The following is a 61,099-nucleotide window of genomic DNA, read 5'->3' on the forward strand; positions in this document are numbered from 1 at the left end:
TTTTTTCTGCAAAGCTCTAAGAAATTAACACTAAGCATTTAGAATTTCTTTGAAAACAGATTTGGCATCTTGGAGCAATTACTGAAAGGCTGTCAAATGACTTAACTCTTGACAGGCCAACATAAAGTTGTCATGACTAAAAACTTGTTTAGTCAATACTAAACTGATTTTCTCAAAGCCTAATTAATTCCTAATTGAGTTTAAATTAAATATTATCATGTTTTTAGGGTATGAATCTGAATTGAACAACCTGATAATGCTCACTCTTGTTATTGTTTCCGTTTTAAAAAGCATTATATGTTGAGCCAGTTTAAATTAAATATTATCATGTTTTTAGGGCATGAATCTGAATTGAACAACCTGATAATGCTCACTCTGGTTATTGTTTCCGTTTTTAAAAGCGCTATATGTTGAGCCACCTCAAGTGACATTGGTAGCAGCAATCATTGGTCGATTTTCTAACGTTGCCATTCGGCGAGTTGTAATGAGGCTTTTTTTTGGTGCCATGTAAGAGAAATATATATATAGATATTTACTTTCTCGGCAGATGCGATAAAATCGAAAATTTGGTGAAGGATTTTTTACACTGGAAAGAAAGATATTTAACTCTATTCTCAAAATTACATAAAATTGAATTTTTCTAATCAAATCAGTATTGTTTATTCGATTACAGTAGATACAGTTTTCGGACGATGCGTCACATAACCAATTAGTATTGTGTCTAAATAATATAAGCCTGAAACAAACAATCGTTAATAAGTTTTATATGGGAAAAAAATAATCATAAAAAATTGTTAACATTTGCATTTGGCGAAAAATTTCGGAACATTTTTGATATTTGGCTAATAACTTGTAATCCTTAGCACGGGTCTTGTATGTATAATAATAATTTCTATGTCAATGTGTTCTCTGCCACAAAAATTTGGGAAACATTGGGATTGCAGAATAAAGAGTAAATTTAAATGGGATAGATAATTAAATAGAAATTTAAGCAGAACAGAGAAATTTAAATAGGATGGATAGTAAATTTTAATTGGAAACAGAGTGAATTGATAACATTTTATTCTTTAATTAATTTGTAATTATGTAATATGAATTTGGCAATCCTTTGAGGCTATTCTTGTGGGCAGTTGTCTCATCTCGCCATCCACTAAATATGGGAGGCGAGATATTGCATAGGATTCCAACTAATCTATACATAGGTCATGAAAATGGATAAAATATTTCTTTCAAAAAGTAAATTGTGAAAATATTTAATAATACGCCATTTATATATTATGCTTAACTTTTTCACTTTCATACATTTAATAAAACACTCAATGTAATTATATTTTTCGATTAAAAAAAAATTGTTTAACGTTAAGCTATTTTATTTATTTTTCTTACAACATATAACTAGAAAAATATTTTGCACTTATAAACATTACATCCCCCTTTTTTTAAATTACTATTTATAAATACACATATATGACAAGGGCTAAAAAATTTTGAGCTCTTTACAAGAAAGTGTCAGATTGTTGAAAAAGTTTTGGTTAGGAAATCAAGAGTACAAAAGTCTGCAGTTATATCCACTTAAAATACTGTAGAGCTAAAATAACAATTTAAATATTCAGTTATTGGTTAAAAAACTCTAATGTAACCTGTCTCTAGTTCTATGAAATTTTGTCCTTATCTTCCTGGTTTAAGAGTATTCTTAGATTGCCATTTTGTTTCTTTCAAAACATAAAAAATCATCAGAAAAAAGTATATAGAATAGTTCAATGTGCAAAAAAATTAGTCAATTTCAAAATCAATAAGTGTATGATTTTATAACTTTTTTTTTCTTATGTGGGAAATTTAATAAATATATTTTACTGTATTTCTAGAATTTTTCATAAATTTTAATAAAAGTGAAATTTGCTTTAAGGTTTTTCAACTTGTACCTATGATATGTATAAGTTACTTAGACCTCTTCAAACTATTAGCAAGATAGTAGAAACATTCATTTAAGATGCTTAGGATAATTTTAAAAAAAAAAAAAAAAAAAAAAAAAAAAAAAAAAAAAAAAAAAAAAAAAACATTTTTTAGCTATCTAATGGCATTAAAATAGCAGACTTAACTGAAGATATTTTAATTGTTAAAATATTTGTATGAAATGTAGCAAGACAAGACAGAAAAGAAAATATTTTGAATCAAATATTTATTACAACTATTATATTGCAGTGCACTGAAAAAACATGGACGAGAACAAATTTAGAGACAGCCTTAGCTGAAATTGTAAAAATAATCATTAATTTAAGTATGTGCAATACAATTATAATCAGATCTTATAAGGTAGTTAAATAACACATAGACACATGATTTTAACCATACATTTTGTAACGTATATGAAAAGAATTTTGATACTAAATATGAAATTAGGATTAAATAATCAAAGGTTGTTTATGAAGAACATTTAATTACAGATATTTATTGTACAGCTTTATATGAGGCATATAAGTGGATATTTTACAGCAGCACATTGAAAAATATAAAGAAATGATAAAAGACTAGTTTTAAAGTAAATACTCTTTCTTAATAAATATTTTTTTGCTACCAGTAAAATTTTAAAATAGAAACTAATCACATTGTTAAATAACAATTTTCAGAAAGTTTAGATAATACTCTAGCATTAAAAAAAAATATCTAAAAACATAGATATAATAAAAGATAAATCTAATACTTCACTATTCCACAATAAATGCCAAACACTGACAGTGTCTCAAATGCAATGATAATTATATTTTTTTTTACGTATTCTAACCCGAACAGAAAATAAATAGCAATGACTGAAATATTTGGCTGAAAATACTGAGTTTTAAGCTTCAAAATCTAAACCAAGACCAAGTTTATGTCCTCCTTGATTAAAGCTTCTGCCATCTACCATTGCTGATAATGTTAGCTGAATACCTAAAATTTAAAAAGAAAAAAAAAATCTATATTTTAAAAAATAATAGATTAGTTTTAACATCTCTTTAGAGAACATTATGGTATATTATAACTGAGTTGCAATGCTACATTTAAAATTAAAAATATAAAATTCTTTCTTCTAAAAGAGAGCTTTTCATCGTAAAATCAAATTTTTTTAAGAACAATATGAAAATTATTTGATACAGTAGAATCTCCTGTTTTTTAAAGGACAATTCATTACAAACGACAGATATGGGAAAACGACGAATGCGGGTCAACATAAAACATCGACCAATGACATAAAGCAAAAATTCTGACCATTCAAAAGGATGAATAAAATATATTTACTTATTTAATATCTTTGCAAATTTTAATTTGAACACAATCTTTTCTTCTTAGCGGAAGTAAGTTTTCAACATTTGTAACAGATTGCAGTTCATTTCTTGTAAGTTCATATGAATTCTGAAAGCCTTTTTTCCTTAAGAAATTCTCATTTTCTTCTTCATTATTAGCATCAAGAGCTATAGGACAATACACATGAGAAGTAGGCCAGGATAGCCAGGTAGGTAGGGCACTGGCCCATGTCAGAGAGTTCGATACCAGGCCAGCCGAAGTAGTAAATGGTGACTGATGTATGTTGAATCTGACAAGTCGCAAAGTCCTCCAGGTTCACATAACAAATCAATACCTCTGGGTACTGATCCAGGAGTTCCCTTGTGTTCTGGATTGGTTCAAAATTAAAAGGCTACGAAGTTGAACATTACTAGTTGTAAACCCAAAATTGGGTCGGCTGTTCAGTGACAGATATAAAATACGCATGGGAAAACGAAAAATGCAGCAAGTATGAATTGAGTTCAACTGTATGTAAATTTTCTTTTTCAAAATTAAAACAAAAATCTACATATTTTTTTTTAAAACTCAAAATCAGCCCAATTCCATTCTATTTTTGAAATGTCAAGAGTTGAAATATGGACACGCGCATATGCAAACATCACAGTAATATTACAAATTCATGTATTAAAAAATGAGCACAGCAGGGAAAAAATTAACCCTTAAACCGTTTAGCTTCTGAGCAAAGTTGCACCGAATTTCCTATGTCAAATAACATGGGAAAATTAGATTTTTGAAGCTAAATAAACAGCAGATTAAAGTCTTCAAATTTAAAACAGTTGCTACACCATATATTAAAAAATATTGACTTATTGAAGTACTACAACTTTTCACACTAATGATTTCTTTTTCAAAAACTTTATATTTTAATTTAACCGATAAAATATTAAAGAACTATACTTCTAATTCAAATGAAAATATGTTGCAAGGTTTTCTGCTCTGTTTTTAAAATGTAAAGCTTAGGAAAGCTTAACAAAACATACAGAAAGGCAGAATTAATATTTACATAAAATGAAACTTTCTGTTGTGGGTTTTATTGATTTCCATTAAAGAAAAAAAAAAGGGGGAGATTTACTAATTTTAATATTTAATTAAAACGAAAGTAACTAACAAATTAAGATGTCTTTACAAATAGAATTATAAAAATCAATATAAATCATTAAAAGATTGAAATTTTCAGAAACTAAGTAAATGAGGAATATTTTTAATATTTCAATATAATCATTCCTGTTTTAAAGTTATTCATGTTTCAAAAATTTGATTGTCTAATCCATATATTCGAGATGTCTTTTTCTTTTCTTAGAATCTAATTGCAATGCATTTGGTTTTTATAAAGATTTTATTTTATTTAGACAAAAAGAAAAATATTTTTAGGAATTCGCCTCATTGAACAACAGTTTTTCAGTTAGATTTTCACAAGCTAAGATATCACTATAATGAAAAGCTTTTTTTAAGGTGTATAGCCCGACTTTTCAACAAAAAATAGGCTTCTTTTAAGCACTATTTTAGTACTCAAAAAATATTTTTACTCACTTTTAACAACAAAACAAGGGAAAAAAAATCATTATCAGAAAATGTGCAGTAAAAGAAATTATCTTTTCCTATTGCTTTAAGTTCATTATTTATTTACATAAAATTAACAAAATGCAAAAACATTTTCAAAAACTTAATCTTATAATGCTTTATTTGAAATTTATGACAACAATCAACAGAGCAAAGAAAAAATGTCATTTTGAAAGATAGAAAATTAAACACTTTTTACTAACTCCAAATGAAAAAAGCACCGTCAAGGGCTTTTAAAAAACGTAAATAAAAAATAAGCACATTGAAATACTTTTTTAAAAATGCTACATACCCTGTTATTGGATTCTAAAATAGTTATGCTTGCATTTTCTACCCCCCCATACCATATTCGTAATTTTTTTAGTTCTTTTGCTTTAATGAAGAAACATACCTTCTCATTATCTTTTATTTGTACCAGTTCTACAAACTATATACCTGAAGTCGGATTTGATTTTAGAAGCTAATTTGTACATTCCTTACTAATCTATAAACCAATAAAAATGCCCTATTTTCAAACACAGTTTAATTGCTGATATGGAATTAAAAATATCAGATCATTGGTAAATAATGTTTTTCAATTTTATTGCATATGTATTACCATGCTTATTTTGACTTACCATTTCATAAAACCTTAAGAAGTATTTTTAAAATGTTTTGTTTATAAAGTTTTAAAAGTACTTTCTAAGGTTTGTAGGGAATTTCGTATTGTACAGCAGTGTTCCCCAACCCCCGGTCCGTGACCGGTCCGTGGATCAAATTGTACTGGGCCGCCCATTTCATTGAAACTGAATTTAAATTCCTAGGTTTATACCCCCAAATTAAAAATATCTGTGTTCCATTTAAAATTTTATTTATTTAAAGAAAGGGGCCCCCGAAGGTAGTGACATAAATTTTTTAATGTTTGTAATGTATCATTGTCTCCGATTACCCGCAGAATGGAAACGTCTCATTGCAACGAAACAAGCTTAGGGTTCTCATTGATTTTACGTTCTAGTAAGTTAAAATGTTAAATCACTTTATATTTATTTTTTCTGTAATTATTTTATTTTGAAGCCATGTTTAAATACAATTAAATAAAATTTAATAAATCAAAATAATCTAAAATAAAAGCAATCAACGCCCCCCCCCCCCCCCCAGTGGGTCGCGGTAAAATTATCAAACTTTGACAGGTCCGCGGTGATAAAAAGGTTGGGGAACACTGGATAAATCAAGGAATAGGATTAAATCAAGATAGAAAAAAAAGATGATTTTTTTTTAAAAATCAGGGTTGGCACGATTTAAATTATGATTAAAATAAACTGTGACTTTTTTTTTTTTAAAGAAAACCATATTAACTCAAAACAGAGTTTTTTTCAATAATTTAAATCTAAAATATTTTTTATACAATGCAATACATTCTTTAGGGTGCAATTTTTTTAAAGGTCTGTTTTCATTGATAATGTAGGCTTAATAAAAAAAAAGTAGTTAAAAATGTTACTAAATAAGTTAAGATTGGCATGAAATTTTTAAATTATAATTTTTCATCAGCTTTCAAGTAAAATAATGTGTTAGCAATTAATATCTTTCAACTATACCTATTACGTTTTATGTTTATTTAAAGTTAGTGTATATCAATAATGAAGAGATACATTCGATTCGGTGTGACTTAAAATAATTTTATATTTTAGTTAAGTTTTCCGAATCAAAGTAAATCACTCTTCATATGATATAGAATTAATAAATTGTTTATCTGTTTTTAAAATTCGTTAGAACATTGAAAAAACAACAATGATTTTTAGTAATCTGTGTTATAATTAAAATAACAATTTCAACCATTTTTGTTAGAAATAATTGTTTTAGCTATTATATTGTTTTTGAATAATAAGTATTGATTAATACATTTTGTTAGATGCTTTGGTTGATAAATGTTTAAAAAAAAAAAAAAAATTCTGATTTAATCAATCTGATTTGATCTGATTAAAAATCTGATTTGATTTGATAAATATCTTATTTAAAATCATGGTTTATATCAATGAAGTTGGAAATAAAATATGTAAAAAAATAGTCAATACCTTGTCTTAATCGATGAGATAGGCCTAATCCAATCTGGCTGGAGTTATTCACCTTTGCCTAGGGGAAAAAAATGATGTTAGCTTACACAAACTTTAATCATACTATATGGTCAAGTTTGTACAAATACATCCCTGATGAGAAAAGTTAGGTTGAAAACCATATGAAAAACATTTTTATATTCCAACATCATTTCAGCTTGTATTCAACAATTTGAAAATTAATAAATAAAACTGTGCTTTATTACCAGCTAAATACTTTGTGAATCAAAATTTTAAAACTTTAAAATTAAGAATAATATTATAGTAAATAAAATATATTATATAATGAATCAAAACCATAAATATAATGGATTGAAATTTTGATAATAATTTTTCCCATATTACAAGAATTTAGTCAACAAATAAAAATGTAACATAATACTGTAATACTTTATGAATAATCACAAATAATAAAAAATATTTACTATACAAAATTAGAGAAAAGAAATGGATGCAAGATCGATAGTGAAACAGAAAATTTTACGAAAGAGTTAAGCATGAAAAATGATGCCAAGCTGTAAAATAGAACTAATGATTGTTAATTTCGAACTATAGTCAAAGCACACCTAACCTGAATCATGAATAAAAATAGATAATCAAAAGTTAATTATGGAATAATATACCAGTAAAGCTTATTTATAACTTAAGTAAAGAACTACAAAACTAAATGTTGAAAAGTTAAGTAATTAGCTAAATAGATCTTAATTTACATTAGAGAAAGAAAAAAAATCAAAGATTAAATTTAAAAGGAATAAATATTTTTGTTTAAAAACAATAATAGTCATTAACATGTATATATTTATTGAACTATAAATTTAAAAACTAAGTAGCAAAAGACATGGGATATACAATCGTAGTTTTCTCTATAAGGATGAAATGAAACCTAAAAAATTGTATTAAGTACTTAGAGAATTTTTAAATTCTTCTTTTCTCTCTTTAAAAAACCCTTTTCTGTAGCACTAACTCTTGTTTATAAGAAAATTTGAATTCAAGAAAACTAATCTCTTATAAATGTAAAAACAATAAAGCACAGAAAAAGTATCTAAATTAATAAGCATACCCTTAAAGAAGTGTCTTTATCAATGCTGTAAACACATCCTAGGCCAAAGGAAGTGGCATTATTGCCAGATGACCAAGCTAGCTGAACTCCAGTTTCTAGATTTTCATTTACTTTTTGGTAAACTGATCCACCAAACTCTTGCCCATCATTTCTATGAGTTATTAAAAAAAAATTTTTTTTAATAAATATAGTATATGACACTGCATTTCAATATAAAAAAATTAGAAAGTTTTACATTAGTAAATTATAAAAAAAAGAAACAATATCCCCCATCCCAAAAAAAATTCAAATGAAATAAATAATTTTCCAGAGCATATTTTAATAATAAGCATTCATAATACCTGTAAAGTTCTGTTAAAATATTGCGTATCAATACATATGAAAGATCTTCTCTAAATGTAATTTCTTAACACTCTTTACAGGGTTCCCACTCAACTTCAGAAAAAAGAAAGAAAGAAAAAAAAATCCCTGATTTTTTTAGGTATATTAAGCAAATTTCAATGGAAATCCAGACCATATTTATTCGGTACTCAGCAATTTTTCATCAAAAATTTTTATTCTTAATACTTAAATGCCAAATACTATATTACGTTAGCGAAATAAATATATATAATTAAATGAGCATGGCAGTTTCACTAAAAAGGGACAAATAATTGTAACAGATGTTAGAATTATTCAATTCAAATCTCATTAACTGATTACGGCTGCTGACAACTCTTAGATTGGTTATTTTTCCAGGTATCATATAGGAATTTTTTAAGTTTTCGTTAAAAAAAAATTCAATATTCCCTGGATTTTATTAAATAAAATTTAATAGAATCCTAAAATATCCTCCCATTCTCCCTGACCTGTGGGTTTTTACTGAGAATTTGAATGTTTAATGAAAGCTTGTAAGTAAAATAATTGTAAATAACAGATGATTAAAATATGCTTAGTAAATTTATCTTTATACAAAATGTCTATCATTGAAAATTTTTTTTAAAATCTAGAAGCTATAAAAAATATTAACCTTTTGGGAGTGAAAGGGAGTTTAAAAAAAAGAGAGAGAAAATCTTTTTAAAATGTAGAAGGGACAGTATCTACTTTTGAGAGTTTTAAAAACTACAAGGATAATTTAATATATTTCAAATGTCTAAAATAAAGACAAAAAAATGATATGAACAGTCAAATTATCTTTGGCAACAAAAGAACATTAGATTATTAAATTTCATCCTGCCAAATTTAATTTATTTAAATGGTCAACACATAGACAGGTGGTTAGATTTCTTTTGCATTAGCAAATATAAAAATATTTTTGGTATTTGAGATTAAGTGTTCAACTTAACGAGTTAAATGGGTTTCAGAGTTGGGTTAAAAATAAATCTTTTTGATGTTTTTAGATTTAATAAACCTGTAAATTCTGATTTAGACTAAACTACATTGGTTATACCTTTAAGATATATATATATATAAAATATTTTCTGAATAAACATATCGTGAAATTTTGCATATGTAATGAGAAAGATTTTAAAAGTGAAGATTCAAATCAAATCAATTATACTACTAAGACTGATGTGAAAACAAAAACCTTCTTTGCACAAGATGAAAATGGAAGATGGCAAACTTTCCAAGCATTATTTAAAAATTATCTACTATCTATTAACTACTAAGACTGATGTGAAAACAAAAACCTTCTTTGCACAAGATGAAAATGGAAGATGGCAAACTTTCCAAGCATTATTTAAAAATTAATCTAGCATGTTTTGTAGGTTATAAGAAGATCTGTCATCTATCAAAACGTTAGATCAGGGGGGAGACTATTATTTTTTACTAGTTATATACACTATTTATTATAACTACAGTTGGCACACGAAAAAGAGGCAGGCCAAATTTGAGATGGATTGATGGCCTAGAGAAAGACCTTTTAATCTTAAAAACTAAAAATTGGAAAACACTAGCAAAAAAAAAGTTGGTCTGTAAAAAACTTCTTGAGAAGGCCCACCCTGGGCTGTCGAGCTATTGATGATGATTTATTATAACTCATTCAAATGACAGGGTTGCCTCTCAAATCTGGAAAAAAAGTTCCCTGTATATATTATATAAAATTTATTAAGAGGAAACAAAATCACTGCACAAATGTGTGAGCTATATTAGGATAATTAATGCTAGTTTTAATAACTGAAAAAATTTAAAGAAATAAAAAACAGTTCAACATACATAAAATAAATAGCATAGTTGAACTATCTTTAAATAATCCATAATTTGCACTTTGAGAGGTCAATATTTTGTAAAAGAAGAAAATAAAAATTCCCTGTATTTTCCCAGTTTATAAGGAAAATTCAAAACTCCCTATTATTTTAGATGATTTGTTAATTCCCTGTATTTTCTAGGTTTTCCCTATTCCTCCTGTGGAATGGCAACCTTGAATGAATTAAATTCTGCATACATTAAATTAATTTCCGCATACTTTTAAATATTCAAATAAAACAAATTGTAGGGACCAATAAAAGTTATATAACTAGTCAACTGTAACACAAAACAATTTATGTGAAACAAATCAGAATGTTTTTCCACCATTAGGGGTGCTATTTAAATAAATAAGAAAAGAAAAAAAAAAGATATTATAGCTTCAATGTTCAACTCACACGTTAGTATGTAGAACAAAGTCATCTGTGGCATATCCAACAGCAAAGGTATTTCTCAATATATTTCCTTTGCAGGCATTAACTGAAGCTTGACCTCCAACAAGCCAACCACGAAGGCTAAAATATAAAAAGTAATACAACATTAACATTATATTAATAAAAAACATCAAACTGTATAGATTAATATTTAAAACATTCATATTAAATGGATACAATTTAACTCTGTACCAGAAACCCTCCAGCACAGCAGATTATCAGAATCTGCAGATTTTTCTTCATTTCCCATCATTTTTTAAAAAAAGAGAAAACTTATAGACTCCTTTTTAAAACATTTCTAAATTTGTTTCAAATCAAAATTATAAAGCTGGGTTAAGAGAATACAACAAAGAACAAAAAGTAAAGAAAACTTTTTTTAGTATCTTCCTTGTTTAATCAAATTAAGCTTAAGTGTCAAAGTTTTAATGCATGTTTAAAAATCCTTGTAAATTTTACTATTTGTCTGTTAGACTGAGCTGAATTCTTATAATAATACTATCTGACTAATTTGAATTCAACAATACAGCTATGCAAATTAACTACAAATTTTGCTACTGGGGATGCCAAATTAGCAAATCATGTCAAAATCTAAGATAGTGACTATGCCTTTTGTAACAGCTATATTTTAAGAGATAGACCCCTTTAAGGAGTCAGCAAAGTGTGAATTAAAATATTGAACTATTACCTATTCAATGAATATTGGCAATTAAAATAGATAATGGCTGATCCTTTTTTGAGAAAATAGATGTTCTAAAAAGATGTTTGGGAGATTTTCTTTTATTATTTTTCTTTTCATTAGCAGTATAATCTAATGCAATAAACCTACCACCACTTATAAAAAATAGACACGCCTTTAATTCCCAATTTTTTTTTTGCTTTGCTTAGAATTTGTTGCATGACACATACAAGTTTAAATGAGGAGTAAGAGGACAAACAAGTAACAAGACAAACAAAATTACAAACTTAGATTCAATTTAGCAAAAGAAATAAAAATTACAGCATTTCAGTCATAGAAATGACTTAAATGATGATAGTTTATGTTTAAACAACAAAACCTTTGGCAAATTATTATTTATCCAAAAATTCCTCACAAAGAATTCTGATATTATAATGAAATAAAATGCATGCAATATTGAATGTATTAAGAAAGTTTATTGATTTTGTGCATCTAACTTCTTCATATTGTTACACTTAATGATTGATAAAATAATATGGCTTGGATGTGTCATTAAGATAATTAATTGCATATTCTTACAGTAATACATGCTTGCCAATTTTTATGAATTTTATGAGCAATATTTTCAAGTGGTAGCCGAAATTTATGCTCTAATATATTACTCTGAGTTTGAAAAACTTAATTTATAATTATATTATATTAATCCACCACAACATAAATAATTTAAAAAGCATGCATAAAAACTCTGAAATTTATGCCTTATTTATGAAAAAGTCTTGACAAAATTTAAAAACAAATTGCTAACATGCTTTCCAACAGCGACGCTGACTATTCTTTAGCAAATATCACAAAAGTTGGCAGCCATGGTAATAGAAGTTTAAATAAATATAAATAACTATTAAAAAAGAACAATAAATTACATAAAAAGACAGGAAGAGATTATTTTCTAATAGAAACAAAGGTTTTTTGTTTACATATTTGAGACTTAAATAAATGCCAAGGTATAAATTGTTAATACAGTTAAAAATTCATTCACTCAAATGTAAAAGTTCATCACTAACGAATTAAAATTAATGGAATATTAATTATTCATATTATCTCTTATGGTAACAATTTTAATATAGATAGAGAAAAAAAAAAGGAACATAAAAAGATCTTGAAAATATGACTGAAAACTAGTGATAAGTCAATATTTAAAAAAAGTGGGAAAACAATTGCTTACTTACGATTTTTTTCCTCTAAATTCTGGTTCAATTTCATCAGTTTCAGGCAACAGATTTATCAGCAAATGGTTATTTGATTTAATATTGCATTACTGATCGATTTAACATTGTAATAACTCATATGTTATTCTTGTTACAGTAATTTTCTTTTATGCAAATTAATAGAGTATTGCAAATATCAAAAGGAAAATTAATTTCAATTAAGAAATTAATTTCAAGTTCCCTTAATATTAATTTCAAGTTAACATTTTACAATATGCTTAGGTGTCACAGGTAAGCAATAATATAAAGTAAACTTAGTTATACCATAATCACCGATTACGAAAAGTCAAAATAATTAATATTAGGGTGTCCAGTGAGAAGGCATTTTCAAATTCCCTGACTTTTACCTATAAATCCAAGATTTTCCATCTATTTCGTAGATATTTAATATCGAATTTTATTAAAAAATAAAAAAATACTTTATCATTTAAAATATGTAATTCAATCAGATTAAAATAAAATATTAATGGGCAGATTAATATTATAAAATAAACACTATATATTTGAAAATAAGGCAGGTTCCATTCTAGACCTTAAAAAGGGCAAGGTACTAGAAATACAAAAGAGCATTATATCTCCCTTAAAATGAGCATCAATCACAAAAATCTGCATCGCTTTAAAAAAAATAAATAAATAATATTTTAAGTTTTCATTTTTATCATTAAAAAAAATCTTACTTTTGAAGAGATAGTTTAACTTAATAATTCTGTGGTTAAATTAGCATATTCCATAAAATGGTATTCAAATTATTATTTTGAAAACTAACGTCCTAATTACGTAAAAAAAATATTGAGATTTTAAATACGATGTTAAAATGGTTGAAAAATTATAATTTAACACGGATTTGAGATAGAATTGTCACAAATTGAGTGTGGAAGAAATAGATAACTAAGTTTGCTAACTTTGTATTAAAAATATCGGAATTGAAATGCGTTAAAAAGTGATAATTTGAGTTGAATCGTAAGTTGGAGAGAGCTAAAAAAATTATAAATAACAACTGAAAAATGATGTGAAGTTCGCCAGGGGAAAAAAGTAGCATGTGTTAAAAAAGTGATAACTCAATGTCCGATAATTCCCGCTTTTCCCTATCGCTGGACACACAGAGAAAATATAGATTAATTATAAGTTTTTAGGTGTCACAATACATGAAATAGTTTCTTCTTCACCTAGGGCACTATTCAATTTTTTAATATCTCTTGATATAAACAAATCTATGCTAACATTAAGTAAATCAAAAATAAATACAGAAAAATAATAAAAATAGTAAAGAAAAGATCAAATTAAAACAAACCCCATCACAGCTGCAACATGCCACACAGGAGTTTTCATATCAACATCCAAATCTACATTAAGGTTAAGGTTTTCAAGTTTTGCAGCACTTTTAACAGTTGCAGACTTCTTCCTGAAAAAATAAAACATTCATTTAGAGGATATACTTTTTTCAAGGTCTACAAATCAGAATATTTTCAAACTAATGTAAAATAAATAAATAAAAAACACAAATACTTGAAAGCTCTCTTGCATTTTAAGCAAAATTTTAATTAAAACTGTTAAGGTTAGTTCAAACTACAACTTTTTATGTTTTGTTATCTTTATTTTTTTGTACTAAAAAATGGCTGAAGGTGGACTACTTTTGAATATAATAATGCTTCCCATGATAATTTAAAATGAATAGATTATATTCCTATACTATAGGGTTGCTTAGAAATTAATTTAGTTTTTTTCCAACACAGAACTTTCCCAGCTAAGTTTAAGCTGCAAGATCATAATATATTTTTAAAGCAGATATCATGGCTTGTTCATGAAAGAACTTGAACAAATCTACACATTAGTTTATGGTTGGTGCTTTTTTAAATATGGAGAGTTAAATGCTGAATTTTCAACATATTTTACTGTTCCTTATTGAAAAGGTAAAAATGCTGTTCAGAAAAAATGTATCCCATGTGTCTGGAAAATATGTATTGACAGAACATCAGAGCCAAAACTGTTTTCCAAAATCTCTATCCGGTCATGAAGATGCACCTAAGGCCAGTTAAAGCTGATAAAGAAACAATAAAGAGATATAGAGATTGCTTAGGTTCTTAGTAAAAGAAAGTTAGGCCGTCACATTGACACATGTAACTCGCTTTTCAAACATCCAGAAAATTATCCTTTTTTGAGGTGCATTAAACACTGGAAGCAAGAAATGGTTTGTCCAGAATATTTGTTTTGGTCTCTACATAATTTTTAGACTAGAGGTGCACAACCTTTTTGAATAAAAGGCCACTTGCAGACATTCTTGCTGGAAGATGAAATTATGAATGCTGTAAAAAAAAAATTTCTGATATTTTTTTTTTCCTTGTATAATTTTTTAAAAAATTTTTTGTACATAGAAGATCATCATTTTTGTGCACAAAAGAAGCACTTGCAAAATTTAAAAAGATAAATTTTTTATCTAATAAATAAAATTTTTACTCATCAACACATAAAAAAAATATATTTATGAATGTTAATAGTAAATATTTTTTTCCCTAAAATAATCCCTTCAATAAAATATTTTAAACTAAATCACAAACTGTGAGCAGTTTAAAAATTTGCATTTTCGTTTATTTTTCGAATTTTTTATGTTGCAAAATCAGGATTGTAAAAATCTCATGCATATGCATGGTGCTGACAGTCGAAAAAACGATGGAAAAATAATTTAGAATTACAATGAAATGTGTGTGAATAAATTGTATCAGAAATTGATTATTTAAATGCCCAATAACATAAAAGGAAATAGATCTGGGTAAACTTGGCATTGTAATACATTTTTTGAAAAGGAAACAACCCTTTTAAAAGAAAATTAGAGCTCAATTTTGTACAGGAATTTCACTTTTGTGTCAGCTCTTAATACATCCATATCAAACAAACAAAAAAAAAATTGTTTTATCTGAGCAATGCTTTGCACACTTTAATTAGTCAGATTAAACCAAAGCAATAAAAAAAAAAGGACTAAACTATTATACACGATAAAAAAAAAATGTGGTAACAAACATACAAATTAGAAAATGGATGTAAAAATATTTAATAATGCCTTTTAAAGTCAATTCTGTAGATTATGTTAATTTATAGAATTGATCTTAAAAGGCATTATTAAATATTTTTAAATGCATTTTCTAATTTTAAATATACAAAAATATCAACATCATTCCATGCACTATCAAATTACTATATATACATATATATTTATCAAAATAAAAAAAATATTTTGAAGATTAAACAAAAAACTTCAAAATAAAATTATTTTTAAAATTAGGTTTTACTAAAATTTTTAATATTTATCAGGCCTAATACATTTGACGTGAGTTAATTTATCACTTCAATATCACAAATATAATTTTAATGTAATTACATATAAAACTGCGGGGCCCCCAAATGTTCTTCATGCGATACAAATTGTGATGTGGGATTTTCAAATTCCACCTCATTATAAAGGGCTCCAATAGCCAAAAATCCATGATGAACTGCGAGTTTCCAGGAATTTTTAGTATTTATCACAAAAAATCACAACTTTCCATGATTAATTTTTGTTTATGGTCAAAATCCATGACTTTTCCCAATTTTCAATGGCTTTCCAGATGCACAGATACCCTGGATTTAGCACAAGTGTGGAACCCAACGAGTTTAACTTACCCAGTAAGAGGAACTAAACTACCATCAACTGAGAGCTTGCATCCCTTAATTGGTTTGTCTTCAACAGAAATTTCAGTTAAAAGCACATTGTCAGTACTCCATTTCTCCCTCATTGTTAAGCCTGTAAGTTATAAGAATGTTAATCAAAATTATTGTTGTAATAAAACATAAATTTAATTAAATTATATGCAGTGTAATTTAAAGGTATTACTGTAAAACACAAAATGTAGTTTCATTATTGAGGCACATAATATTGTCTTATTGCACTAAAATAAACTACTAAGAACAAATACTAAGTACAAATAAATGTATTTAATTGATTTAAGTTTTTTCCCCATTTTTCATGAATTTATATTATTTTTTAAATTGAAATAAAAAAAGTGAATATAACAGGATAAACACATGCTCAGAGTGAAAGAGAAATTTTGTTAAAATTTTATCCTTTAACATCACATCTTTTGTCACCCAAGAGTTAACAAAATTCATTTTTTTTTTTAATTTTTAAAAAAAGGACTATATTTTTAAATATTTTTACATTTACCACTCTTATAAAAGTCTACTAGTAACAAACCAATTATTGTAAAATATACTTGGCAGAACAAGTCTATATTCATTATTAATATACACAAATCATATATTTTATCAATTTTAAAGGTACTTGTGTTTAATTTAAATAAACATAAAAAAGAAAGAGATATAATTGAAATATATACGAATTTTAAACAGTACATTCTTTTGAATACAATTAATAGTAAATTATATAATTTTCAATGTTTACCAAACTTTTATCTTCCCTTGTCAAATTTTTTTTTTAAAATTTATTTTAAACATAAAAGATAATTTAGGTATTATTTCTCTGTATAAAACTCGTCAATAATGAAATCAGACTTAAAAAATATATTCTCTACTTAAATCTATGATTTTTTTAAAATCAGTATATACAAATTCAATTCAACAAATATTTTTAGTTTTAAAAAGAAAAAATCAATTGATTTATATCAACTATTTTATGTCACTCTTGCAAGGATCCAAAAAAAAGAAAGAAAAAAAAGTTCATTTTAGCAAAAGCAACTTCAATCTTTTCAATTATGCCTTTTTATAAAATAATAATATTACCATATTCTGGCACTTTGTATTTAGATTCAAGTGATGAAACCACTTTTCCAGTTTCAATATTTGAAGAACCACTCACACTAAAATCCATCCCTCCACTGGTTTTGGTTTTACAATCAAGTTTAACAAAACTATAATCTAAAAAAGAAATCATTGCATTAAAAATGCTGAGTAAATAATAGAGAGAGAAAAAACAGTTTTTAATATTATATTTTTAAAGCTTAGTACTTACTATAATTTTTATTAAATACATCTCTAGCCTGCTTTCCCAGATCAGAAAAACTTGGAGGGGCCATTATTTTCTTTTTGTGGAGTATAATCTAAATTTATAAAAATGGAATAGATAAAAGATTCAAATTAAAATGAAATATATGTCAATTAGAAAATATAGTGTCAGTTGCAAAAAGCTTGACAACTGTAACATAACAAGACATGAAATACTTCAACTTTTATAAAAAATAACTCCCAGATGAATACCATTTTGATATTAAGTTGTTTAATTATTTTTACAAATATGCAAAATTTCATGTTTCATTTAGGTTTGGCAAGTTCTTGACAGTTTAGATCAAGGGTGTATATACCATAAAATACTTAGAAATGTTAAAGCAAATTTTTACAGCTATTTATAAACAACAGTGTTTTAAACACTAAATTCTTTGTATCAGTCAATTGAATAGTACATTTACATGAAATTAAATATTAGAATTCATTTAAAGTTAAAAATGGCAAAACTGATACTTTTATAAAAAATATTCCTATAAAATAAACACATTAATTGAAAATATAAAGAATGTTAAAAATTAATATTTTTTTATTACATGACATAATACGAAAGTTAATTTTATGATATGTTTAAACAATAAAAAAAACTAGCATGTATCAAAATGAGATTCAACATTTTGTTGTGAATGTAGTTCAAGGGCATTTATATTTAGTGAATAATAAGAGTTTTTATATATGATTTTTTTTATAAAAAAAACATTTACGAAACAAAAAATTAAAAACAGAATTGCACACAAATTAAAAATGCACATTCTTCCAATTTTCAAATTTTGCTTGTTCCAATAATTTTGCTATGACATGAAGCTTTTGAATATATATGGAAATTTATGGCAATAACCAGTGAAAAATAGCTTAGATGAAAACTGCTAAAAAAAAAAAAGTCAAAAATGGTTTATTTAAATGCATGATCATGATTGTAACTAATATCTCATAATATGGTATGAAAAAAATGGAGGATTTACAAAATTGGTAGAAAGCATAATAATTATTGAAAAATATGATAAAAAAACCACTAGTTTTTCGAAGAAATCAGTACAGACAAAGCATGTCAAAAAACGATATCTTAAATGTACAATTTAAAATTTTAGTATTGTAAAAATATTGAGTGTCGAATTCCTGTGGAAACACATACTACTCAACACAATAACTAAACCACAACAAGCATAAATTAGGTTTCATATGCTGCAATTTAGTTGAAAATGATGATAAAAATTTCTAAAATTTGGAATTCCATTTCTAACACGATTTTTGAACTGAAAAATTAACATTAATTAAACTGGAACTACTAGTTTAATGTTAATTATACTAGTACTACTAGTTAATTTTATATTGATTAATTTTGCAATACTTATATTTTAGCTTAAATCAAAAATGAAATACGTAAATATGACACAAGCAGGTTACACCCTATTTTGAATATTTTATTTTTAAATAAAGTATAATAAAGGAAGAATTTACATTTTCCAGTATAATAGTGAAAATGAGCACAATGCAGAATTTCAAAGGATCATTTTAAGAATCTTCATATTAAAGAGGATTCTTTCAAAAGATGAATAGCAATATTTATATATAAAACAATTATAGAGTTCCCAGCATGCACTTCTGGTATATTCACTTAATATTCTGAAATTAAATCTAATAAATACTTCAGCAACACTTTAAAGTGTAAAAGTATGTTTTGTTGAAAAGGGCAACGTAATATTAATGTGAAATATTTCTTTATAGATAGTATCAACCTCCAATGCTTATAATAAAACTAGCATTAATGGCAATATTCTTATATATTTGAAGATGAATATCAAAGCTTTTTGATGCTACTATTATGATACTCGATTGATAATCAAAAATAGAGGTCGTATATTTTATTTTAAAAAGGTTTAATCAAAATTGCGGATGAGAATCATAACCATTGAACACAAATATGTAATTAAAATAAACATTAATTGAAACAGCGAGAGTGATAAAAGTTTCAATAGAAATAAGTAGAAAAGTTTACTATTTATCAGTAATAAATAATAGCACACAATACTAAGAAAAATATCTTTAAATTAAATAAAAACTGACTTGTCTTTCCAATTTAAAAAGTCCTTTCTTCTCCTTAGTTCTCGACTAAGTTACGGTTAAAAAAATGGGAAGATCTAAAAAATTAATTATTGTAATTTGATAAAGAGTGCTAAAGAATGGATACTGTTGAATTTTCAAGAAACAAAAAATAAAAAAATACATAAAAGAACTAAATCCAAAACCAAGAAATAAATAATAAGAATTATTTAGGAAAACATCGATTAAAAATAATCAATTAATATTTAATATCGATTTGACATTGGTTGCTCGAAAAGGAATAATGCCGATTGTGTTCGCTAGAAGGTTTTACCCGTTGTAGTTTGTAAAAGTTTGAAGAAGTGAAAGGGTTTGTAGCAGGACGTATTAAACTCAAAAGTTGAAAAAATTGTATATGAAATTTCGTCTGCACTTTTTTTTAAAACATCTGTTATCAAGGCAAGAAATTTTCAAAATAAATGGAACAAGAACGTGTGTTTACATCAAGTAAAGTAATCTGAATATTTGTATAATTAGTCATTCTCTACTTTGGTATTAGTATTCGTGGAAAAATTGCGTAGAAAATAAAAGAAATTTTCTGACAATACCGTGACTTTCATTTAAAATTTGTTTTAACTTTGCATAATGAATTATTATATATCCTGTTGATGAGGAATTATTTTATCAATTTTAAATAAAAGGAAGAAAATTTTGAATTCTTTTAGAATACTTCTATTAAAAATCGGGATTTTAAATTTCTTCTTATATTAATTCAAAGTTTGATTTATTCTCTTTCTAGTTTAAATTTCAAAATGAGTTTATTTTGAGATATCTCCCAAAAATTATCTTAATTGGTTGAATGATCACATATGATGGGGTTCTTCCCAAAGAAAACTTTTCTTCAAATAAATCATGACTATTATATGACTCATTACTGATACCAACAGGAGATTCCAACACAGTTATAAAGATATTTTCTCGAAATATTAAAATATGTTAATGCTTGAGTTGAGGAACTAATGATAATATTTACTACATATATAAATTTTTTTGAAATTCGTTGATCAAATTGAAATTTATGACCTTGTTAGTATTTTTGTCTTCCTTGCTTTTAACTAGAATATATGTTTTGTTCCTCACATACTTAAATATTCCTTTATTCAATAAATTGTGTCTTTTCTGAGGACAGTCAAAACTCTTCTTCACAATAAAAAATCAAAACAAATAGTACTAAGGTTTCCTCTCTGTTTTATTTTGGTACGGACTTATTAATCCGTTGACCATTATTGCCAAAACCATGCTAAATTCATTTTATTGGCTTTCAAATTTATATTCACTTGGTAATGGATTATAAAGAAGAGGTTAAAATTTAGAATAGGGGGGTTTCTGTGATTAAAGCACTGCACTTGGAACTTTTATTATACATTAATTCTGCCATTTTCCTATTATTTTTATTGCTTTTTCTTATTAATAAAATATCTCACTCTGAAGTCATTTTCCCTGTTTCCTGTAAGAACGTAAAAACTTGCTTAAATAAGAAAGACATCCTATTATAACCTTTTACCAAAGAAAATTTAAATTTTCATCTGTTTTTAAGCAATTGTAAATTTTTATAAGAAAAATAAATACACCTCAATTTGTCTTTACCAATGAAAATAAAATGTACGGCAGAGTACTGCTGTTGTAATTAATGGTATTTCAATATTGGTGCTAAAAGAATGTTTAGTGGCCGCTTCCAATTTTGGCAAAAGTGATCGATGGGATAATAAGTAAGCGCTTACCTTTATTTGAAACTGATAACTAAAGTTTTCATAATTGCATATCTTATTTAGTGTGGTATGGGGATTGATAACCTGGATCAAGTGCATTTATGGACAGTCAGTGATGTCAGTCAGTGGCTGGAAGAAAATGGATTTTCTGAATATATCACTTTGTTTTCAGCCACTCATCGCATTGATGGTAAAGCTCTACTTACTTTGTCAGAAAATGATTTGAAGTCTCCTCCTTTATCCATGAGGGTAAGAAATTTTTATCAACTGGCAGATAATTTTGTATCAGTACCTATTTGCATCTACTATAGTTTGTCTAAAATAAGAACTCCCCTAATCATTTGTCAGTGACTACGGTAATGAGGTATAACTATTTCAAGTAGGGGTGTGAGGTCGGCAAAAAAAGTAAATATTTTTTTCCCCAGTCTATTGCGTTAGCACAAATGGGAAGAGAAGCTATCCACCCTGAAATGCGCTATTCTTGTTTCTATTGCAGCAGACTGTTCCAGACTTTGTGGTGGGGGGAGTTCTTACCATAGACAAACTATACCCTTATACGTAGGTGCCAAATGTCTTTTATATATATAGTGGTTTGTCTGGGAATGGCTTCAAGTTTATCCCTTTATATGATGATTTTTTCAGTTTCTCACATTGCCTCTGCCAAGTTGGGGCAAAAATGTGATAATTTTTATTTTTGGTATAGTTAATAGATTACGATAATTATCTTAATTATGCTAATAATCCCATCCGATTAATTGCATTTGACTTCTTTTAGATGTATTTGTAATTTATATTATAGTGGAAAATTCTTGAAATAAATGCAATGTTTTTTTATGTTCGTAGCCACCTCTTAACGAGCAAAATATTTGTGTCTTGTTTTAGTAGAATATTGAGAGTAACTATAGGTCAAAGGTTGTTTTCTATGGGGTTGCTTTTTATGGGATATATAAGATCAATCACTGTTTCACCTATTGCTAATGTACAAGTGCCCGAATTTTGTGCTTTCAATTTTAGAAAATATATAGGGGTGACTGTATAATTAATTATTCAAGCCTGACTTATGTATGATTTTTACTTTTGGTTTTTCATGGGCTATTGCTCAGTTGCTCAAGTACTAATACGAAAATTTCCCCCGTTATATATATTAGAGGTAGTCATTCTTGGGGTTTCATTATATGTTTCTTTTCGACGTGATATTTTTATGATTAAACTTTTAATAAAGAATCTATATTTAACAATAAAAATTATGTAAAATAATTTATATGATAATATAAAATTATATAAGATAATATATGATAATTTTATTATAGTAGATTCAAAGGGTTTACTTAGTAATCATTTCAATTTTATTTCTTGGTATTGTTTTCATATGTAAATAAAATGTGTTCAAAATTTATTTGGCACTCTAGGTTTTAGGTGATATCAAGCGTTTAGCAATTTGCTTGCATGAATTGCAGATGCTAAATCCTGTAGTTCTTCCTCATTGGAGACCGTCGGGTGATGATATTAGCTCCCATCGCAACTGTCACAATGGTACAAAACTACGCAGGCGAAGACATAGACGAGAAGCTAGTGACTCATCCGATTTAAATACGATTGCCAGTGAGTTTAGTGAGGATGAAGGAGAATATTCTGGTTCGCATAGACAGGTATTCTGATTTATTATATTCTGTTAATATCAGTTTTACATATAATTAAATTTAAAAGTTTTTTGTAAATTTTTTGAACTTCATATTACACCTCATAAACATGTTTTCATTATGTTTATGAAGTGTAAAAGCTTTTCATCCAAAACTATGTTTGCTAATTTTAAAACTACTTCCTTCCTTAGTCCATAATAGCCGAAGGCTTTGCCATTGTGCTGTATGCTGAGTTACTTGGTCTTTTTGTAAAGTTTTCTATGTTTTGGATGTATATTTTACATATGACGACAAAGACAAATGGAAAATTATGAGAGCTATGTGATAAAAATTCACTTTACTGATAGCATTTTTTTTGCTAAGGCTGTTTTTTATTGAATGACACAGTATATTCTTTATTAAGCAAGGGTGATTGCAGTCCGGGAGTATCCCAGAATTCCGGGTTTTTATCATTATCCTTCTGAGTTTAAAAATTAAAAGCAGGGCATTTGATTTTTCTGGTAATATTGTGGAATTCACATTTTTGTAAAGACCATTGGTTCTCGGACTTTCACTAATTAAAAACTTCGCTAATCCGCTAATGAGAGGCCTACATGCACATGATTCTTCTGCTAATGGGCAGAAATCAGCCAATTGATTCGTTTGGTTTCGACGATTTCCGTCATTTTGAATGATTTGAAACTGTTGGAATCCGCTAATATCGCTATTTCTTCCTCCACGCAGTTTGAATATAAAACATAGATTCTCGTATTTTAAATTTAAAAATTACACCCTGCAATTTGTATTCATGTAGTTTAAAATTCGTACATCGTGATTCGTATGCATGTGATTTTAAAATCCGATGTTGCAATTCATACTCACACGATTTTAAAATCCAATATCACGGTTCATATTCACACAATCCTAAAAATCCAACATCGCACTATCAGCATCCAACATTTCTTAAATTAGTTACTATAAAGGTGTGATGTTTATCATTAGTAGGTAATTTAATTATAAAACTTGTTTGAAAAACTGTTGAATACGAAACATGTATGGTATACAAATTGATATCGTGCTATAAATTTTTTGCACACATAATTTTCAGAGTTTTTCACTTTATGTCACGATCACCCCTGATTAGGTTATAAAATAATAATTTATTATTATTGTTAGGTTGTGCAGAATATGTTTTTTTCACTTTGCTGACATTGTTAGATCTGGTCAGCAAAAATGAAATGGCTCACAACTAAAATAGGATTTGAATTTTTGATGTAAATTTAATTTTTTATTCTTCACTCAACAGTTAAGATAGATAATGTTCTTGGATTATTTCATGTTAGTTTATGATACAAACAAAGGTATATATTATTTAGCTGTTATAAATTTTAGATGCTATATCGAAAAAATAAAAGAACTATATTGAAATGGTTAAGATACTATACTTTAAAGATAAAAGGGTGAGGATTGCAAAAAGGAGAATGTGATTGCAGAATCACAATAGTCAGAAGTAGTGTACTGCAAGTTGTAGTGCAATGCTTTATTCAGGAAAATAAATAGCGTAGTGAGTAATATGATACAAACTACTTCATGCAATTTCTGACTACTACTTTTATAGCTTAGTAAGGAAACTAAGTTCAAACGTTGCTAGTTTTTCAATTGCTGGTCTGTCAATAGATGCGATAGGAATGTGAGCGTGTTCCTAAACAGCAATTTTTTCCCATTATTTTTAATACCTAATATGTAAACTATCCATCATGAATAATTCCTAATATATCACTTTGGCACTACATTCAAATGCATATATTCACTCATGAAGAACACATGTTTGTTATAAAAATAGAAATGAACTTATTATGCACTGTAATTTCCGATGTATTTTATTTCGTATAGCAAATAAAGGAGCATTACCTGCTTAACAAAATCACAAATTACAAAAATTTTCTAGTTTTATTTGGATTAAATAGTCTCTGTTGGAAAATATATAAAAAATTGAAGGTTAAGAGAACAAATCTGTGAAAAATGGTTTAGAACAAACTGGCTATTGTAAATAGGAATAAATGTTTCTTAATGATTTCTAATTTTTAAATCAACTATTTTTTTATTAATTCAAAACCGCTGTTAACCTGTCTGTAATTTAAGTTCTCTAGAAAAGTTTGTCTCCTTCGAGTTGTAAAGTATTGATTTATATTTTGAAAGTAGTTTATAATCATTACATTTTATAAAAAGTTTTTTTTAACTACGTTTATAATAACGTGGTTGTAGTTTTTTTCAATCATTGTTGAAACAACAATTATGTAATTGCAGGATATCCCAGAATTACTTAAAAACATTTTATTTAAATATTTTGGGGAATTGGTTCTGTAATAAACCTGTGTTTTAATTTTGTAGTGAAAACTTTTTGTGTAAGCAAATCAGAAAAAGCATTTTATAATTTCTTATAAAAATGTTTTTATTCGATTTGTAAAGGTCTTAAGTAAAAAATAATCTATACTAATATATTAAACATATATACTTTTTCAATTTTAGTTTTTTTTAAATGTAATGCATTCTATTTAAATTCATTAATTATCTATTTTGTATTAATTACAAAATTCTCTTCTGTAGCCTTCATTGATGATAACTGTCAAGGTATATTTATTACAATAATATTTTGTTTAAAAATATGTTAAATATAAATTGTTTCTTTATAAATACTAAATATTATGTTAGTGCATCATAATTTTTGTACATAACTTAAAAAGTTATTTTTATTTTTATTTTTTTTAAATTCATCATTAAATGATAAACGGATCCATTTAAGAAATATCATTATTATACTATGTTAAATGAAATACTATATTACCCATCTATTACTTTAAATGTCTTATGTTGTAGTTTCCAGTTTTTTTTTAGAGCAGTTATTTTATCTACTTTAATCCTTCTTTTTAGCTAAAGAAATTTTTCTTAATTTATTTAATTTCTTATGCACATTTGTTTGTTAATTTGAACATGTTTAATAGAGTATTTTTGTATTATACATTAGCAAATGCACATAATGAAAAATAACTTATAAAAAATAATATTTAATTACAAGTAAAGATATAATGGTCTACAACTTTACTTTAATATTCATTGGTAGTTTACTCAATTTATTTTATTACAGATTCCATTTTGTAAACAAAATTTTTCTTATTTTCAAATTTCAAAACAAGAATTTAAACAAAAATTATTTTCTTTTTAAAATGTCCTATGAGGAATTAAATTATTTTATAAAATTTCTTAATTTTAAATCATAAATTTTATCAATCAAAAATGCTTGTGAATGAGTATATTTTTTTTATAATGAATTTCTGTATTTTGATCCTATTTTTAAAATTCAGTTTTAAAAATTCTGATTATCTCAATCTAAATATATTCAGTCAGTAAAAGAGATTTAATAATATGCTTGTATAGAGCGCATTGATTTTTTATTATTTGTTTTCCTTATCAATTTCATTTCATTAAATAAACTGTAAAATTTCATACTATTAACTTCTTTTTTTTAAAAAAATTTCGAAGTCGGACTTGTGTAATGAGGTAATAGATATTGATTTAAATAATTTAATTTAATTCAATAAATTAAGTAATTATTTTTGTATTCTATATCAAATAGAGTATCACTTTAAACAACAGCACAAATTCCAAATTCCATGGGCATGAATTATTAACAGCTTTAACGATCACTGCTTAAACAATAGTCAACAATAGATGTTTATTGAAAGAAAAAGTTTGGCTGTTTTGTTTTGGAAAATATAATTTAATTACTACGTTTATATTATAAATATATATGTAGTAGGTAAGTAAATTTCAGTGTTGTTTATGTATGCAATAAAATTAAGTAGTTCTATGCTGCTACTTTTATTGCATATATTTAGATTTTTATATATTTGGCATTTTTGTATGATAAGCTACTTATTGCAAAGAGTAATTTTTCATAAATAAATTTTGTTTCATTAGATTTTTGAAATTTTATTTTAATGTTCATAGCATTAAAAATAGAAAGAAAATGGTTCTCAAGCTACCTCTTTGAAATCTATCGTAAAGCATTTATATTGTTTTTTCAACGACTTGGCAGTATGCTGATTAATCAAATTCAATATGGGAGTTTTCTTGCACTATTGTAGAGGATTTTTTTTATAAATATTTGTTCATTTCGATGTTCACTTTGAAATTAATAAAATATGCTAATTTCTATTGCTTGTATATGTTTCAATAAGTAATTTTTTTATTTTAAGATAAAATGTTCAAGCTGATTTTTTTTAAAGATTATATGTCAACTGTTATTTTTATCATAACAAATTGCTTGCATCAGTGAAAGACATGGATTTGTGCCTAAAAATCACTGACAAACCACAATGTTTTCATTAGCATGGAAAAAAAATTGTTTCCTCTAAGAGAATTGCAAGTAACAGAATCTATCATATATTTTTAATCAGTTAGAATGTAATTTTGTAATACCCTCTGATCCCCTACTGTTTTAATGCTCAGAGGGTTAAAAAAAAACCCCAGTTTATTTCAATTTGTGACAAGTGATGGAAAGCAGTTTTTTATTTTATCGCAAATAGATGAATGTAATGAAATAAAGCCATGGAAGGTAAATTTGTAAGAATATTATTAAGTAAAAATACTGCAGTAAAAATTCTTTAACAATTTTGTTTACATCAAAGGGAAAAAAAATTTTCTTGTCATATTTGTCATAAAATGGATGGATTTGTTTCTATAATAACGTACAATATGTCTTGTGATAGTGAAGTTGGTAAAGTTCATTTTTAAAATAAAAAAAAGATTTATTTGATTTTATCGTATTTTTTTAATTTTATTTGAATTCAAGTTTTTTTATTTTTGTTTATTTACCAGCTAAAGCATCTGATAAAATATATTAATTATATTTAATATTATTTAAAAACAATAATATAGCTAAAATAGTAGATATTTCTAACGAAAATGTTTAAAAAATTAATATTAGCTAATCATTAAATAAATAAATCGGGGTTATTTTTGTTCAAGCTAAACATTCTAAAATTTTAAATAGAAAAGGATAATTAATCCTTTAGATTTCCAATGAAGAGACAATTAGTTTAGATCAGAATATATTAAAGAAAAAAAAAATATTGTAAGTTCTTTTGGGGCAAATATGCCTGTCTTCAATATTGGTAAACACTAACTACGTATTTAATATGCTTTAAAATCACTTCAAGTCTACAAATACACCTAAAACTAAATGGATAAAACTGAAATATGTTTATTATCAGAAAATTCTTTCTCTTACAATTATAATAGAGCAAATTATAATTAAACAGTTAAAAATAATGCTATCCACTTCTAGTCTCTTTATTTTATTTTATTTATTACTCTATTTTTGGATATAATAATATTCCCTTTCATTATTTTTTTAGATAAAATCTTCATTACCAATGAATTCATACTTAAAAAGTTACAGAATATATTTATGAAAATATATTCAACTTCTTCATTTATTTAAAAAAAATCATGGTTTAAACCATTGATTTTCTTGAAAACATCACAATTGATTTCTATCAAAGATTTTAAAAATTGTTTTAAATTGTGATTTTAATCATGATTTAAATCATGCTAACCCTGCATGATGGTGGCATTTTTTTTCCGAGGTGCTAAGTTAGTACTGATGTCTGTTTTTCAGTATCTTGCATTGTTAGTTTAGTTATGGTTATTGCAATTTTATGTAGCAATCATATTTTTTAAGCTGTTTTAAATTGACTAAATGTAATTTTTATTTAGTTGAAACCTGAAGTGTGGAAAACAGCTGTTGGACTAGTGTATTTTTTCTCTGTCACATGGCTAACGGCCATTGTAATGGTGATAGTTCATGATAGAGTTCCTGATATGCAAACTTACCCTCCACTTCCTGATATATTCCTAGACAACATTCCATATATGCCTTGGGCGTTTAGTATGTGTGAATTAACAGGAATCATACTCTTCCTCATTTGGATGGCAATCCTTTTCTTCCACAAACACAGGTATACTTTTATGAACATTTTGTTTCTTTTTTTTTTAAAATACTTTAGTGTACTTCATGCATACTTTTATTGATCAGCAAAATTTTATTCATTATTATTACCCCTATCTTATTTGGAAATCTGAATATCAAATTGAATTAAAATTAATAAAATCAAAATTAATATTGGGACATTCAAAAGTGACATGTAAGAATAGCTCTCTAACACGTTAATTTTTGATGGTGTCTGTGCTTTATATATAATTCATAGTTAATTATAATTCATTTTAATTTCCCAACTCTGGGAAATTTTTTGATTTTTACTGTTATTTATTTGTTAATCATATTTTAAATCAATTATGGAAGAGGGTAAAAGTTAATAAATAAATTGTAATAATGCTTTTCAAAAAAGAAAAAAAAAATCAAATTTATTTATATAGTGTAATTTGTGTAATTCTGTTATGTTGAACCTTATCAGTTTTAGGAATGAATAAAAATATGTATTACTTAAGCATTCGAGTAATGTCAAAATGTATTTATCGTAAAATTTGTTTATCGTGAACTTTAATAGACTTCTTTTTATATTTTAGGTTCATTCTTTTAAGAAGAATGTTTTCACTTTTTGGCTCAGTATTTTTATTACGTTGTATTACAATGATTATAACATCCCTCTCTGTGCCTGGAAAGCACTTAGAATGCAAAGCAAGGGTAATTTTTTTTTTTTGTAGAATCAATTTATTTTGCTTAAAGTATACACTTTTTAATTGTAAATATTTTATTATGTTTTTTAAAAAGGTACTAGGTTTCAGCTATTCATTCAAAACTCAGTTAGAAGCGATAAATAGTGTTTAATTTTATTGAAGAAATTTTTATTTTGGATGTTTGTACCTCACATTTGTTTATAAACTTATGTTTTATTTATATAAGTTTTTTAAAACTAATTGTTCACAATACTAATCAAGAACAGTCTATAAGAATATGATTTCAAAAAAGCATTTTAAAGACTTCAGAAAATAAATTTATTTTTGGTTAGAAATTTTTTTCTGAATAATGAAAAGGAGTCAATGTGAAATGTATTTGTCTGGAAAAAAAATTCTATTACCAAAATAGTAATTTTGATTAATTAGGTATTCAGATTTTTATTTATTTTTCTTCTTCCTGAAATTGAAATTTAACATTGATTTCCCCTTTTAAATGGCTCTCTTACTATTTCTAACTATTTCTGATTTTAATAAAAATCCAAAATTGATTATTTTTTCTAATCATATAAAGTTTTTGTCTACCTAATATTAAGACATTTTTAAGAAATTAAATTTTCAATTATGATTATTTTCAAACGTATGTCTCATGAACAGGTTTTATTATTAAAATTTGTAATTAAATGTGCATTTAATTTTATCATTCGTTAGATTTTTCTATAAAGTCTTAAAAGTTCTTGCCACAAATAGATTTAATTAATATCACAAATAGATTTAATTAATATCAGATTAATTAATATCAGGACATAAATAATGTGCAAGGGTTGCCAAGTTTTGAGTGTTATCTTCAGTTTATGTCTTTAGTTAAAGTTAAATGGATTTATGAATTGAGTGGTAAATAGCATAAGTCATATTCAGTACGAATACAATGACAATGTAGGCTTGTGTGTTTATCAAGCTTAGTGTAATCGGAAGTGTAATTTCAACAGCAGGCCAAAAGTAGATAAGAAGAAAAGTTGAACCTAGGCTTGGCCCTGCTTGAGTCGTTGATTCTGTTGCACTCATTTTCATAGCTTGCGTAGGCTGCAGATAGCATGGTCTTTATTACCTTTCGAATGCAGTTGAACCTGTTAATCTTGAACCTCTATTTCTCAAAATTTCTAAAATTCTGTCTACAAAATTTCTAAAATTTGCTGTCTAAAATCAATTATTTTCCAAGTTCATGTCGAAATTTTTTCTTCAAAACCTCAGTTTCTCGAATTTCTAACAATAGAGCACAAATGCCCAAGCTTTCTTTATCAGTAGAACTTGCACACAGAGAGGAATTTCGTGAACAAACAGGAAGTAAGGATGAACAGGTTGGGGAGTTTCTTGGAATTTCGATTACTATCCCTGCACTTACGTAACTAGAAAGGTATATTTTGTTGTCATTTAAAGAATTTTGGTATCTAGTTTCTGTTATTACTAGTTTATAACTTTTATAAGTTAGAAAGGTTAAACATGTGAAATAGTGTTATTTATATTTGCTGAATGATTATAAAAAGCCTAAAGATATATTTCGATCAGGATAAGTGTAATTATGGTATAATTGCTCATGAAATTTGTCTTTAGTAGGTAAGAGCTGTAAATGCATGTCTAAAACATATGAACAATGTTGTTTTAATGCATTTTTTTAAAAAATATTTTTAATCAGTTTTAATATCAATTAAATCTATCCACCTATATATTTAATCAGCTGTATTTGCTATTTAATTTTGTTTACCATATTTGCTAACAATTTTAAAAAAATTACATTTCAGCATTTTGGTGAATGGAGTGAAAAAATTCGCACAGCTTTCCTCATTTGGCTTGGTGGAGGAATGTCAATCCAAGGAGTTAGAACTTGTGGTGATTATATGTTTAGCGGTCATACTGTTGCGTTGACTCTACTTAATTTTTTTATCACTGAATGTAAGTTTTTATAATTCTTTTTCATCACATATTAATCAGTTACATAGATTTTGTATGCAGTTTTTGTTATGTTGCCTTGGTTTGCCTTTAAATTCATAGAGCTCCAAGCATCTCAAAATTTAAAGAAACATCAGTTCTGTTGATCGTCCAACTCAAAAGCATCGAACAACTGCATTTGTCATTAAACTTCAGGGTTTTATTTACATCTCTTTTGCTAATTGTAGAGACAGAGATTCATTAGAGAACAGAGGAGTCACTTATGCATGTGATAAGTTAGTAGTTAGATTATAGTTTCATTTTCAAGTTTCTAATCATTAATATTAAACATAAAGTGGTTGGCATCAATGTTATGTAAATTGGATTGTTGGATAAATATGACTGAGTGTCCGTTTCATACTCTGTTCCCTCTTAACCATGTAATAAACGAAAGTGTTATGCTCAGCAGATGAACTACTATGATGGTGGAAACCTGAATTCTTCAGCCTTTCTGCCTTGAAAACTTGTAGTTGGTTAATGGGTATTCTGGAGCTGTTAAATGCTGAACGTCAGCTTCAATTCCTTCTGCTGGGTATTATGCCAAACATATCACAAACTATATGCTGAATTGTGTCTGCTAAAGGAGCTCTGGGGAGAATTTTGTAGTTTGAGCAAACTGTACTCAATGAATGTATTTTCTCTGCAGCATGCAGTCTCAGGACTATTGATTTGCACACTTCTGCTTATCAGTAATTTATATTTTGACAACATTTTCTCAGAATTCTGCAAACTTAAAATTTAAATTTAGTTAACAAAATGTTTATTCCGCCCAATTTTTATTCTTCTTAGGTTCTTCTTACGAGCCATAACTTTTTGTAAGAGAAAAACACTATTCCTGAGCGAGCTACTGAGGCAAACACATAAGTAAAATATTAATAATCTAAAAACTAATACCAAAAAGGCAAATATTTAAAAGATCCCTCGACAGAAAAAAAAAATTTCCCTCCTTTTTTTAAACTTATATTTTAATGAGTAAAAATTTTTATGCAAATTCCCATTTTTAATAGCTGAATTTAATCAATGTGATATATTTGCCCCCTTTTTTTTTGGCTACATTTAGATTAAAATAATATTTATAATTTTATGTCACAGAGATTTCGAATAGTATTTTCAGCACTCTCGATACCATCGTAAATTGATTATTATAATTTATTTTTTTTGCAGTCGGTTACTGCAATTGATTTTCTCATAGTTTTTTAAAATTCTATTATTAAGACATACGAAATTTGGATTGCGCAATTCAATGACTTTTTGATGCGTTAAATATGCATTGATACCATCATAAATCTGTGCTGAATCTATATCTAATAAATCTAATCATAAATCTTTTTATTTGCTACTATTGCTCTAAATTTTCTCCATATTTTTTTAAATTCCTTTATTTTTATACATAATTATAACTACATGCAAAATTTAATTTATGCATTTATTACTCACTTTTTCCTTGACTATTTTTTATCAGTTATTGCTGATATCCTCTTGGTTATTCTGATATTTCTGTACAAAAATATAAGGAAACGAGAAATTCTAATTGCACATTTGAGTAAATATTTTTCACATGCTCACTGTGCTAAATCCATCCAATTTTTCAGTCCTTTTTTTTTGTTGCAGTTATTATTAAAATCCTGATATCATGATACGAGAAATTCAAACTGTGTACCTGAATATTCACAATTTGACCCGATAATTCTATCGTTTGTTCAAAAAAAATTTTGGCAGTTATCAATACTCATATTTTTAAAATCTCTGTATTTTTAATACAGTATTATTTATTACAACACTTGAATCTCAAAACATATATTTGATTAACTTCTTTTTTTCCAGTTATTGCTGTAAATTACAATCATGGTTTTTAGTTATGTATTAATTTTAAAAGTGATGACTGCCTGCAAAGTGCAAAAGAGGAGGAATAATAAGCTGTAATTTTTTCAATATACTTTTTTAATATTTTACTGTGTTAACAAGAAAGAAAAATGTATTAGATTAAAAATTTTTTTCCCTTGTTATTATATTTTATAAAAGTTATTTTTGTGCATAAAAATGAGTTTTTTTNGAGGCGGAATAATAAGCTGCAATTTTTTCAATATACTTTTTTAATATTTTACTGTGTTAACAAGAAAGAAAAATGTATTAGATTAAACATTTTTTTCCCTCGTTATTATATTTTATAAAAGTTATTTTTGTGCATAAAAATGAGTTTTATTTGTCTCCTTTGTACCAAAAAAAAAATCAAGTATTAAAAAAAGGTACCGATCAGGAATTTTTTTTCCAGGTGTCTGAGCAAACTTTACTTAGTGGTTGTGCTTCCTCTTCTATGATCTATATTTTCTGCATGTGTCTATAGTAGTGGTAGTTGTACTTCTTTAACAATAAGGTGTGCTTTTTGTATGTGTTTATTGTAGCTTTAGTACAGCTGCAATTTGTATGCAATGAACTATTCTTTTTACCCGTACATGCAGTAGATGATGAATAGTAGAGCTTCTATGTCAAGTTCTGTTTTTTTTCCCTACTCATATATTTTTGATTGAACCTTCTGTAAATCTTGTTTTTACAAGCTCCTGTTTTCTCACTTATGTGTAGTAAGTCACAACTACAAACCAGTTTTTCACCATATTATTCTTTAAAAAGACAATACTTGGCTCAAATTTTGTTCACAATTTTACCCAAGTAATTTGTGTATACCAACTTTAAAGGTCATTTAAATTGCAAAAATAATCATAATTATAAAATTTATTACATGATTTTCCAAGCTATTTTTTACGCATTTAACATTAACTATTTTTTATTTATATTTCAGATACTCCTAGAAGCATGTATTATCTTCATACATTTACTTGGGTTTTAAACATATTTGGTGTGTTTTTTATATTGGCGGGCCATGAACATTACTCAATTGATATTTTCATTGCCTTTTACATCTCAACACGACTTTTCCTATACTATCATGCACTTGCAAACAACAGGGCTTTCGTTCGAGATGATCGTAGACGAACAAGAATTTGGTTCCCACTCTTCTACTTTTTTGAATCTGGTGTTGAAGGACCAGTGCCAAATGAATATGAATGGCCTTTAAGCATTCCTGAAAAATTTCAAAGAGTGATTTCACAATTATTTGTTTGACACATGTGGGATTTTTTTGTTATTATTACTATTGTTGTTGTGATTATTTATTATTCTTTTTTTAAACAATAATTATTTCTTTTACCCAAACAAAAGTGAACATTAAAAGTTTTGAGGTATTTTTTTTATTACCTGATTGAAATAATTATTTGAACAAATGTTAATTAAAATAATTGTTAGTTTTACAATTCATTCAAGCATTATAGTTCATGATAATTTAACATTTAGATTTTTATCTGTGCAATAGATATTATCCATTTAGCTAGAATTAGATCCAGTTTATAAAAAATATGTGTGTTTTTAAAATTCTAAAAATCTACTGCACTCTGCCTTTTAAACTTACTGTAAACAGATATATATTTGCCTAATAATATTCTGCCAAATTTTATTGACATTTCTATTTTTAAATAAAATCTTGATATTACATGCTCATGAAAGGGATTAGCCTTCATTAACTTAACAATACTCGTCACAAATGTACTATTTAAATGTGATAAGAATAGTATATTGTACATAGATTTAGATGTATTGTATGAAATTATTTATTCTTGGTAAGTTGTATAATTTTTAAAATTAAAGCTTCACTAACTTTTGCACAAATCGTTGCTCATTTATTTTAAAATATGTATAAAGAGTCTATTCTTATTTTCTGGTTGCAATTTAATGTTTCTATTTGTAGAGGATATTTGACTATTTTTTACTAGTTTATAATCTGTTGATGTTTAAATTATACCTACTTTTAAATTCTTTGAAGAATAATGGCAATAAAAACTACTGCTATTTATCTTTTAACATGTTCCTGGACTCTTAGATTTGTCCCAGCAGTTAGAGGCATATGCCTTTTTGTCCATGTACATGTTAAATATTTTTTTTAATTTAGTACATTTCCATGTTGCATATATATGAAATAAATTGTATATTTGAATTATGTATATTTGAGAAAATAAGACTTTTGAGTTAAATATTAAAAAATGTTTTATCCTACCATTGTTTTAAGCACTATTATATTTATAAGCTTGTATTATGTCTCCAGTTGTCTTGCATTGATAAAAATTTAAATAATGTAAAAATAAAGTATTAAAACTAATTTAAAAATGATTAAATTAAAACTAATTTGTAAATGAATTAATAATTTGTAAATGAAATTAAAACTAATTTGTAAATGAAATTAGAAAATATAACTTGAACAACGTTCAGATTTTATGGAAATGAAAAGAACAATTGTTTAATTACTTATTCTTTAAATGTACAAGTCGTTTTAGATGGTGCAATTAAAGCTACTTATATTTATCAATATTAGATGATCTTCTTGTAATATCTTGTTGCATGTTTGCTATTTTTTATTTTATTTTTACAAATTTTTTTTTTCATTTGTTTATTAGATTAATAAAAATGGAAACAGATATATAGTTTCTAATTCAAATTTTATTTCAAATTTAATATCTAAATTTCTGATTACGACCTCTCTTTAACATTTCTGCTTTTTTAATTATTAGAAAAGTTTTTATCATTTTATGATTGATTAAAAATGAGATAATTTTATAATAAAATTTTGAACTAAGAATGAAAATTTCTTAAAGTAACCAAAGTTGTTACACAATAATATAATGTAATATAAGATTTACTTTAATTGTGGCCATGTAATATAATTATGTGACTTCTAAACATTCTTTTTAAATTTATGAATAATTATTCGGGACTGCTAAGCAAAAGTGAAAATATTTGTTAAAACCTGCATTTTACTTGATAGGTTACCACCTATTTTTATACAGAGAATTCCAATTTGTTTATGATGTACGTGCTGAAGTATTAATTGTAATATGAATTTATTATGAATTAATTGTAATATGAATTAGTGAGCTTATTTTATTTTTTTTATAAATATAATATACATTTTTAATTATTATTAAGAAACATTTTCCCTCCCAATTTTTAAAAAATATTTTTTTTTCAAATAGTTTTTTTTTCATTTTTTTTCTCCTTAAATTTATTCTCTAATGCTATTCTGTACTACAAATGTGCCGGCAAACAACATTTATAAGTATTATGTTATGTCATATCACTTTTAAAATGTCTCAGAGCCCAAGTGTTGCATTTTTAGATACAATTCTTAAATTCCTGATGACCCTCTCCAAATGTCTGTCATTTGTTGATAATGTTTGTTCATGAGTTTTCAAAATACTCATGATTTATTTTTTAAAAAAATATACTCATATTTATGTTTTAATCTAAAGTGAAAATACTATGTTGGTAAATTTTTTTTTCTGATATACCTGTTTCTCCATTTTAAAACTCTGGTACTTGTTTAACTGTTCTGTACGTATGTTTAACTGTTCAGTTAATACATTAGGGTTGTAAATTAAGTTTAGATATCTAAAGTGATAAAATATTTAACATTTATGAAATTTTCTTTTTAACTTTCAGTTTTTTGTCCAATTTGAATTAAACTTTTTGTGCTAATGCATATATATATCTATTCAAGTTTTCATATTCTTCTTGTAACCCTTAAACAGTTTTTTTTTCTCCCTTCAAAAATAGAGCAATTAATCCTGATTATAGAATTTACTTTTGTTATGACCAATTTTATTTTTAGATTTGTCTGCCATTTTGAAAAATTCTGGTCAGTACCAAAGATGGTTGACAAATAACAAATTTATTCCAGTGAATCAATTTATTTTTAATAAACATTATATATTACAGCAAAAACATATAATGAAAAAAAAAACAATAAAATGGTGTATTTTCTAATTGCAATAGCTATAATGACTATCTGTTGTTTTCCTCATTTGAAGTAGGAATGAAACTTTAGCAAATAATTTTCCTTTCCTTTCATCATGGCATCATAAGAAAAATATTTCAAATATCTTATTAGATATACACAATGTATGAAAATAAACATATTTATTAAAAGTTAAAGGCACAATAAACTCCCAAAAATCCACGCTTCACTTTTGTGTTGTTGCAAGAATAAACAATATAGCATTTAGAATTGAAAATAAATTCATAGAAATGGAATTATTTTTAAGAGTTTTGAGAGTAAAATACAGTAGGGAACCGATTATCCGGGACCATCGCTATTCCGGATAACTGATTTTTCCGGTTCTCTGAATCGCTACAAAAAGCTGTTTTTTTATTGTTAAACTCAACTAAAAAAAATAATAATATTTGGAAATAATCTTAAAAAGAAGAAAAAACTATGAAGTAATACAGTAATGATTATTTCTAAAATGATGGTATGGTAAACATCTTTCAAAAAAGAAAGAAAAATCCTAAAATCTTATGAGGAAAAAAATTAATTTTTTTAAAAATGGCGGAAAATTTATCGAATTTCGTTCCGGTTTTCTGATTTCCGGATAACTGGTTCTGCACTGTACTAGCAAACATTCATGTTTGTAACACAGGTGTTCACAATTAATCAAATAATGGGTCTGCATATAAATATTTCAGTTTCAAGTGTAATACCTAAGTAAAACGGAGCATTGAAAGGGTAAAAACAGCCAGGCATTTATAAAGAGCAAGACAACATGCTTTATAATTTACATCTGTGGAACAAATGCAGAATGAAGTTTAAATTTCAACGAATAGATGCAACACCCAGCCAAGTAGTTTTTTCTCCTGAATCTTATGTTATTCTTCAAAGCAATGATGTTGATAGCAAGTAAAGAAATTTAGTTTTTTCCATCTTGCCTTCATATAATGAATTATCTTCCCTTATTTATTTAGTCAACATGTAACACATTCTTGGAACTCTTATCAGTTATAAAATTGATAACTAACAAATGAGAGTGGTCCCCACACAACACTTATACCCCTAAAAGAAAAAGAATGGAGCAAGGCCTTGAATAATTTATGGACCATATGCATGATTTCAGAATTGTAGTATATTTTTAGCTTTGTTACTGATAAGAGTTTCTAAAAATCATGTGTGTGTATTAACTCTATATAAGAACTTATTTATGTGTTTCCAACATTGTTTTGTGCCTTCTTTTTTTCAATAGCATATGAACTGTTTTATTTTAGCCTCCTGCTCTCCAGCACTGAGAAACAAAAAAAGATGGAAGGCTTTTTCATACAGAAATTTAAAAAAAAATGTGAAGAAAACTGCTAATAATAGATATTGAAATTTATCATTTATATTTTTAAAAAATGTAAGATGACTGACTCTTTTAAGCTTTTTGCAGATTTTCCGCGGATAATCGGGAGTTTACTGTATTTTAACTTTACAGGGAAGGTTTTGACCCATGTATACTTTCTTTGACTCTGTCTCTGCTTACAATGTATTATTTACTCCATGTAACTTATTTTTAAGTTACACATATATGAAAGGTAAATAATTAAACATTTTGGGCTGACATTTTTATTCATTATAGCAGTATAAAGAATTTTTTCACATATGTTTCGAAAAATGCTTCTAATTTTTGGTCAATGTTATGGATGTAATTCATCTTTACAGCCAAAATATTTTATTCTTAATCCTTCTACGGCATTGTTAATAATCATCTTCATGGAATATTACTGTTTTTAAAATCTTGGCTATTGCAGTTCAGCTTATATTGCAGCATTTGTATGTATGTCTTCCTGAAATTGTATAAAATTGCAGATTTCAATTTTTAAGGTTATTAGAAATGTCTTACTCTATAATAAAGAACTTTTTTTATAAACTTTTAAAATAATTAGAATTTCAAAGTATCAATTCCAGAAGTATTCTATTGATGTTTTTAAAAGTTTTATTGTCTCAATAAAAGTAAGATGTGGTTTTAGATGCTTCATGAAAAAGTTTTCTCAAGTAAATTTTTCAAAAGCACCAATTCATATTTTTCATAAAGCTCTAAATGAAATTAGGTAAACATGTTCTGCTAAAATAACGGACTTGCTATTTTTTTGTTGGTTAATAGTAGACCTGGACAATTTACTTATTGCAAAATCAGACATGCACTTCTAATTAAATCATACATTTAACTTAAAAACAGCTTTTTGTTTTGGAGAAAAATTTCTGCGAAAGCAGATAATGCAATGTAAATGGGGTGGACCTTCTTAACTGTTTCGATCTGAATGTTTATGATTGCCTCATAAAGTGATCTCTGAGGTGAAGAAAGAGGTTCAACTGGTTCTATTATAGCTCTGCTTTGTGTATGTCAGAGACAGGAAGAATGTTGCATGATTCAGAGCCGTTTTTGTTTCTATTCAGAGCAAAGACGAGGCCTTTATAAAGAAAATATTTTGTTTTGACTTTAAGCTTTGTTAAGTTAACTACGTAACAAAACGATTCATTATTCTTAAAAATTAATATTCTCAGAATATATATATTTCTTAATGTGATAGTCTTTTTTTTTCAAATTCATTCCTCATTAACACTAGGAAAACTAACTTTTAAAACAAAGCTTTTCAGACTTCCTTCTGTTAAATTTTCAATTTTGACAGATTCTCATTACTATGTACCATATTTGTAAGTCTATTCTTCTCATAAATAATAATGAAAAACTATAGGATTTATCTAGGTTTATCACTGCATAGCATTTGAGCATTTTTTTAAATTTAAAAGGGTTCAATTTTGTACTTTTTTAATTTCAATGTTAATGTTTCTAGAACCATTACCAAAATAAGAATGATTATTTATGTTGACTAAGCGATTAAAATAAAAACTATTATATAGTGATAATTTTAAATTATGCATCAAATCTTAACGGGGAAGAAATATATTTCCTAATATGATTAAACTCTAAGCTTTATAGCAGTGACTGCACAGAAATAGATACATGTAAAATATTGAATATAATTCTTGCAAAAATTTAACCCGTTATTTCCCCACATCGAAAGGTATTAATCACTTCCTCTGGTAATACATTAAGCAAAATATTATAGCCTTTAAAAAAAATTAAGTTTAAAACACTCCTCTTTAGGTAATGAGTACCTCAATTAATGTGCACTGTACACTAAATTTTTCTAGAGATTCAGCGTGCATTCACAATGAAAGTAATAAAATTGATTATGGTGTATTAATTTTGAATAAGTGTCAATGAGTTGGAAAATGACTTATTTGTTGATAATTTAATCTGTTTTATGTCAGTCAATCTCTAGATATTTTAATTAAAGCATAACTATACAAGTTGCGAAGAAAATGTATTTAATTCCTCCAAATTGTTATGTTGGGAAGGTATTAACCTTCCCAACACGTTAACTGATTAAATTCATGAACAGATTAATGAATTTATTTATTTATAGAGATTACCTAGTTAACAGAGTAAAATTTCTCTTACATTATGAATGCAAATGCTATTATCAGAAGTTGATGTTTAAATATTTTTAATATAGTGTTTGAGTCTGCATCTTGAAATACATGTCACTTCTTCAAGTCAATGTATTGATGAGAAAGAGAAAAACAACTATAACAGAAGAATAGTTATTTTGCAACATGAAGCTAGAAATTCATGTGAATTATTAACAAGAACATAAAAATAATTTTGTGATTGACTACCATTCATTAGCTAATGAGAAGATGAAACTAATTAGCTTTTAAACTGTCAGATTGTTCATCAAAGAGATATTACTAATAGCATATCTTTCATAAACTCTAAATCAGCCAAAGTCATTTATTAGATTAAATTTTAATGGATACTTTTCAATAAATTTTTTAATCAATTCAGTGTCTTGCATGGATATAAACAAAATCAATTTTTCTTTTCCTCTCTTGCATAACACCAATCGGTTATAAGCCAATAAAAAATTTCCATTGAAAATTATTCGTCCAGCTCGTTAATAACGATTTCGTAATACAGCAAAGAAGAAAAGTTGATCTATTGCTTTTATTAGCAAATGCAATCCTGAATTGTTTGAAAAATACCAATTATCATTATGTGAAAATATTCTAGATTTTCATATATTTATAATTTCAAAAAAACTAGCTATGTATTTTTGTTATAACTTGTGCTGTTCACTATATTACAGTATCAATTTTTTAATTTAATAATTTTCATTTTGTGTGAAAATATTAAATTTTTTCATTATAACTTTATTTATATGCTGTGCAATAATACTTTAAAAATAATTTATTTAAATTCTTATTTATAATATAATTATGTAAATAGTGGTGAAATTGTTAGAAACTATATATTTTCATAATGAATTTAATAAATTTTTTATAAATAGATTAGCCTTGTTGTTACTGTCTATGATTTTTTTTTCTTCCAATTAACTATACTTCTATGAAAGAGTAAAATTCTCATAGTCTTTTGAGCAGTGTGGTTTTGCAATGCCACCCAATATGACAAATCATCTGTAGACCAATTTTTTTTTTGCGTCTAGTTGGTTGTAATCTATTATATATAATTCTCTTACGTGGCTCCCAAATGTTGGCTGTATTTCTTTTCCGCCGGTGGTTTGTTTTGTTTACGTTTTGAAAACATCAAAGCATTCTGCCTTTTAATGATGTGTTTCTGATCTAATATATATAATTCTCTTATGTGGCTCCCAAATTTTGGCTGAAGTACTTTGTACAACTAAAGATTCTTTTCACAACACTTAAATATTTGCTTTATTTTCTTCATATATCAGTCGGCAAAGAATTCTGTTAGGTTAAAAAACATTTCACTAAAAAATAACGAATTCTAAAGAAATAAAAATAAACAACTTAAAAAATAAAAATGCTGTTGCCAGCCATAGAATTTTTTGAAAGTTAACTTAATAAATCAAAATGACATAGGCAACTAGATCAAAATTATGATACCTGAGAGCTTGACGTAACAAATCCTTCAATTCTATAAGTGTTGTATCGCCAAATGCCCAAATTAACAATTGTGTTTTTAAAGAAATTCTATAAAAAGTTTTAAATAAACAACCTACTCCTACAACTGCTTCTTGAAGAACTTGGCTCATTGATTAAAAATATTGTTTTAATTTTACAATGCTAACTTTACTTCTACTTTCATTATTGCTATGACCCTCTTTCATTACATTTTACAACTTCATGCTAAATTTGAGGACTTTAAGTTGTTTTGTGATTAAATACTGACATTTAGAAATGTGTACATAAAAAAGTAACATTTAGAGGTTAAGAGTTTGCCTCAGAAAAATTTGAATTGTTGACATTGAATTTAACAATGGAAACAATTGTTTTTGTGAAAAATTGAATTGCATTGTTGACTTCAAAACTAAAAATATTGTGTTTCAACTTAACAATACTACCTTAATTTATACTTTAGAATTGCCTCGGAGAAATTTGAATTGTTAGAAATGACTTAAACAAAAAGTTTTATTTTAACTGACAAATACTATATTATAATTTTAACTTTTTCTATGACTATACTCATTTTCTTACTCTTTTGTTTTTTATAATTTTGTGATAAAATAAAAAACTTATAGTTGTTCTGCTTCTGAACACTGATGAAAACACAAAATGATGGGCTTCATCAACAAATATAAATTTATTTTTCAAATTCTATATTATTAGGGTGGCGCACTTCAGAGAATTAAAAATGCAAAATTATCTTCATCGAAGCCGATGCTTTACATCGGGCGTTCAGTAGCAGACTACTATTGCATATTGTTTTACAATACATGGCTTTAGCCCTCTGGTGGGAAAGACTTTGAAACAAAACTTACAACAGTTACTTTTCTCAACAACTGAAATTTAGAATAGTGTTTGCAATTTCAAATTAATATTGAAATGTAGTTTTAGAATTTTCTACAGTGAAAAGTTTTCGGAACTTCAGTATTCAAAAAAGTATACAAAAGCAAAACGTTAAGAACGTATCCAATGAGCGAGCATTGGATTGCGAAGCAATCCGAAATGAACTGCGAAAGCAGTTCCGGGGGTTGGTGAGCGTTAGCGAGCAGGGGGCGAAGCCTCCTAGTATATTTAAATAAGTCAAGTTTCGTAAAATAATGGATCATACCTGCACTAGAACACAAAACACTCACCATTAGCTTTTTTTTATGGTTAATACACTTCAAAGTGTTTTGATTCAATCAACACTAAAGTCAACTATCATTAAAGCCAAATAAACAAGCTATGATTAACACAGTCCGCGATGCAGTAGTTCCATGCAAGAACTCGTACTACATAATAGTGTGAATATCTGATAATTTCTTTGTAGAGTTAATATTTTTTAAAATCCTTAGAGCTTACAAGGATTTCTTTAACTAGACAAGGTATATAACATTAAAAAAAAAATTGTAAAATATTAAACCAATGTTATATAAGCTGTTAAAGTATTTACTTAACCTTTAAATTTCATACTCCATGAAGTAATGTATGTTCTAATATGCTCACATGCCAATAACGGTCTAATGTTCAGAACATTTGAATTCTTTTTGATCTGCCTGATATGTTTAAAAAGGATATAGTAGGCATCACAAATGAAATAATGTACAAATTTTTTTCAGAATTCTACAATGTTTGAAGGGAAGAAGTTTGTTTTCCTTGTTTGAGGTAGGTGTTTTGTTTAAGTCGTACTAGAGCTGCACAATAGGCTAATGATAACTGTCTGGGAAACATCCCTGAAGATGATCCGAAGACATGCCATTGTAATGTCGATCCTCTGCAGAGGGGACGGTTCCCCTGCTTTGGTAGCCCGATGACCCGTGTGTCAAGTCGAGCATGTTACTGTAGAACAGTTTAACAGGACGAAAACCCTTGCTCCCTATGCAGGCTGATCAAAGTGTTCACCCACCCGCTTACTGACCGCAGTCAGTGATTCTTGACTTCGGTGTTCTTCTGAGAACTGTCTTTACGATCAACCCACTGCGGGACTTTTCCTAGTATAGACTTATAAACTACTATAGTAAAAAATCATGAGTTTCTTAAAACATTAGTATTTTATGAAGACCGTTTTAACGATAAGTAACTTTGCATCTCAATTTTATTTGTTCTCTTAAAATGATAGTCATAACCTTAGTCTTCTAATCAAAAAATTTTACTAAAAGTGTAAAGCATATTGCAGGTAAATTAATTATAAAAAATAAGCTGATTAAAATTTTAAATACAAACTTATTGTAGATCTTTATGTTAGTACTCTTTCTAGTGATTTTTATAACGTATTGCCCTGAGATGGGCAATGAACGTGTTAAGTGTTATGTCTTAAGTATTACTTTAAATGTTATTGAATTAAATTTTGTTAAAGTGTTATGTCTTAGACATAAGCAGACTCATAAAAACACCATGATTTTCCTTTGCTATACATATTTAATTTTTGCAATCATTATAGAACAAATAATGTGGCAGAAATTTGGTTAAATAAATTTGATAGTATTTTTAAAAATAAAAATTTATGAACACTTTTTTAGTAGATTAGATGGGTATATTTCCGTTTCATGATCTATGGCAGAATAATCGCCAAGTCTTGGTAACTTCTGAACAGCAAAACGCTAGAAACTAAAAAAAAACATCACAGAAAGGGTCCAACTCAAAAAAGGTATAACTAATAGCCATCCCCAGGTAAACAACTACATGTTTTTTTTATATCTATTTGGCAATTGTATTTGGAGCGATAGATCACGATACGGAAATAGCCTGGATTAAATTAACAAATTTAAATCATCACCTTAATATTTATTACTATGTAAACTTATTACAATTTTTTCCTCTTCATGTCTCTAGCAGTGCATTAGCATACTGAAATTCCACACTGTTTTCATATTCACACATATCAACAGCAACTTCACAGCTTTCTCGTACAACTCTTTTATCATCTACAAGGTAAGTAATAAGGGCTTCCATGCATTTTTCTGTGGCAATAGCTCCAAGTGCTTCAGCACACTCATGTCTTACCATTTCATGTTCTTCAACATTTTGAAGAACTTTAGTTAACTGTTCAACAGTTGCAGCATTTTGCATTTGACCCAGAACAAATGCTACTTCATGACGAAACAGAGGAGATCCACATTCTAGTCCTTTTGCTATAGCAATAGCTGCTTCTTTAGTGCCAAGATTCCTCAGAGTGAACAAAGCTTGATACCTTTGGTAGAGTGGTACAGAGCTATCAAGAAAAATATTTTCTAAATCTTCGATTGATTTGTAAGAATTTGCTGGCAGTGGGGGCGCAGGATCTTCAGATTTATATGGATTTTGTGGTGCATTGTTTGAAGGGATAGAGTTAGAAAACTTTTGCACTGCGATTTCGCAAGTTTGTGACACTTCTTTAGAAGAATCATGTATGTATTTATTTAAAATAGGAAGACAGATTTGATCTCCAATAGCCGCCAAAGCTTCCGCAGCTTCATGTCTTACAATTGGCTCTTGATGAAGATCTTCAAGAACCGAGATCAACTTAGGAATGGCTAGAGGATCTTTCATTTGACCCAAACAATATGCGCATTCATGTTTTAATAAAGCCGATGAATCGGAAAATCCTTTTGAAATAAATTCTATCGCATAGGGACCCCCAATATTTTTTAGAGTAAATAGAGCTCTGAATCTTTTTTTCAGAGGATTCGATGTATTTAACAGTACGTCACCAATATTTTCAATTTTCTTATAATCTTCACGAATTTTTTGCATGATAAATACCGAAGTAATTTAAATTTTAAAATGCTTCTTCCGAATGAGAAAGTACTATTTAGTTGGTTTTAAACAACAAGGAATACAGCTATATTTAAAATACAGACAATATGTCTCTGGTTTTGAAATTGAAAACAAACATGTGAGAGAAAAGTGAGCAGAAGAAAGGTTTTAATTACGCAGCTTGATAAAATTTCCATGATATGTAAAAAAAATATGCTTTAAGCTTTATTGCAAGATAAAAAAATATTCAGTATTACCAGAAATCATAGAAATTCTTCATCACGCACTTGGTATTCAATATTTCTAATTAATTATGAGTTTAAATGAGATTAAATAATAACTTAAATAGTTAATTGTTATATCTTTTAAATTATTCTTCTAGCTGCGACCACTAAATTGATATAGCAATATCGGCTGCTAACTTCGATTACTCAATCAAAATATTCATATAAAGTTTTGAAGTTAGATAACCAGCGTGATTCGAATTGTTTTGCATTTTCGTTGATCTATATTACTAAGTAAAATGCTAAAATCTGCAAATCGTGTCCTAAAATTCCCTTTTGGGAATTGTTTTTTAAATAAAATAAAAAATTTCCATTTGAGCTCAACAACAAATCTAATTTTCACTGAACAACATGAGGAAATGAAGAAAACTCTTAACAAGGTATGTATTTATTTATTACGTTATATCACCCTAATTGAAGTTAAATATTAAACATGTTTTTATGAATTGTTTTCAGATTATAGAAAAAGACATAGATCCATTTATAGATCAGTGGGAAAAAGATGAAAAAATTCCTTTGAAAGACCTATTTAAGAAACTTGGGAACGCTGGTTTACTTGGGATCACAAGACCAGCAAGTAAGTGACATAATTTTAACTGTTGCAATATTTTTGTTCATAGTAAGCAAATTTGCTCATCAAATTGACTTATTATGCCCAGAATTTTATTTAAAATTTTGTATGTGTTTATTTTATTTAATTTCAAACGTAAATTATTTTATTTTTTAATTTATGCCATGCTGACAAAATATGTTGCTGTCATTTAATAGTTGGCCATGTATATCAAGAGAAAATAATTTTTTAAAATTTTATTTTTTGTTTCGTAATATGTACTACTTTTTTTTTTTTTAAAGTTAAAAAGCCAATGATAACTATTAGAATTAGCTTCTTAGTAAATAAGAGTTTACTATATAAATTTTGCAGACTATTAAATATTACTGCTGAAAATTTTTAAGCAGTTGTAAACAAAGTATCCAACTGTTTTTTTTTTTTTTTTTTTTTTTTTAAACTATACTTAGNTTTTTTTTTTAACCATTGGAAATGTTAATGTTCCCCTATACTCTTGTATGTATTACCATTGGAAAATATAAAATTTTCACGCATTGAATTCAATAAAAAAGATTGTTTTATTGCCAAATTCTTTCATTTATATATATTTTTGCATTTATTTATTTATTTTATGAATTTATTATATAGTTATTTATTTTTTATCTTTATTTATTTATCATTTAGAAACAATTAAAAATTAAAATCTGAAGTATCATTTGTAAGACTATTATAAATGAATCTGTAGATATTTTGATATGCTTGATTGCCCAGGTGACATAAGCTTAACATAATTTTTTGGTAGAAATTTGACATAAATTATTTTTAAGTGTTTTTTGTTTAAAGTTTATCTATAGCAGCTTATAATAAGCATCTGGTTGATAATATAATCCTTTTTTATTTACAAATAAAAATATTAAAATTACAAACTAAAATAAAAATATTAAATTTCTTCAATTTTTTTAAATAGGTTTGAAATTGGCATAAATTTAAAAAAAATTTAATAAATACATTTGTATTATTTTTTTTAAAAATAATCTTATATAAATAATAAGTTTCATAGTTTTTTGACACTTTGTTTTTCAGAATTTGTGAAGGTCCGTTTTAAAAATTTAAATTATTTCTATTGATGTATGCAAATAAAACAAGAAATTCAGAAGCAGAATTTTTTTTAAGAATATGGCAGATGATAACAAAACATCTATTATTATTATATAAATTTTATTGAATAATTGTGAATTGTTAGTTATAATTTAAAGATTAAAGATACTTTCAAGAACAAGATCTCATAATTATTGAGAAGTCTAGGGCGTTTTTTTTAGTTCGAGATTGAAGCACAAAATAAAGTATTTATATCTATTATTTTAAATCGTTAATTATTTTAAAAATGCTGTGTTAATGTTTCAAATCAAATGAATTGTTAAAATCAGACGAATTATTGAAATCAGTGTTGAGTAGTTAATGTTTTGTTTACTTTCTAATCACAGATTTAAGCACTTAAAGTTAAAGAAAAAAGGGATAACAGAAATTGGCTACGATTTTAAAAAGATTATAAGTATTAATAATTAAAAAATAGAATTTTTTTTAAAAACTAAGATGATTAAAAATTTTATAAGAAAATTTCAAATATGCTAACAAACAGGACAGCAATGTTCTTATAAATGTAAAAATTTTTTAAGAAATATAAAAGTAATTGTGTACAGTTTTTTTTAAAAAAAAGTAAATAATTAAATTAATAAAATAATTTTTTTCAATTAAAATTTTTTCTTTTAGAGTACATTATCAAATTTTAACTTTGGATAACATAAAACTAAAACCTACTTATTTATTATCCAAATTTTTTAATAAAAATCTGTGATTATTCATGCAAAAAATGACCCCTCTGTGAATAGTTAATGTTCCAAACCTTTTTTCTAATCCACTATTTTAATTAATCATAAAAGTCTTATGTCAATGTCTTAAAATCTTAAATAATTTTTGTTAGAGTTATGAATCAGAATTAGTGGTTAATTCAGTGGTATTTCTTTTAACATTGCTTGAATGAAGAAAAAAGAAATCTCTTTTACTCACAATATTCAATAAATCAAACTTACAAAAAATCAAACAACAATATTTAATCACATTGAAATAATTGAGCCTGGTGTAACATACCCCTAGGTCCAACCCATATATTTATATGCTCTAAATCTGCAACATTTTTGTAAACTACAAGAAAATTGACTTCTTATAGCTACTATTCCATGCATGGTTTTTTAAATATGTAATTAGGATATTAACTTCCTGCTAATTGGCTTACATAGTTTTTGCACATTGTCATAAGTACACAAAATTTTAAATATTGAACAGATATTTTTTACAGTAATTTTAACTTCCATTGTGACTGTACACAATATGTAAAAAATGATTTTTATTTATTCATTAATTGGAAGGGAAAAACAATCAATCAGCAGTATCTTTGTGTTTAATTAAATTTATTACTATTGTTTATAAATATTTGTATTAAAATTTAAAACTAAAATTCTTTTATTTGCTTTAATGAAATTTATATACATGCTGACTATTCTATGTACTAGTCAGAGAGCTGACATCACATCAGAAAGGTCCTGGGTTTGAATCCCGGGCAAGGTATGGATGTTCTTCCAATGTTGGCCAATCTAATACGATGCTACTGAAAGAGTGGTCAACATATATATCCAACTAATGCCCCAATTATTAGTATCAATCGGGTGGGCACTGGAAGAAAAAAAATTTGCAGGTTTAATTATAAAACTGTTTTCTGACTTGCAAGGTGCACCAATTTATCTTTTTCCTTAATTTTTAAATAAGTTCCCTAGTTGTTAGTAAATTGTAAAAGTTAATAACATCATTTCTTTTATTACAGAAATCAACAATGCATATATTTTCTTCTTTTTTTTTAAATCCAAAAAATTTAAATATTAAGATCATGCTTACGAAGCAAGATTAATTCCTCTAGGTAAATATTATTCTACAAAATTTTATAATTTATGAAAGTTACAGATAATTAAATCATCAATAAATCTAAAAGCAAATTTAATATTAAGAGTATAATTTATTTTTCATAAAGTGTAAAAATAAGTTAGCCAAGATTGATGAAAAATTAGATCCTTGTGGCATTCCATCAATTTGAGCAAAAATATACTTTCCATTGTAAAGATAATTATTAAAAAGACAAATATTAGTTGAAATTTACCAATAATCGAAATTTCTATTTAGAATATTTTTTATAATCATAGTAATAACTCGGTAATAATAATAGTAATAATCTCTTAAAAAAAAAGACTAAGCTTAAAATTTTTACTATTTTTTATTTGCAATTTAAATAATATTTTCGTTAAAAAATTTAGCTTTTTATCAGAAGTTAAAAATTAAAATTAATAATATACAATTTCGATCAACCCAATAATGATCAACCCAAAATTTATTAAAATTTCTATAAATTTAGAATGATCACTTGTGGGTCTAATACTTACCTACCTAAACCTGGCTCCATTTTCTCTAACTGCTTAAATAAAAGTACTACTAACGATATTAAAGAAGGTTTTTCTTGAATTATTACTATTGGACAACCGATTTTAGAATTTATTAAACAAAATAAAATAAATGCTATTGCGACATTTGATTTCCAAGATCTATTCAACAGCATTCCCCTTTTTTAGATAAAATATGTTCTTTTGATTTATTACTATGATTATAAAAATATCCTTAATTGTGATTTTGAATAAGATTCTAGTTAATATGTCTTTTCAATAATTATCTTTACAATGGGAAACACATTTTTGTTTAAATTGATTGAATACCACAAGAATCTAATTATTCATCACTCTTAGCTTTTATTTTTACTTTATTATTAAAAAACATTTTACTCTTTATATTAAATTTGTTTTTAGATTTACTGATGATTTACTTATTTTTAATTTTCATAACTAGAAAAATTTTGTTGAATAATATGTATGCCGGAGGATTAATCTTGCTTCGTAATCATGCCGATAATATTAATTTTAATATTTTGGATTTAAGTATTAAAAGAGAAGAAAATATCTGCATTGTTGATTTGTATGATTAAAGATAGGAATTTTACATTTAATATAAATAAACTAATTATATGGAATGGAAATTATGCTACATGGAATTATATGGAAATATATTATATGGAAATTATGCTACATGGAATTATATGGAAATATATTATATGGATATATATTATATGGAANCATGCCGATAATATTAATTTTAATATTTTGGATTTAAGTATTAAAAGAGAAGAAAATATCTGTATTGTTGATTTGTATGATTAAAGATAGGAATTTTACATTTAATATAAATAAACTAATTATATGGAATGGAAATTATGTTACATGGAATTATATGGAAATATATTATATGGAAATTTAATATAAAAAAAACTAATTATACTAGTTGTATCTAATGTTTCTAATAATTAAATACCATTTTAATCAAATGAATAGAATTATAAGGATTTGTAGCAATATTTATTGATCGAAAAAACAAATAGACAAACTCTTCCAAAATTTGATATAAAAAATGGATATCCAATATAATCCAATATATAGCTAAATTCTATATCAAATCATTGAGTTAATTTTATTTTATAATTATTAATAATTTATTGAAAATTTCTTTGTTAACTAAATTTATATTTTTACCATGTCCATAACCAATTTAGGTCAGGAGACATTTTAAATCTTTATTAATAATGATTTAAGTTGCTTAATTGGCTATCACTTGAAACACTAATCAGGAATTGTTTAAATTTTTTTTTCATTAAATATTAACACTTTCTCTTAAATCATCAATATTATAATTAAAATTCAACCTTATTAATTATAAACTTTGAATTATCCAGCATAATATTATTACCTTGTGCACATCCAGTTTCGAGCCAATCCAAGGTAACAAACAAATAAACCGCTATTTCGAGTTCACTAAGAACGTTCCATAAAATGATCCCATTATCCTCTATTTACTCTTTTATTTTCATATTTTGTAATCTGGCAAGCTTGTTACGAAAATATATTAAATGTGTTATGTAATATATAAATATGTTAAAATACAGAGAAAACATAGAAAATAATAAAGATTAGTGAAAAGAAAAAAAAAATTATTAAAATGAATTATTTTTAAAAATATTTAAAAAATGTGTTATTTATTTGAAAAGAAATTATCAAAAAGTCGGCAAACAAAATATACAAAAGATACAATCTCCCCATCAGCCCACATGACAATATACGCAAAAAGTAGTGCTCTCCATTATTGTATCAATATGGCAAAGGCAAAATATATAAATACTTTTTTGTGAGGAGCACTCAAAGAAATTTGAACGAAACTAGAACTCACCAAGCAAAAAATATATGAAATAAAACACATCAAGCAAGAAACAGAAGTAAAAATGCAAAGAAAAAACAGAAGAAAACACCGGAATCCCTCAAGAATGACCCAAAATATCTTTGCAACAACATTGCCAGACCGCAAAATATGGAAACAGAAGCGCAAATGGATTGATCCTGCTGGAATAGTCGAGTGTGTAGATGAAAATGCTAAGCAAGCTTAATGAAAAACTCTTCTTTGAACTTACGAAGAACTTTTATTAAGAAAGAAAAAATATGGCTTAACTTAAACTTTCTAAAATGAAAACAAACCACGAGAGTATTCTACTCTCCACTGCGTAAAACAGCTATAGTCGCTCCATACATTTATATAATCTTGATCTGTCTTATATATACAAGCATACATTTAATATACAATCAAAAAACATTTGCATTATGGGAGTTAAAGTTAACGTAATAAATACACTTAGAATATCTGGGGTCTGTCTAGGTTTTTCTGAGAGGTACCTATTTTGTGAAATAATTTGTGAAAAATTTAAAATTATATTTAAAAATCAACACAAAAATATGGATTTATCGTTTCTTAAGGGATACAAAAATAAAATTTTAAGAAAAAGTATTTCTTGAAACTACCGTTTTTCCTAAAATTGAATTTGGGAAGGTACCGCTAAACGGTAGTAAATTCTGCCTGGACAGACCCCCGAATATGTAAATTTGTCTTTAAATTATTTTTAAATGTTAAAAATAAACTTAAAATAAAGAAATAAAAAAGTCCACAAATGAAAGAAAATACCCCTTTTTTTAGTTTAAAAACCCCTTCCATCCCACTCCATTCATTTCCTTGTGGACTATCTAAAACTAGATGTCATTAGCTCTGATACTCTTGAAGTTCATGCTTTCGAATCATTGTCAAAATCAGGCTCAACTGAGACGTAAAGTAAGGTTTAAATTGTTGCTACGGAAGAAATTCAAATTTGCTGATCCTTATGATACCAGATGTGCTTTTGATTGGTGCTGACTTTTATTGAACTGTGGCGAACTCGGAGGTTCCTTTTAGGCTATCTGAAACATTTGCTCTCATTCCATCAATTTTTCAATGATTTTTGTCTGGATCCAGATCACACACATCTGTTACTATTGCAGTTCATAACATTAACATTGAAACAGCGTCTAATTTTTTGCATAATCATGTCAGAAAACTGGGAATTGGATACTTTAGGCATTAAGCCCATGCAAAACAAAGAAATGTCCACGCTCAACTCTGAAATTTTGAAAGACTTTCAAGATTTTTATAAAGAACTAGAAATTCGTAGAGTTAAGTTGCCTTCTGGAAAAGGCGTTACTCTTTCTTCCTGCAATGTGGCATCTGAACGCTTCCATATTTTGTGGAAGAGGTCACAAAGAAAACTTAACTTAAAAGAAATGCATGTAAAACACATGCGGGATTACATTGACCGAAATCAAGTTGAAATAGCAACGGACAATCATATTAATGAAGAGAATAGCTATTACATACATTCCCCATCATTTAGTCTAAAAGAGAAAAATAAAGAAATTAAAGGGTGAATTGTGTTCGATGCCTTTTCTCAATTCAAGCCTTTTTACAGTTAACATTTTGTGAGAAAGACAGATGTGCTACTCCTACCGGTTTACACGATTACCCATTGGACTAACTTGCAGTCGTTTCTTCCTTTCAACTACTCTTTATGAGTTATAGGGGAGAGTGGGGTCAATTGTAACAGGGTACGATTGTAACAGAGCAAAAATTTCGAGTGTCGGATTCTAGATTNACTCAGCATTTATCCTACCGCAGCTAAACATCTAAAAAACAATATCTTTATGGATGATTTTGTTATTGGCCAAAGCGAAAATAATATTCTACGAAATGCGGGAACTTGTGACACTTATTAGCCTTCCTTTAGCGAAATGGTGTACTAATTCTCAAGTTTTAAACGACGAATGGAAAAAAGGAAAATATAGAATTCAAAAGTAAGACTCAAGTTTTTGGTGTTGTCCATTGGGACACTGAGGAAGATTCATTCTATCAAAATATTGAGGAATATGATCAGGAATTCCTTAAAGTACCGGTCATTAAACGCCTGCTTCTTAGAACTGTATCAAACTTTTTCGATTCTTTGAGAATTTTTTCTCCATCTACAGTAGTAGGAAAAATTCTCTTTCAGGATACATGGATGAGTGGTTTTCGATGGGACGAGCTACTATTTCCATCCATTGCAACACGATTGTCTAAATAGATAGCAGACTTAACCAAATTTAAACGACATCCAAGTTTTAAGATGGATTGGAATATTCTTCGTCTGATGTTACCATTCATGTATTGTGGGATGCCTCTGAACGTGCTTACGAGGCGGTGTTATATGTACAGTCCGATAAAATAAAAATAAAAAACGAATCACCCTGAATAACTTTCGTTCTAATGATCGGATTTTCACGAACTAAGTGTCAATCTTAATGATTCCAGGGGGTGACCTTAAATATGCAAATTAATTAGTGCTAACTATTAATTAAGTTACGAAATCAGACACAAAAACGTACTTTTTCTGAATAAACATATATTTTTTTTTTTACATATTTGGAATCCTGATACTTAAAATAGACAAAATTTCGAAAACATTTGGTCCTAAATGGGATCGTAATATAGATTTATATATATGGCGAAAGTTCAAAAATATGCCAAATTACTTCGCCATAGAAGGGGAAATAACTGATAACAACCATAAAGAAATTGAATAAATGACAAGACGGGAAAACATAGTGCTTCTCGTTGCTAAGCAACCAAAAAAAATTTTCGAGTTGCTTTCTGGTTAAAGCAGAGGTGTATACTCAATTTTGCTGAGGGCCATATATTGAATTTAGAATATGTAGGCGAGCCAGATGCAAATAAATTATTATAACAGAATTATTATAAAATTTTATTTATCTAATTATATAGTTTATAATATACGGTTGTTAAAAATCATATCAAAGTTATAAAAGATGGTAATTATTTTGAGCTCGAGGATCCAGATACCTGACTTCTCTTGTTTTTGACAAGCTCATTGATGTCCGGTTTCATATTTGTTATAATTATTTTAAGAATTGATTGAAGATGTTCATTCGTAAGTCTTGCGCGNGCACAAGAATAACTTTTGAACCATAAAAAATTTTCGAGTTGCTTTCTGGCTAAAGCAGAGGTGTCAAACTCAATTTTGCAGAGGGCCATTTATTAAATTTAGAATATGTAGGCGGGCCAGATGCAAATAAATTATTATAACTGAATTATTATAAAATTTTATTTATCTAATTATATAGTTTATAATATACGGTTGTTAAAAATCATATCAAAGTTATAAAAGATAATTATTTTCACCTCGAGGATCCAGATACTTGACTTCTCTTGTTTTTGACAAACTCATTGATGTCCGGTGTCATATTTGTTATAATTACTTTAAGAATTGATTGGAGATGTTCATTCGTAAGTCTTGCGCAATGCTTGTTCTTATTTATTTTCATGACGGAAAACATCTGTTCGCATAAATAGGCGCTACCAAACATGCACAGAATGCGTGCTGCATGCTTTTTTAATTCCGGGTAGTTATCCAAACTCTTGAAATATTGAGTATAAAATTTAAGCTCTGTAACCTCTTTAAATTTTTCTTTCAAAATACTGTCCGATTGAAGATTTATCAACTCCATCTGCAAATGAACTGATGGTGCCTGTGAAGCTTCGACATTGAATGGATTGTTGAAAATTGGGAATTCTGTTTCATTCATTTTGTGGAAGTCTTCAAAACAATTGTTGAATTCCGTGATCAGATTTTGCAGAAGTTGAGAATATCCAATTTATTTTTGGTTCACAGTGCCAAATGATTTTAAATGAGGAAAACGATCCAAAGTTTGATTTTTTACCTGATTTTTCCCATAGCCACAACTTTGTTTCAAAGGCTTGAATACATGAATACATTTGAGTGACAATCAGATTTTTACTCTGTAACTTTACATTCAGATCAGTCAAGTGTTAATTCATATCTACCAATAAGGCATAATCAATCCACCAGTCATTGTCATAATCAATTGGGTTGCCTTTTTCTAACATGAAAGCTTGAATAGGGTCACGTAATGGAAAAAATCTTTCTAAAACTACTCCTCGACTGAGCCAACGAACTTCAGTGAAATAAGGGACATTAAAAAAAATTTTCGTCCAAATCTTGTAAAAACTGCCTGAACTGTCGGTGATTAAGTCCTCTGCTCCTTATAAAATTTACTATTTTAATTATAGGTTGCATGACATGGTTCATTTTTAAATGTTTGGGTGCCAATGATTCCTGATGAATTATACAGGGAAATCCCACAAAATTCCCTGATGTTTTCTGTTTTAATTTAGTTACAACGCCCGAATGTTTGCCAGCCATGGCAGGAGCGCCGACCGTATTTGTGCTGCTAAGTATATTCCAGTCGAAGATTCCGCTTGTTGCTAAGAAATGGCGTTACTGTTACTGTCTATCTCTCTCGCTTTTCTAGGCACGCGCTGCCCTTGAAATTACTTATAAATGTAGTGTGCACATTTTAAAAGTTCCTTAGAGGAATCGAGTGAAGTCTAAAAGCTCTAAAAAACACGATTGTTCTTTCTGTGACACATCGCGATCGCGGGCCGTATTGATACGAACCGGGGGCCGGTTGCGGCCCGCGGGCAGTATCTTTGACATGACTGGGTTAAAGGAAACAGATTGTTATTAGTTTTTTTTAATCTCCTTTGAAAAGGAAATTTAAATCAATTAATATATTATTTTTGATTCTCCGAGATTTTAGAATCTTGACGTTAAACTTTCTATCTGACATTTATTTTTTTAAAGCTGTTTTAACGTCATTTGTATGACAGTTTTGAATTGAAACCAAATTTTCATAAGTTATTATTAAATTTATGAAGAGTTGCTGGGTTAATTGCTTTTGCACCTCACTTCGAGTTTCTTAGGAAAGGAAAAAAAAATGATCAAGCAAAGGTGGACCTGAAAAAAAGATAGCTATTCTGATGCATAATCACAAGATTTTATAAAATTCCCGGTATTTATTTTCGATAAAATTGTAAATCATAATAAATAAATACAAAAAAAAACACGGAAAAAATTAAGAAAAACAATAAGTTTTATTTATTGCGCATAAGCTGCAAGTAAATAGAACTCATAAAATAATTTCAAAACGTAGAGAAAACATGGGAAAAATTACAGAAGAATTAAAAAAGGAATAAAAAAAGAAAAATAATAATAAAAATAAAATAACAAGAAACCGGAAAAAAATTCCGAAAAAAAGGAAAAAAATTTCTAAAAATATCCGGGAAATAAAATATACAATCTTTTCATCAGCTCACAATTATATCCGCACAAAAGAGTGCTTTTTAATGTTGTATCAATATAGCCTAAGCAAAATATATCAATACAATAGTGTGAGAAGCACTAAAAAATTTTTACAAAAAAATTACAACAAATAAAATAGAACAAAGCAAATAAATATAAAAATATCACGTAAAAACAGAAAATTAAATATGAAGAAAAAACAGAATAAAACATATTCCATAAAGCGAGTAGCGAATTCAAATGAACTTACATGAACGGGAAATTTTTCAAGAATGATTTAAAATATTTTCGAAGCAAGATTGCTAGATTACAAAATATGAAACCAAAAGCGAAAAATGAGGTAATAGCTTAAATAGAGGGGCTTTGTATTAAAGTGCGTTCGTACTCTGCAGTACTGAAGTGCGTTTGATGTGTTAGTAACCAAAGATGAGCCCGATAATGGATGTGCTCAAGGTAATATTACACTGGGTAATTTAAAGAAGTTGACAATTAATAATTTTAGAAAATTAATATTTATTTAAGAAAAAAAATAGAAAAGAGAAAGAAACATGAATTGCCTGTTTCACACATAATTTTAGCCACGGATTTGCCCGAAATGGATTTACGCGTCAAAACATTACATAAACTAACAAAGAAATCTTTATATAAAGAAATGTTATTATAATGCTTTTTAAATTTATTATTCTGTTTTTGTCGGAAAAAATAGTAACTTCGTTAAGTCATGAAAGGTTCTTGGAATTAGACGTGAAAATCTGAATTTGAAAATTTAAAATGTAGCAGATACCCTACCCTGAATTAAGGTTTTTACAATACTTTTTAACTCTGACACTCTTTTCATGAGATAACTTCTTTTGCCAACGATTTCGTCCTTTTTTTGTTAGTTAAAACAAGCTTACGCATTCTTGTAATTTTTACATTTTATATTTGAAATTTCAATGTCGAAAAACATGTATGAAGTGACGCCTAGTTCAAAGAATCTAAGTTAAATAGTTGTAAGGCCGATTATTACGAAAACTATTAACTACTCCGGTTCAATGAAACTATAAATGAATCATTAATATTCTTGTTCTTTTTATTACAAAATATTAGGAGAAATTTGTATTCATAATTTCTTCAAAACGTGTGTTAAAACCATTATTATAAGTTAAGTAAGTAGAAAAAAGTCAAATGGAGGAAAAGAACAATTTTTGAGATGATGATTCTAAAAATAGCACGTTTTTCGAATCTTTTTAAAATTTTTTATTTTAGTAGTTGTTTAACAAAACAAGGCATATCGAACATTTTCCTGATATAGCACTATTTTTTTGAACTGTGAAAAAGTTGAGAAATCATATACACAACTTTTTAAGCAAATATTTTCAACTTTTTAAAACAGAAGGGTAACTTTCTTTAAGTTAGCGCACAAGAATAACTTTGAATGTCGAAATAAAATTGTATGTCCATAGTTTTTGTTCATTTAAAAAATAAAGCAATCTCTTGTACTTTTCAGCTGTGCACACATACGCATTTACTTTTTTTTACTCGAATAAATAAGAAACTATAAGAAAAAAAGAAAATAATTTATCTTCATTTTTCGTAAACAATAATATTCTAAGTAAACAGTCCGCTGTTCTGCTTCGAATTATATTGTGTGTGATCAGTAGAATATTTTTAATTCCTTAACAAGATTTAATTTTCAGATAGCTGACAATAATTCTAAGTTTTCTTTCAATAAGAATACTAAAAGGAAACACAAATATTTTTAATTCTGAATAGGAAAAACTTCGTTGAAAAAAAACGCGCTAAAAAGCAGCAGAAATTTCAGAAAAAAGTAACAATAAAGAAAATGAAGGAATAAAAATATGACCACCGAAGCCGACGTCTTCAGGGGGTACCGGCCTCGGTAGCCATAAAAACAAAACCATTTCTAATTGAGGGAGAAGCAAATGCTTAAATTAACTCCCTCAGTACCCCGATGGTTTTGCATAGAAGTCCAGGAAAAAAAAACATACAATACAAATACAATCACAAACAAATTAAGAAAAGAAACTCAAACAAAATCATCAGAGAAATAAAAAATTTTGAGTTTTTATTTTTTTGAGTTTTTATTTTTCTGATGATTTCGTTTGAGTTTCTTTTCTTAATTTGTTATTTGTATTGCATGTTTTTTTTTCCCTGGACTTCTATACGAAACCATCGGGGTACTGAGGGAGTTAATTTAAGCATTTGCTTCTCCCTCAATTAGAAATGGTTTTGTTTTTATGGCTACCGAGGCCGGTACCCCCTGAAGACGTCGGCTTCGGTGGTCATATTTTTATTTCCTTCGTTTTCTTTATTACTTTCAATAAGAACTTAGCAATAATTGAAAAAGATATTTTATTATAAAGGAAAACATAAATTAAAATACTAAAACGATTGATTAGTATATTATTGGAAAATAATATATATGGTTGCATAAAAAATAAGATTTTGTGTTAAAATTTAATTAAAAAGTTAAAAAAATAATTCTGCGAAACAAGCGCAGACAGATAATTTACAAATTTATTTTAAGACTAAGGCGATATATAAGATGTAAAAAAGTTTTAAGATCATTAAAAATGCTGACTACGTATTTTTATTAATATTTATAAAATATATATTCAAGAAATTGATAAATATATTATTCCAAATCTATTCATACGTGTGTATATTATTGAAATTGTATCAGTTATTGAAAAACAAGATAAAAAATAATAATAATCGCATTAAATAAGCATATTCTGGTGTATAATAGTATTCTATCAGAAGCACGCTTTTATAAAACTAGACATCCGTTCAATTAAGTGTTTTTTTATTCAAAATGTTTTATTCAAATTTCTTTACTAAATTTCAAATAAGTTATTAAGCGACTAAAAAAGAAACATCGTATTTTATAGTTAGAAATAAATAAAAAATAAAAAGATTACCAAACGATTATTAGCGAAAAAAATATGAATGAAATTTTACGCTATGCGAGCGAAGTCAAGTTCCTCGCAAGTTTATCACATTTTAATATTAATCGCCCCATTTAATCATTTTTTTATTGTCGCCAAATTATTTTTTTTAAAATAATTAATTTTAATTTTTCTCAGCTTCTAATAAATAAAAACAGTTGAAACTTTAGATTTTTCAATTGAAAAATATGTAGA

General features: G+C 26.9%; 4 protein-coding genes across 11 annotated transcripts in view; 2 read left to right on the forward strand and 2 right to left on the reverse strand.

Moving 5' to 3' along the window:
- Positions 1–2,162: 2,162 nt before the first annotated feature.
- LOC107436788 (voltage-dependent anion-selective channel protein 2) lies at positions 2,163–20,010 on the reverse strand. 3 transcript variants are annotated; one of them, XM_043049101.2, is made up of 9 exons: positions 19,746–20,010; positions 17,632–17,719; positions 17,403–17,537; positions 16,287–16,407; positions 13,924–14,034; positions 10,656–10,772; positions 8,032–8,182; positions 6,933–6,990; positions 2,163–2,928 (listed from the first exon to the last, which is right to left on the reverse strand). In XM_043049101.2, exons 2-9 carry the CDS (start codon positions 17,693–17,695, stop codon positions 2,837–2,839), a joined length of 849 nt encoding a protein of 282 aa, XP_042905035.1. In that variant the 5' UTR covers positions 17,696–17,719; positions 19,746–20,010; the 3' UTR covers positions 2,163–2,836. The 3 variants fall into 3 exon arrangements, with proteins under 3 accessions (XP_042905035.1, XP_071036311.1, XP_042905046.1); XM_071180210.1 differs by having other exon boundaries at positions 17,632–17,718; positions 19,749–19,829; XM_043049112.2 differs by having other exon boundaries at positions 19,678–19,773.
- LOC107436787 (Sphingomyelin synthase related) lies at positions 19,996–35,896 on the forward strand. 6 transcript variants are annotated; one of them, XM_071180208.1, is made up of 8 exons: positions 20,011–20,228; positions 21,554–21,739; positions 22,900–23,139; positions 25,717–25,740; positions 28,888–29,129; positions 29,698–29,815; positions 31,605–31,755; positions 34,589–35,511. In XM_071180208.1, the coding sequence occupies exons 2-8, from the start codon at positions 21,560–21,562 to the stop codon at positions 34,909–34,911; spliced, it is 1,278 nt and encodes a 425-aa protein (XP_071036309.1). In that variant the 5' UTR covers positions 20,011–20,228; positions 21,554–21,559; the 3' UTR covers positions 34,912–35,511. The 6 variants fall into 6 exon arrangements, with proteins under 6 accessions (XP_015904083.2, XP_071036309.1, XP_015904084.1 ...); XM_071180207.1 differs by having other exon boundaries at positions 20,054–20,233; XM_071180209.1 differs by lacking the exon at positions 20,011–20,228 and adding an exon at positions 20,669–20,807.
- Positions 35,897–45,436: 9,540 nt separating this feature from the next.
- On the reverse strand, positions 45,437–46,606 carry LOC107436786 (deoxyhypusine hydroxylase nero). The gene has a single exon (XM_016048596.4). The coding sequence runs from the start codon at positions 46,403–46,405 to the stop codon at positions 45,494–45,496; it is 912 nt and encodes a 303-aa protein (XP_015904082.1). The 5' UTR covers positions 46,406–46,606; the 3' UTR covers positions 45,437–45,493.
- A 186-nt stretch (positions 46,607–46,792) lies between these two features.
- The window catches only part of LOC107436781 (probable acyl-CoA dehydrogenase 6), a 43,876-nt gene continuing 29,569 nt past the window's right edge, over positions 46,793–61,099 (forward strand). Inside the window, exons 1-2 of the mRNA XM_043049070.2 lie at positions 46,793–47,072; positions 47,149–47,269. Of these exons, the coding sequence (XP_042905004.1) occupies positions 46,932–47,072; positions 47,149–47,269 (262 nt within the window). The 5' untranslated portion in view covers positions 46,793–46,931. The remainder of the gene's footprint in view (positions 47,073–47,148; positions 47,270–61,099) is intronic.

Source organism: Parasteatoda tepidariorum, chromosome 4 (assembly GCF_043381705.1).
Source record: "Parasteatoda tepidariorum isolate YZ-2023 chromosome 4, CAS_Ptep_4.0, whole genome shotgun sequence".
Classification (NCBI taxonomy): Eukaryota; Metazoa; Arthropoda; class Arachnida; order Araneae; family Theridiidae; genus Parasteatoda; species Parasteatoda tepidariorum.

Excerpts from the sequence above, each read along its gene's own strand:
- LOC107436786 (XM_016048596.4), bottom strand. The coding sequence starts at position 46,405 with ATGCAAAAAATTCGTGAAGATTATAAGAAAATTGAAAATATTGGTGAC.
- LOC107436787 (XM_071180207.1), top strand. The coding sequence starts at position 20,201 with ATGGAACAAGAACGTGTGTTTACATCAAGTAAA. Across the intron at positions 23,140-25,716 it reads ATTCTGGTTCGCATAGACAG|CCTTCATTGATGATAACTGT; the intron begins GTATTCTGATTT and ends TCTCTTCTGTAG. Across the intron at positions 25,741-28,887 it reads CATTGATGATAACTGTCAAG|TTGAAACCTGAAGTGTGGAA; the intron begins GTATATTTATTA and ends ATTTTTATTTAG.
- LOC107436788 (XM_043049101.2), bottom strand. The coding sequence starts at position 17,695 with ATGGCCCCTCCAAGTTTTTCTGATCTGGGAAAGCAGGCTAGAGATGTA. Across the intron at positions 17,538-17,631 it reads TGTATTTAATAAAAATTATA|ATTATAGTTTTGTTAAACTT; the intron begins GTAAGTACTAAG and ends TTTCTTTTTTAG. Across the intron at positions 16,408-17,402 it reads ATACAAAGTGCCAGAATATG|GCTTAACAATGAGGGAGAAA; the intron begins GTAATATTATTA and ends TATAACTTACAG.